The following is a 61,629-nucleotide window of genomic DNA, read 5'->3' as shown; positions in this document are numbered from 1 at the left end:
TCCCCAATGAACGTTCGAGTATGATCACAGCACTGATGTACAGATTGGTGGAAGCAAGTTACTTTCACTCAATATCTGCTTCAAAAAGCAGGATGCAATCTAGTGCTATCTTTTAGCTTTGAATGACAAGTTTGAATATTATTCATGTGTTCAAAAAAGGGAATGGGGTAACCCTGGAAATTACAGGCCAGCTAGTCTTATGCCAGTGGTGGGCAAATTAATGGGAAGGGCTCTAAGAAACAGAATTAATTATCACTTGCACAGGCACAGTATGATTTGTGACGGCCAGTGTGGATTTGTGAGGCGTACATCATGCCTCACAAATCTGATTGAATTCTTTGAAGGGATGACCAAACATGTGGATGAAGGTAGATCAGTGAATGTGGGATACATGGATTGAAGTAAGGCTTTTGATAAGGTTCCCCATGGCAGGCTCATGCAGAAAGTCAGGAGGCATGCGACGGGGGAAATGTGGCAGATTGGATTCAGAATTGGCTGACCCATAGAAGACATGGGTGACAGTTGACTGAAAATATTCAACATGGCGCTCAGTTACGAGTGGTGTACCTCAAGGGTCTGTTCGGGGTCCTCTTTTATTTATGATTTTGTTAAATGATTTGGATGTAGGAGTGGAATGGCGGATTAGTAAGTTTTTGGAAGATACGAAGGTGATTTGACTTGTGGATAGTGTGGAGGGCTGTTCTAGGTTACAAAAGGACATTGGTCGGGTATTGAGTGGGGCTGAGAAGTGGCAGATGGAGTTTAACCCTGAAAAGCGTGAAGTGATTCATTTTGGAAGGACAAATTTGAAAGCAGAACACAGGGTTAACGGAAAGATTCTTGGCAGTGTGGAGGAGCAGATGGATCTCGGGGTTCATGTCCACAGTTCCCTGAAAGCTGCCAGTCAGGTGGATAGAGTTGTTAAGAAGGCATGTGGTGTGTTAGCTTTCATTCATAGAGGGATTGAGTTCAAGAGCTGTGAAGTTATGCTCCAGTTATACAAAAGCCTAGTTTGGCCACATCTAGAGTATTGTGACCAGTTCTGGTCACCTCATTCTAGGAAAGATATGGAAGTGTTAGAAAAGGTGCAGAGGAGATTTACCAGGATGTTGCTTGGAATGGAGGGAAGATCTTACGAAGAAACGTTTAGAGAACGAGGGCTTTTCTCTTCAGAACAAAGGATGAGAGGTGACTTTATAGAGGTGTACAAAATGATCATAAGTATAGGCAGATTAGACAGCCAGGGACTTTTTCCTAGGATGGAGTTAGCTATTATGAGGGGGCATAGTTTTGAAGTGAGTGGAGGTAGATATAGGGTGGATGTCAGAGGCAGGTTCTTTACTCAGAGAGTGGCTGGGGCGTGGAATGCATTGCCAGAGAGTGTCGTGGAGTCGGCCTCGTTAGGGGCAATTAAGCGGCTATTAGATAAGCATATGGATGATAGTATAAGGTAGTGGAGGTGAGATAGGCCTTGGGTTTAGGATAAAAGTTCGAAACAACATCGTGGGCTGAAGGGCGTGAACTGTGCTGCACTGTTCTAGGTTCTATTTTCTAAGAAACCATGGGCAGAGGTCAGTCCTAATTCATGTGCTCATGGCTTTGAGACCAAGTCAGAGTCTGGGAATTCTGTTGTGAATAACTCTACTTCAGACTTTTCAGAGTCTGTCCACCATCGATAAGACTGAAGTTGGGAATAATGCTGGAGAAGCTTGCAATTTTCCAGCTCAATGCCGCCCCAGTGACACTGAAGCAGCTCCAAGTAAATCCGTCACCATCCTGACTTGGAATAATATCAGTGTTTGTGAGTGAAGATCCCAGAAGCCCCTCCTCAGCAACAGCAGCAGCATCATTCCGGTCTCTCCTACACCAGGTGGACTGTAATAAGCAGCTCATCACCACCTCCTGAAGTGTAACAGTTGCTGAGCACTAAATGTAGCCTTGCCGTTGGCACACTCAAGATTGACTGTATATAAAAAGCATGCTGGGACAGGGTCGGGGTGGGGGGGGCGTCCAAAATTAGAGGGCATCGGTTTGAGGGGAGAGGGGTAAGATTTGATGGGGACATGAGGGGCAACATTTTCATACAGAAGGTGGTGTGTATGTTTAGAACGAGCTGTCAGAGACAGTGGTGGATGTAGTTAGAATTACAACATTTAAGTGACATTTGGAGATTTACATGGAAAGGAATGGTTTAGAAGGATATGGGCCAAAGGCAGGCAAGTGGGACTATGTCAGGTTGGGAAACCCCGTCAGCATGGACGGGTAGGACCGAAGGGTCTGTTTCCGTAAGAAATGAGTCATTCACTCTAATTCTATGCAAAAGAGTGTTCCTGTTTTTTGTAACTTTTGGATGGCAGGGTATTTTAATGGTCAGCATTACTGCCTCATAGTGCCAGGGACCTGGGGTCAATTCCAGTCACGTGTGGAGGCTGCACATCCTCCCCGTGCCTGTGTGGGCCTCCTCCCACAGTCCAAAGACATGCAGTTTATTTTGGACTGGCCGTGGGAAAGATGGCGTAAGAAGGCAGTGTGTGTCTGAACAAGATGCTGTTCAGAGGATCAGTGCAGACTAAATGGGCTGAACAACCTCTTCAGAGGATCAGTGCAGACTAAATGAGCTGAACAACCTCTTCCCGCACTGCAGGGATTCTACACCCAAGACTCAAGATGGTTTAAAATAAAACTCTACGTGGTGGAACAAATACATTCTGTGCCTTAAAGACCCACACCCTCAGTGAAGGCTGCAGTGTGCAATCGCTACAAAACTCCCTGAAACATTCCCCAGGATGTCTCTTATAGCCCCCTCCCTAAACCACGATCTCTGACACCTCGAAAGATAAAGGAAGCAGCCATTCAGGAAAGTCAGCATCTGCAGGTCTCCTCCCTGAGTCACACTGCTCCTTCAATGTGATCGGGTGAAATCAACCTGCATCAGGAGTAACCCTCCCCGTGGGGGAAGCTCAGAGGAACAAGGGAGCAGCTGAGTGCGCTCAATGCAGGCTTCAGCAGCAAGAGCCAATCAAATGGCAGCATTTAACCAGGAGCGTTGCTGTGTCATTCCCAGGTCACTGTTATCCTGCTGTCGGTAGCATTAAGTGCATCCAGTTCAGGTGAATTTTTTCAAGCAGACTTGTGCTGAATATTCCCATCTCTGGGCTGGCTGGCCTGAAGTTTATTACTAGGCGTGGTGGTGTTTCTGACCAAGACCTGGCAGAGAGCAAGGAAGGAAATGGAGCAAAACCACATTAGGACAGCTTTGGATTACTCCTGGGAAATGGTTCCCCCCGTGTGAGCTTTCTTGTCGAGCGACAATGGGTATTTAATCCATATCCCCTGGGAGAGCAGCGCATGTTCCTCAGGCGAAGGAACAAATGAACTGGTCATTGTGAGCAACTGCTGATGGCTGTCCTGAGGCAGGCAGTTGGTGGTGGGGGGTCAGGAGGCCACAGGGCTGGTCTTGGCTTGAACCTCAACTGGGTCTCAGTGAATCTAGGATGCACTGTCCGGAGAAAGTAATAACATTGATTTGAATAGAATAGACCAGGTGTGTCAGATCCCCGTTGCTAAGTTTAAGTTTATTGCTCCCAGCATTGCTGGTTCCTCCACAAGGCTAGAGGGGGGACGCTGCTGGGTCTCTTCCCTTAAGCTCTTGTTGAGGCAAGCCGAGCCAGCTGGCACAGCATTTACGTTGGCATCAACTTGTGATTTGTGTGGACTTTAGCAATAAGTCTCAGTTGGTGGATGTTGACAGGGAAGCTATTGCTAAGCAAACTAGACATGAACATAAAGCATCCAACAGCCCTGTTTCAGTGAAAGTGGGTGTCAAGTCTTTCTTTCGGCCAAGCAGGGGTGTTTTCTCTTTTGAGAGCAATGAAAATTTTAGCTGCACGTGTATTCATCATACCTGGGTGTGAGATAATAGTACAAACTGATTTTACACCCCGCAGGCCCCAACCTCAAGTTCTGGCTGGGGGAATAACTTCGATTCATAACTTAGAGGAAGTTCCACGGGAATTCCGAGACTGATGCTGCGGTGGTGTTGGAGGGAAGACCAGGGAAATATTTTGTCAAATTAATAATTTCATTAGCCAAAATTACAGGCTTGAAGCTCTCAAAAGCTCTTTAATATCAAGGGTCTCAATGATGGACAAGAAGCAACATCAATACATTTCATTCATTCCCATTCAGCTGGTACAGCTATTACATGCTTTGCTACAAGCCCCTTTTCCCTGGAAGGAGCCAGATTGCATGGGGTGAAGTGGGGAATGCATTCAGACCAAGCAGACAGTACTCCAGGCCACACTAACTGCTGTCCTCCAGGGAGAGCCTGTCAAACAGGTACTCTCCCATCCCATTCTCAGGGGCTCCCAGGCGCTTCAGGTTGGTGATGTAGTCCCCAAGTTGCTTGATGATCTCCACCTCCTCATCCAAATAGTGAGTCTCCAGGAAGTCACACAGCTGCAACAGAGGAATATGACACTTGGTACATTTATACTATCCAAGACAATTTCAGAATTCCCTCTGCAAGACAGACTTAGCCATGACTAGCTCTGGACAGCCCTGAAAAGCGAGCTAACACCTGGAGAATTTGTGCCAGTGAGGACAACATGTCAGCTGCTCCATCTTGCTGTTTGTGAAATGGAGCTGAGTTGGATTGTGATGGACAATGATCATTCCACTGCAATGATACTAATGAAGAACTCAATGGCCAACGTCATTTCAGCACTTCCACTAGATTATAGATCAAATTCCCCTTATACCTCATTGTAATCAGTATGATCCCAAGTGATCAATGTTACAATAGTTCAGGAAAGTAATGGATGGAAAGTGTTACATCAGTGAATTTCCAATCCACACAGACCAACCAATGAAACATTACCCTGAGAGTCCAGCAGTGATGTGAATGAGGAGGTGAAGCTTACATGAGGGTCAGTCTGTGCTGTGGCGAGTTGGTGGAGATCCAGCAAACTCTGGTTCACATTCTTCTCCAGATCCAGGGCAACCTGCATTGCCTGCAGACTGTTACCCCACTCATCCCTCTCTGGCTTCTGGGGATGGAGAGAAGGACAGGTAAGCTTTAGAAACAGAATCCCTGCAGCATGGGAGCTGGCCATTCACCCCATTGAGACCATAACTGCTGAAGAGCATCCCATCTGGTCCCATTCCCACCCTGTTCGTGTAACCTGCATTTCAAGTTGCCAATCCTCTTTTCTACTGTGTGGGGAAGCCATGCTTTGGGATAACGTTTAAATTCTCGTCACAGGCCAGAACCAAACTGGTGCCCCTGGCACTGAGTCAACAGTGCCAACCACTGAGCCACTGTGCCATCCCTGAAGTCCAGGTAAAGAAAACATTAGCTACTTGGTGACTCCTTTCACCTTGCCCCATTTATCCTTGACCTGAAGCCGGAAGCTCAGGAACGTATTCTTGTACCACAGGGAATAAAAATGTACCAGATTAGTCATTTGCACCAGTGTCCATCTGCTGGAGTCTTAAAAAGGATATTCAGGAGTGAATCCCAAGGGCTGTGGGGGAAGTAGCGTTAGTGTCCCAAGCTCCGGTTGACAAGGCTGAGGTTCAAGTCTCACTTGTGCTTGTGGCCTCATACATGCCCGAGCAGCATGGTCAGAACCATCATGACTTGAATTCATTGTCGGGGGCAGTAATGTGCTTACAATAAACACAGGATCATCGATCCCTCAATGCTCACACAAGGCAAACTGTGTGTGAAAGGGGACATAGGCCAAGTAACATGTTAGTTTGGGGCAGGGTTGTGAGGAACAGCACAGGGACAAGTCCTTTGAACACATTTTATGAAAATTGTTCTTCCGGTCTCTGCTGCATTCTATCGTTGGCCTCACTGGTCAGAAGGACAGGATGCTACTGCAGGGGGTGCTGGTGAGGGTCCCCAGGTTGTTTCGCCAAGACAGAAAATCCATTGAGGAGAGTGATTGGATGGGCTGGGGGTTTTCCTTTGAGCAGGTGAGGCTGAGGTGGTTGTTTGATGGAAGACAAGGAAGTCTGGACAGTAGATGGGGAAAATGTCTTCCCCATGGCAGACACTAAGACCAGAGGGCACAGGTTTGAGGAAGCAGGATAGAGGGGATTGGAGGAAATTTGGTGGGTGTGTTGGGGAACGGAAGAACAAAGTGCTGGAAACGGCTACTGCAGCACTGTTTAAAGGACTAGCTGGGCGAGTGCTAAACACTAGGGTATAGTAGGGCCTGGACCAAGTACAGGGTGAGTACAGTTCGGTCTTTGCTGCGTCAGCATAGGCCTGGTGGACCAGAGGGCTTGCATAAATGCTGAAACACTGGAGATGGAGAAGAGCAAACAGGGAAGCCAAGCAAAAGAACTTCTCACACTCGCTCAGGATCTGAAAATCTTGTCACTGGAGATGACACCGCAAGAGCAGCCATTCCCCCCTGCACTTCCCCCACCACCCAACCCCAACCTTCACATCCTGGAGGAGGACTCGGCCTCCACGCTGATTCTGGAATTTCAGCAGCTTTTCTGCATGTTCCCGCTTCTCCTGGGACTGATCTTTGAAGAACCGGGAGAAATGGGCGAGGGCAACATCGTCCCGGTCAAAGTAGGACATCTGGAAGATCAAGTTAAAATTACATCAGACATCACTGGCTCACTCCCCATTCCAGTTCTCAACTACAAGACGCAAGGCACTATGTTTTGCCTTTGGGGAAAACTGGAAAAAAGATGTTGAAACCCTGCTGTAGTCAACGACTAGTAGGGAGCATGTTTTCTGCAAACCCAGGATCAATGAGATTGGGATGTAAGTGTACACATGAACTCTACAAAGGTGTGCTGTCTCCAGTATGGAGTTTGGCACTAAGATAATGCCGAGGAAAGCCTGCCCAGTAACAGCCTTTGGATCGTTGCAGCAGTGGGTTATTGCTCTGCCTAAATAGTGCAAACTCAGGCTGTCAGAAACTTGCACCAAGTCACATGACTGAAACAAATTGCAAAACAAATGATCAAATGTCAACTATTAGTGGCCTGTAGATAACGTCACTAGTGAAAACAGTAACCTGGAAAAACACTTGCCCTGACTTTACCCAAACAGGCAAAAAATCCTGTAGGTTTTCAGCCCATGTGACTCATATCTAAACTGTCATGTTCACAATTCGATGTAAGGGTTGAAGAGCTAATGCTCGCTATTGGAAGCATCAGCTAAGAATTACATTCTGGGGAAGGACTCCTGTAAAGTTACTTTAATCCTCAAATCCAAAAACCACAGTCAGGCAAGCAAATATCTGTGGTTTCAGTGGGTAGTTACAAGTTGTGGCAGAAGATAGTCGGGATTTTATCCTTGGGAAGCATGTGCCAATAGAGTTGGGACACAGTGATTAAACCCCAACAACTGGCTCACCATTAAAGCGGTCCCACCTCCCAAGTGAGGCTTATAGGGACTTAGTCCTCATTATAAGACAACTTCCTTCCAATAGGCACAAGCCCAGAGAGAGATGAATATTCCCCGTGTGTCTGTAGAAGGGGAGCTACAACATGCAAGAAGCAGACACCATCCAGGACAGGGCAGCCCACTTCATGGGGACTGCATTCACCACCTCCTTTCAGGGTCCATTACCTACCAGGTCCCCTGCAGCACTCACCAAGGTTACTTCAACACATACCTTCCAAGCACATTCTACTCTTTGGAAGGGCACAGTCACATCACCACCGGGATAGAGGGGACATTTTGTTTTAGGTCAAGCTAAATGATATGGGAACAACCTCCATTTCTTCAATGTCACTGGGCTCATAGCCTCAGCACATTCCTGCAGCCCCAGTGTGGGGTGGGGTGGGGAGGAGAGGGGGCAGAGAGGGGATCCAACATTTCTCACACACAGCAGATCAACTCTCAGTGGGGACGGGATAGGCCACACCCACCTCTTGAATAAATGCAAGTAAAGCCAAGTCAGCCTCAATGAAGGAGATCTACATAAAATAGATACCAGTCACAGACTAGCCTCAGGTTTGTTCAGACTAACAAGGGCCACTGCAACAGGGAAGTTCTTGTTATTGTCAGTGTTAAAAAAAATCAGCATGTTTGTTTAGGACCACCACAGAGATCAGGCAAATGAAGTCAGGAAACTTGTGTCAGAAAGAAAAAAAGCAAGAGGCTTTTACCCTCCAGATACCACTGAAGGCCAACTGGGACCTGAGTTAACATACATCAGTATCCTACACCATCGTGATAGTAACACCACCTCTATCCTGAACTGATATTTAGGTAGGAGCCACAAAACCTCAATCTACTAGATTGTCAGCTTCACTAGAGGCCAGGCAAAGAATTTACTTCAACAGAACAGATTTATATGTTTCACCCCGAGAGACAGCACTCACCAAAGACTGATAGAGATAGGAGGCAGTGAGCTCCACATTAATCTGCTTGTTGACAGCAGCTTCACAATCCTGGTGATAGTTCTGACTGATCTGGGAGGCCATCTTGTGACAATAAATTTCTTTTATTCTCCTCACCACCAAAATAACAAAATTAGGAAGAACAATCAACATCATTCCCGTGGGACTCTATTTATACCCCAGGGGCAGACCCTCTTTTTATGGAGCAGGAAATGACATCATCAGTGATGGCCAATCACTCTTGATGATCAGTTGATCAGCTGCCACGTCCAATCAGTGCAGGATGGGAACTGGATCCAGAAACGAATCACAGTTGACAACTGGTCGATGATGGAATTGCTGAATGACCTTTGACCTCCTGTACAAGTGCACATTCTGTAAATGTATTTGCCACAAAATGACAATAAAATATACTCTAAACCTTCACTTGTGTATCTGAGGTTGTGCGTTAAGACTCAGTCATCACAGATTTGCGGAATTCTGTCGGATTGTTAATCTGAGGGAATAGTCGTCATAACTTTAGAACGTTGGTGTTGGAGCCATAGAATATAGAACATAAAACATAGAACATTACAGCACAGTACAGGCCCTTCGGCCCTCGATGTTGTGCCGACCAGTCATACCGATATGGAGCCCATCTAACCTACACTATTCCATGTACGTCCATGTGCTCGTCCAATGACGACTCAAATGTACCTCAAGTTGGTGAATCTACTACCGTTGCAGGCAAAGCGTTCCATTCCCTCACTACTCTGAGTAGAGAAACTACCTCTGACATCTGTCCTATATCGTTCACACCTCAATTTAAAGCAATGCCCCCTCGTGCTCGCTGTCACCATCCGAGGAAAAAGGCTCTCCTTATCCAACCCTCGAATTATTTTATATGTTTCAATTAAGTCACCTCTCAGCCTTCTTCTCTTGAATGAAAACAGCCTCAAGTCCCTCAGCATTTCCTCGTAAGACCTTCCCTCCATACCAGGCAACATCCTAGTAAATCTCCTCTGCACCCTTTCCAAAGCTTCTACATCCTTCTTATAATGGGGTGACCAGAACTGTACACAATACTCCAAGTGCGGCCTAACCAGAGTTTTGTACAGCTTCACCATAACCTCTTTGTTCTGGAACTCAATCCTTCTATTAGTAAAAGCCAAAACATTGTATGCCTTCTAAACCACCCTGTCAACCTGGGTGGCAACTTTCAAGGATCTGTGTACATGGACACCGAGATCTCTCTGCTCATCTACACCACCAAGAATCTTACCATTAGCCCTGTACTTTGCCTTCCAGTTACTCCTACAAAAGTGCATCACCTCACACCTGTCTGCATTAAACTCCATTTGCCACTTCTCAGCCCAGCTCTGCAGCTTATCTATGTCTCTCTGCGACCTACAGCTGCCTTCGTCACTATCCACAACTCCACTGACCTTAGTGTCGTCTGCAAATTTACTAACCCATCCTTCTACAAACTCATCCAGGTCATTTATAAAAATGCAGTGGACCCAACACCGACCCTTGCAGTACACCACTAGTAACTGGTCTCCAGGATGAACATTTTCCATCAACTACCACCCTCTGTCTTCTTTCAGCAAGCCAATTTCCGATCCAAACTGCTATATCTCCCACAATTCCATTCCTCCGCATTTTGTACAATAGCCTACTGTGGCGAACCTTATCGAACGACTTGCTGAAATCCATATGCACCACATCAACCGGTTTACTCTCAAATACCTGTTTGCTCACCTTCTGAAAGAATTCAATAAGGTTTGTGAGGCACGACCTTCCCTTCGCAAAACCGTGCTGACTATCCCTAACCAATTTATTCTTTGAGATAATTATAAATCCTATCCCTTATAACCTTTTTCAACACTTTACCAACAACTGAGATAAGGCTGACTGGTCTACAATTACCAGGTTTGTCTCTACTCCCCTTCTTGCACAGGGGAACCACATTTGCTATCCTCTGAACAGGGGAATGACATTTGCAATCCTCATCTTTGTCAAATGCCCTGATTTGGTTGATATGAACATTTTCCTATTTCTGTGCAGCAACAGAATAATGTGCTTTTGGATCGTCTGATACAGGCAACCGATGTCCTTTGTAGATCCATTCTGAATCTGCTGTGATCACCGTGACTTAGGGTCGCATGAAGCCCAGTTTGAAAAGCAAGATGCTAAATGTGCCGAGTGCCTCTTATACACAGTAGGCCTCAGGGTTCTGTGTCTCAGCTGCTGCTAGAAACGTATCGCACGTTGAACATTTCTGTCTCCATGTTTGGTTTTTCATTGTTGAAGTTGAATCAGCGCTTAACGCCAGCATGTTTCCAAGGTGACAGTATCTGTTACAGTTTTCATTGCATTCTGTAGAGTGAACAGCTCAAAAATTGGGAAGTCAGAGGCAGGGAATTCTGTTGTGATTACGCAACTTGTAACTTTCCAAGGCCGGTCCACCATCAATAAGACTGAAGTTAGGAGTGAGTAATGCTGGAACAGTTTTCAATGTTCTGGCTGGAGGCGGCACCAACAACACGCAATGGAGCTCCATGTAAGTCTGTCACCATCCTGACTTGGGAAAATATCCCTGTTTGTGAATGAAAATCCCAGAAGCCCCTCCTCAGCAGCATCATTCCAGTCTCTCCTACACCAGGTGGACTGTAATGACCAGCTCATCACCACCTCCTGAAGTGTAACACTTGCTGAGCACTAAATGTGGCCTGGCCATTGGCACACTCACGATTGACTGCATACAGTAAGCATGCTGGGACAGGGTAGGGGAGTCCAAAACTAGAGGTGGTAGGGGTAATGTTTTCACACTGAGGCATGTGGGGTTGGTTGGGGGAGGGGGGGGGGGGGAGAGAAGCTGAAGAAGAGCTTTTCCCACAGAAAATGGTTTAGGTCAAGAATGAGCTGCTGTATGAAGCGGAGAAGTGGGTGCAATTGCAGTTGTTAAAAGACATTTGGTGATTTCCAGGGAAAGGACTGGTTGAGGGAAACGGGGCAAACACTGCTCAGCCTGGACGGTTTGAGCCAAACAACCTGTATCTCTGCTGTAGGACTCTGACAGTATGCAACAGCATATTCCTTTGTTCGGTACTTTAGGGTGAGACAGTGGCTCAGTAGCGAACACTTACCTCACAGCGACATGGGATTTATTACAGCCTTAGGGCACCCTGGGGAGTTTGTACATTTACAGTGTCTGTTTGGTGTCCCACCCACCATCTGAACTATTTGCTGGTCAAGTGGATAGGCAATGCTAAGTTGGTGATATTGACAAGGGGCAAGCTGGATTAGGCATGGGGAAGACATAGGGTTAAAGGACTGGGGTGGGACTGAGCAGGATGCTGGTCAGAAGGTTGATGCTACCTGGGTCAAATGGCCTCTTGCCGGAGAGCAGGGATTCTATCACCAAGGATAGAGACTGGGCCAAACAACAAGGATTCTTGTGATGGAACAAATATATTCAGTACCTTAATGACCCACACTCTAAGGCTACAGTGTGCACTCGCGCCAAAAGAAGACAATCTCTGGGCTGTCTCTGATCACCCCCTCCCTAACCCATGATCAGACACCTTGAATGATCAAGGAAACAGTTGTACAGCAAAGTCAGCATGTCCAGGCATCTTGACTGAAGGAGACAGTCCCCAACTTCCCCAGAAATCCCTGCTCCCTCACTGGGTCAAAAAAAAAATTTCATCAGCCCATGGAAAGGTTCCAAGAACCAAGGCAGCAGCTTTTTGTACAAACCCTTCAACAGTAAGAGGTCAGTTGTAGCTGCAAGCATAAACCAAATGTGAGTATTTTGAACCATGGGCAATCATCCAAGCCCCAGGTCACCAATCCTTGTATTTATGGTATCAAGAGCATCCACTATCAATCAAGTAGCCCCAGAGAATCTGGAGATGATTCTCTGGAATGTGACTGTTGAGAATGTTTGGGCTGAATTTCCCCAGCTCAGGGCTGGTGGACTTCCAGTTATGGGGAGGGCCTGAGCCCTGGGCGAAGGAAAGAAAGCAAAAAACTGAGGAAGCCCCTTTAAGGCATTTTGGATTCCTTCCGGGGAAAAACAAATCTATGCAGTTGAACCAAGAAAGTTCAGAAAACCCAAGGGCCCCTGGGAGGAGCAGCAGACTTCAGTGACAAAGTGAACTGGTCAGCAGGGCCACCAGTTGATGGCTGTACTAAGGGTAGGTCACAGGCCCCATTTGAACCCCAACTGGCTCCCATAGGCCTGGAGTCTGTCCAAAGGGGTTGGGGAAAAGCAGTGGTGAAGTAAGGCAAGAAAGCTTGCTTGACCAAAGAGAGGTATCAATGGGCTCAAAATGATGCACACGAACTGAGATCAAGAGATCATTTTATTCATTCCCATTCAGCTGGTACGGCCATTACATTCTTTGCTCCATGCCCCTTCTCCCTGGAAGGAGACAGATTGTCCAGGGTGAAGTGGGGAATGCATTCAGACCAGGCAGACAGTACTCCAGGCCACACTAACTGCTGTCCTCCAGGGAGAGCCTGTCAAACAGGTACTCTCCCATCCCATTCTCAGGGGCTCCCAGGCGCTTCAGGTTGGTGATGTAGTCCCCGAGTTGCTTGATGATCCTCACCTCCTCATCCAAATAGTGAGTCTCCAGGAAATCACACAGCTGCAACAGAGGAATATGACACTTGGTACATTAACACTACCCAAGACAACTTCAGAATCCCCACTGAAAAACGTGCATATGGAGGGAGATTGTCAGGGATGACTAGAGCCAACGCCTGGAGAAATTGTGCAAAGAGGACAACTGCTTTTTAGCTGCTTCATCTTGCTGTTTATTTACTGGAGCAGAGTTGACTTGTGATGGATAAAAGTCATTCCACTGCAGTGGTCCTGAATGAGAATTCAGTCACCAATATCCCCTCAGTCCTCCCCACAGGTTTACAAGTTAAAATACATAATTGGACTCAACTGCTCAGCAATGATTTTGTAATCACTATGGATCTGAAGTGATCCATGTCATCTGCACAAAAACAAAGTCTAACTGAATTTCTAATCCACAAAAGACCAACCAATGAAGGTGTTGCCCTGAGGGCCTAGCAGTGAAGTCAATGAGGAGGTGAAGCTTACATGAGGGTCAGTCTGGGCAGTGGCGAGTTGGTGTAGATCCAACAAACTCTGGTTCACATTCTTCTCCAGATCCAGGGCAACCTGCATTGCCTGCAGGCTGTTACCCCACTCATCCCTCTCTGGCTTCTGGAGGAAGGAAAGAAGGACAGTTAAGCTTCAGAATCTCTACAACGTGGATCAGTCTGTAACTGCTCTGAAGAGGAACCCAACCCATCCTTCTCCCACCCTATTCCTGTAACCCTGCGTTTCAGATGGCCAATCCTCTTATACTATGAGGACACCAACGCAGACATGGGGAGGACATGTAAACACCAGTCCCTCACCAGAGGCCAGATCAAAACCTGTGTCCCTAGCACTGAGAACACTGCTCACCCCTGAGGCAGCCCTGGAGCACAGCTGAAGAACAGTTCCTTCAGAATTGCTTTCACCTTGCCTGTCGGTCCTTGATCTGAAGGAGGAAGTTGAATAACAGGTCATTGTGGGGGATAATGACAAGATTTGCATCAGGGTCCATCTGATGGAATTGTGAGGATATTCACAAGTGAAGCCTAAATGCTGTCATGGTACAGTGGTAGTGCCCCTGTCTCTGGCTGACAAGGCCAAGGTTCAAGTACCACTTGTGCTGGTGGCTTCATACATGCCTGAGCAGGATGATCAGAAACATCACAGCTATTTAATTCATCAAAGGGACAGCGAGGTGTTTGCAAAGTGTGTTGTGCTGCTAACAGTTAAGAAAGGCCCACAACCATAGATCCCTCAAAGTTCAGACAAGGTCAACAGGGTGTAACAGTGACAGAGGGCAAGCAACCTCTATTAGTTTGGTGTGGTGGAACAGGAAGGGGACCAGTCTGGTCACAGTTTGTTCTTCTAGTCACCACATTATTCCCTCTTTGGCCTCACCAGTCACCTGGACAGGATGGCACTGCAGGGGGAAGCTGGTGAGGTTCCCCAGGCTGTTGCCCAAGATCCCTTGATTGGAGGTTAGATAGGCTGGGATTTTCTGTGGAGCAGGAACGGCTGAGGGAGTGACCTGATGTAATTATTGAAGAATAGAGAGTGGCCAGTTGATGGAATGTCTTCCCCATGGCAGACACCAAGCCCAGAGAGAAACCAGGTTTGTGGAGTAAGCAGGTTAGAGGGGATTGGAGGAAACTTTCTCTTCACCCTCCTCCGAGGGGTTGTTAGAAATGAGATGAACCACCTAAATGTTTGAATGGTGGTGGAGTCAGCTACTCCAGATCAGTTTTAGGTCCAGCTGGACAAGTACTTAGTGCCAGGACAGTGGCCTGTGGACCAAGGGCAGGTAAGTGGGATTAATGTTGTTTAGTGTTTGTGGGGTCAGCATAGACATGGTGGGCGAAAGGGCTTCTTTCTCCACTGGATTCAAAAAGGAGATCAAACAGGTTGAACAAAGTTTTGACTCAAATGAAAACCTTGTCACTGACTTGAAACCACACCACAAGAGCAGCCATTACCATCCCATTCCCCACCCAACTCCAACCTTCACATCCTGGAGGAAGACTCTGCCTCCACGCTGATTCTGGAATTTCAGCAGCTTCTCTGCATGTTCCCGCTTCTCCTGAGACTGATGTTTGAAGAACTGGTAAAAATGGGGAAGGGCAACATCGTCCCGGTCAAAGTAGGACATCTGGAAGGGAGAACAAGGTAAAGTCCATTAACAAGTCATGGGCCAATTTCAGTTCAGAACTACAGGGCTACTTGAGCATTCTCAAAATCAAACTGAGAATAAGCTGTTAAGTACCTGATGCATTAACAATTCAGAACCCAGTTTTGAGCAGTTGCTGTTGAATTGGAAAAATCAAAACAATCCCAGCTTCCTCCAGGTAAGCTGTAAATACCATGTGTTTTATTTTGGTTTGAAACTCCTGGCAACTTGCCCAGGAGGGTCTGGCACAGCATTTGGTGAGAACAAGTGTGAATTGATGTTTTTACTGATTAACCTCCGCCAGAAATGGGATAAATCTTTGATTGAATAGGGTTTCAAGAAATGCCAGGGGCTGGAGCACAGGATGTACACCAATAGAACAGCTGCAGGGCACTGTATTGCTGCTTTGGCAAAGACGAGAAAACAGATCCGAGACACTGCAATTAACAGCTAGGAAGGAGCACATTTTCTGCTTAGTCAGGATCAATGCAATTGGATGCACTGTATCTATTAGTTTGACAAGAACTGCAGTATTGGGGTGGCTGGGGGGGCATGAGGAGATGAATGAAGGACGTTAGCTCCAAGAATCTGCCAAGGAAAGCCTGCCGAAGGACAGCCTTTGGGTTGTTACTGCAACAGTTTATTGCTGCATCTAAAAACGCTGCACTGACTCAGACTGCTAGCAACTTGTACCATTACACATGAAAGAAAGACTGACAAAAGAAACTGATCACATGACAAATATGACAGTGATCTGCAGATCAACTACTCTCTAGACAAGATCCCTCATTAACCTGGAAAAACCACTGTTGACTTAATCCAACAGGCAAAGTCCTGTAGATTTCTAAACCAGGATGTTCACAATTCAATGTATTGACGTTTCACAGGTCTGCTATTGGAAGCAGCCAGTAACAAGCACATTGTTACGAATCCTGCTGAAAAAAGTTGCTTCAATTCTCAAATGCAAACACAAGCACAATTTATCTTTGCGATTTAAATGTGCAGTTAGAAGATGTAAAATAGTAAGGATTTCATTCCTGGCACATGCTTACAAGGTGTGTTGGGACAGTGGGTCAGTGATTAAAACCCAACTGCTGGCTCAATGAAAGCTGTTCCCCCTCCCAAAGTGGGGCTGACAGGGGCTTGATCCTCATCAGGAGGAGACTTCCTGTTGACAGGGACAAGCCCAGAGAGCACCCTGCAACAAACACTAAGGTTACGTAAACACCTTCCAAACACATTCTACCCCTTGGAAGGGCACAAGCACCCCACCTGGGCAACGAGGGGCCAGTTAGTTTAGAATCAGGCCAAATACAACGGGCATAAACTTTTTAACCATAGTCACTGGGTCAGTACCCTTCGTCCATTCTCAGCCCCATGGCAGTGCTGTGCCTTTGAAAAGCTCCAACACTTGACATACAGACAGCCCACACCCACCTCATGAGTATGAAGAAAAGCAAGGTAGATCTCAAATGGAGATCTGCTTAATCAGATAAGAGTCACAACCTCACCCAGTTTAATCTGAACTTAGAACATAACAGCAAAGTGCAGGCCCTTCAGCCCTTGATGTTGTGTCGACTTGTCATACTGATCTCAAGCCCATCTAACCTACACTGTTCCATGTACGCCCATTTGCTTATCCAATGATGACTTAAGTGTACCTAAAGTGGGCAAATCTACTACTGTCACAGGCAAAGCATTGCATTCCCTTACTGAGTAAAGAAACTACCTCTGACATCTGTCCTATATTTATCAGCCCTCAATTTAAAGCTACCCCACCTCATGCTCACCATCACCATCTAGGTGAAAGGCTCTCCCTATCCACCCTATCTAGCCCTCTCTGATTATTTTATATGTTTCAATCAAGTCACCTCTCAACCTTCTTCTCTCTAATGAAGAGAGCCTCAAGTCCCTCAGCCTTTCCTCATAAGATCTTCCCTCCATACCAGGAAACATCCTAGCAGATCTCCTCTACACCCTTTCCAAAGCTTCACATCCTTATAATGCAGTGACCAGAACTGTATGCAATACTCCAAGTGCGGCCTAACCAGAGTTTTGTACAGCTTCACCATAACCTCTTGGTTCCAGAACTCAATCCTCTATTAATAAAAGACAAAACACTGCCTTAATTGCCCTGTCAACCTGGGTGGCAACTTTCAACAATCCGTGTCTATCGACACAGATCTCACTGCTCATCTACACTACCAAGAATCTTACCATTAGCGCTGTACTTTGCCTTCCGGTTACTCCTAACACAGTGCATCAGCTCACACTTGTCTGCATTCAACTCCATTTGCCACCTCTCAGCCCAGCTCTGCAGGGCTAGAACAAGCCTATTCTAAGCTGATTGCAATAGGAAACCAAGATTCTCAGTATCAATTGGCAGGTTTACTTCAGATCCCCACAAAATTCAAATAGAAACAAGGATACAAGAGGGAAAAGAAAAGCAGTGACTAGCTGATGGTGCTTCCATTCCCACAATGGTGAGTCCCAATTCATTTTTAAATTAGTTCCCTCAAGTTTCAAACAGTCACAGGAAGCAATAATTACCACCAGTCACAACACCATCATGGGACAGGCAAGTAACTACAAGAACACTCCACATCTCACTGACAACCAACTGGGACCCAAGTTACAGTACATTAGACACCAAACTATTGTTACAGTAACATCACACTCATCCTGCATTGAGAGAGAGGGAGGAGCCACAAAACTCAGTCTATAAGATAGACAACTTAATTACATCCAAGGGGAAGAGGTTACTTCAACAGAACAGAAGTATGTTTCACCCAACAGAGACTCCACTCACCAAAGACTGATAGAGATAGGAGGCAGTGAGCTCCACATTAATCTGCTTGTTGACAGCAGCTTCACAATCCTGGTGATAGTTCTGACTAATCTGAGAGGCCATCTTATAAAGGAAACACTTGCTTTATTTTCCTCCCCAGAAAAATAACAAAGTTAAGAGCAACAGTAAACATGCCTCCCGTGGGACTCTATTTATACTCCAGGAGCCAACACTCATTTTATGAAGCAGGAAATGAGATCATCAGTGATGGCCTATCACTCTTGTTAATCAATTGATCAGCTGCCACATCCAATCAGTGCAGGATGGGAATCGGGTCAAAAAATCAATCAGAATTGACAACTGGTTGTTGATGAAATTGCTGAAATGACCTTTGACCTCCCGCACAAGTGCAAATTCTGGAAGGACATCTCCCTGAAAATGAGAATAAAATATACTCTAAAACTTCACTTTTCTATCTGAGGTTGTGCGTTAAGACACATTCATCACAGATTTGCAGAATTCTGTCGGATTGCTATTCTGAGGGATTAGTCGTCATAATTTTTGAACGTTAGTGTTGGAGCTCTTTGAAAAATGGCTCGATTTGGTTGATCTGAACATTTTCCTATTTCTGTGCAGCAACAGAAATAATGTGCTTTTGGATCATCTAATACAGGAAACTGATGTACTTTGTGGATCCATTCTGCATCTGATGTGATCTCCCTGACCTTGACCTTGAAGCCCAGTTTGAAAAGCAAAACGCTAAATGTGCTGAGTGCCTCTTCTACACAGTAGGCCTCAGGCCTCTATGTTTCAGTTGCTGCTAAAAATGTATCGCACGTTGAACATTTCTGTCTCCCAGTTTCGTTTTTCGTTGTTTGAAGTAGAACTAGTGATTCACCCCAGCAGGTTTCCAAGTGAGGAATTTCTGGTTCTGTTTACATTGCGTTCTGTAGATGGTACAGCTCAGAAACTGGGAATTCAGATGCTGGGAATTCTGTCAGGAAGTACTCAACTCCTGAGTTTCCAAAACCTCCCCACCCTCACTAAGGCTGAAGTTGGGAGTAGTGCTGGAATAGTTTACAATGTTCTTGCTGGAGGCAGCACCAACGACACTCAAGCAGCTCCATGTAACTCTGTCACCATCCTGACTTGGAACACTATCCCTGTTTGTGAATGAAAATCCCAGGAGCCCCTCCTCAGCAACAGCAGCAGCAGCAGCATCATTCCGGTCTCTCTGACACCAGGTGGACTGTAATAAGCAGCTCATCACCACCTCCTGGAGTGTAACAGTTGCTGAGCACTAAATGTAGCCTTGCCATTGGCACACTCAAGATTGACTGTATATAAAAAGCATGCTGGGACAGGGTGGGGGGGTCCAAAACTAGAGGGCACCGGTTTGAGGGGAGAGCGGCAAGATTTAAAAGGGGCGTGAGTGACAACATTTTCACACATAGTGTGGTGCGTGTGTGGAACGAGCTGCGAGAGGAAGTGGTCGAGGTGGATAGAATTACAACATTTAAGTGACATTTGGAGATTTACATGGAAAGGAACGGTTTAGAGAAAGATGGGCCAAATGTAGGCAAATGGCACTACACAGTTTATGAAAACCTGGTCTGCAAGTTCGGGCTGGGCTGCAGAGTCTATTCCCATGACGTAGTTTGCCGCAGTGTATTCCTTTCCTTTGGTACTTTAGAATGTTTTGGCGGCTCAGTGCCAGGGACCCATGTTCGGTTCTACCCATGGGTGATGGCCTGCGTGGATTTCCTCCAGGTGCTTGAGTTTCCTCACACAGCCCAATGATTTGCAGATTGTCGATCGTGAGCAGGGGCTTGCAGACTAGGTCGATTAGCCGTGGGAAATGTGGAGTTAAGGCAAAGGGGTTGGGTCTAAGGAGGATGCTGTTCAGAAGGTCGATGCAGATTTAATGGGCCTAATGGCCCCTTCCTGCACTTGAGGGTTACTGTAGCCAAGACTTATTTTCACCGAAAATAAATTGCTTTATGTGGTGGAACAAATATGTTGAGTGCCTTTTGACTCTGCAGCACCCCCCCCCCCGCCAACCTCGATGAAGGCTGCAGTGTGCACTCGCTACAAAACTCCCTGGAACAATCCTCAGGATGCCTCTGAGAGCCCCCTCAAGAACCCATGATCTCTGACACCTTGAAAGATAAAGGAAGCAGCCGTAAAGGAAAGTCAGCATCTCCATGTCTCCTCTCCCAGCCACTTTGCTCCTTCAATCTGATTTCACCCAATCAACCTGCATCAGGAGTCACGTTCACCATGTGGGAAGCTCAGAGGAACCAAGGGAGCAGCTTAGTGCGCTCAATGCTGGCTTTAGCAACAAGAGCCAATCAAACAGCAGCATTTAACCAGGTGCATTGCTGTGTTATTCCCAGGTCCCTGTTATCCTGCTGTAAGCGGCAATGAGGCCCTACATTATAATCCAGTCCAGTTCAGGTGAATGTCTTGAGCTGACTCCCAGGGAAAGGGGCTGTGGTGAATGTTTAGGCTGGTGGGGGCACGTGGAAAGCAAAGAAAGAAGAGGTTGGGTCGGGGGGGGGGAAGAAAGAAGAGAAGCGGGGAGATGCGGAAGAGAAAGAGCTCCAGCCACAGTTTGGGATGGTGAAACCAAAAGTAACAATACTGAGAATATACTGTTTATTGGTCAGGGTAGGGCCCAATGGGGGAAAAAAAAAGAGATATACCAGGCAGTTGAGATTGTTTCACACCTCTGCTGCTTCCGCCAGCTGGATTGAAATCAGAGCCTGCTGGGCCTCTACCTTTAGACCTTTGTGATCAGGCAGCTGGGTCAGTAGATAAAGGGCTGTCTTCACTTTGTGTTGCTGTCATCATTCAGGCAATAATTGAGTACGCAGGATGGCTGAGGCGGGGAAGAGATTTCAAGGGAAATGTGCAATTGAACACCACTATCCCAAATTCTATCAGGCTGGGTAGAGAAGTCTCTTTGGACGGTGTGGGAGCTTCCTGGCACCAGAGGAAGACAATTTCTTTGAGCTCCAGTTGAACCCACCATATCCAGAAGCGCACTAATTGTCCTCTAGAAGAAAGCCAATGCCACAATTGACAAATCCCAACCTTATCCTATTTGGAGGAGAAGCACCTTCAATTTCCACAGGAATAACCAAAAAAAACACTCCATCTAGTTACATTCTAATGTGGGGATAGTGAGCGATTCCGTGAAGGGTTGCCCAGTCCAATTAGAAATTGGACCAATCAAATTACAGAAGAGAACTGGCTTCAAGCAAGAGCTATCACCCAAAGTATTCAGAGCTCTGAATGATGGACAATAAGCAAGATCAATACATCATTTTATTCATTTCCATTTAGCTGGTACAGCCATTACATTCTTTGCTACAAAATTCCCTTCTCCTTGGAAGGAGACAGATTGTCCAGGGTGAAGTGGGGAATGCATTCAGACCAAGCAGACAGTACTCCAGGCCACACTAACTGCTGTCCTCCAGGGAGAGCCTGTCAAACAGGTACTCTCCCATCCCATTCTCAGGGGCTCCCAGGCGCTTCAGGTTGGTGATGTAGCCCCCGAGTTGCTTGATGATCTCCACCTCCTCATCCAAATAGTGAGTCTCCAGGAAGTCACACAGCTGCAACAGAGGAATATGACAACTGGGTGCATTAACACTATCCAAGACAATTTCAGAATTCCCACTGAAAAACATGCTTAACCATACTAGTTCCAGACAGCCCTGAAAATTTAGCTAACACCTGGAAAATCTGTGCCAGTGAGGACAATAGGATTTCAGCTGCTCCATCTTGCTGTTTGTGAAGTGGAGCTGAGTTGGATGGTGATGGACAATGATCATTCCACTGTAATGCTCCCAAGTGAGAATGGGAATTCAATGGCCAATATCACTTCATCACTCCCAATGGATTGCCTTCCAAATTCCCATTTCACTTCATTACTGATCACCATGTAACAACTGCTCAGCAGCATGGACCCAAAGTGATCAGTGCACACCTGTGAATTTCCAATCCACACAGACCAACCAATGAAGTGTTGCCCTGAGGGTCTCGCAGTGATGAGAATGAGGAGGAGATGAAGCTTACATGAGGGTCAGTCTGGGCTGTGGAGAGTTGGTGTAGATCCAGCAAACTCTGGTTCACATTCTTCTCCAGATCCAGGGCAACCTGCAGCGCCTGCAGACTGTTACCCCACTCATCCCTCTCTGGCTTCTGAGGATGGAAAGAAGGACAGGTAAGCCTCAGAAACAAAATCCCTGCAGCATGCATCAGGCCATTCTGCCCACTCATGACCATCTGAAGAGCATCCAACCTGGTCCTAGCCCCAGCCATGTAATCCTGCATTTTTCATGGCCTATCCTACCCTGCACATCTTTGGACTGTGGGAGGAAGCCTATGTGGAGATGTGGTGAACATGTCAACTCCCGAATTAAGCTTGTGCCCCAAGCACTGATGCAGTTGTGCTAACCACCGCCATCCCTGAAGCCCGATGGAAGAACAGATCAGTTATGTAACAATTGCTTTCACCTAGCCCTATTTGCTTCTTCCGAAAGGAGAGTCAATTCACAACCAGGTCATCGTGGGGATAAGAGTTATGTTTGCACAGAATTGTCAGTGCCCATCTGATGGCATCCCAAGGAGGATATTCACAACTTAATCCCAGGGCTCGTTATGCAGTGGTACTGTCCCTAGGTTTGGAGCATAGGCCCAGGTTGAAGTCCCACTTGTGCTTATGGCTTCATCTCGGACTGACCTGAATGATCAAAAGCATCACTACTATTTAATTCATTGAAGGGACAGCAATATGTTGACAATAAAGGAACCAAGAGAACAAGACTAGAGATATTTCAAGGATCCATAAGTGTAGACAGGATGGGGAAGATGGCTTCCACAATGCCCGTCCCCATTTCTTGGGGCGCAGGACAGGGACTCCAGTCTTGTCACAAGCTTTGCAGCATTGGCCATGCAAAGGTGGAATACAGTGTGGTGACCAGAGACACAATGGCACTGGAAGGGTCACCAGGATGTTGCCCAAAGGCTGAAAAATCCATTAAAAGGAGAGATTAGATTTCTCACTCCAATCCCCAGAGTGAAGTCAGTTGAGATGTTTATGTGATGGCATTTGATTAGTGTGGAGTCTTGATAGTAGATGGGGAGTGTCTGCTATGAGGGGGTGGGGAGAAAGAGACATTAAGACCAGAGGGCACTGATGTGAGGAGTAAGCAGGTTAGAGGAATCCTTTGCTGAGAGGGTAGTGGAAAAAATAATATGGGGGGGTGGGGCAGTGGGGGAGGCATCTACTGCTGCAATATTTAAGCAGCTTCTAGACAACTACCAATGCCATGGGGGCTGTAGACCAAGTGCAGTAAATGGGATTAATGTGGTTTGGTGTTTATCAGGTCAGCATGGGGTGGGGTGGGGTGGGGTGGGGTAGCAGCAGGTGGAGGGGAGCCAAGAGGCTGGTTTCTCGGATTTCTTTCCTTTTAGTCAAAAGGAGGGGAGCCAAACAAAACAGTTTTCACTTTCTTTCAGGACATGAAACCACACCATAAGCAGCCATTTCTCACATCTCCTCCCCACTGCCTGCCTTCTCCAACTCCAACCTTCACATCCTTTACCACATGAAAATCTTGTCACTAGTGACAGAAAACACCATGAGCTGCCATTCCTGCACACCACACCAGCACCCCCCTCCCCAACTCCAACCTTCACATCCTGGAGGAGGACTCTGCCTCCACGCTGATTCTGGAATTTCAGCAGCTTCTCTGCATGTTCCTGTTTCTCCTGGGACTGATCTTTGAAGAACCGGGAGACATGGGCGAGGGCCACGTCATCCCGGTCAAAGTCGGACATCTGGAAGGGAGAACAAAAGTTAAAGCCCATTAAACACATCATTGACCCCATTTCTCATGCTCAGAACTAGAGGACTGGTTTAGTCTAAAGCAAACTAATGATTCAATCAGCTGAAAATTGTTGACACCTTACAATGTTCACTAATGGTGTTGCAAAATTAGCCAGCAGCTCCTTTAATTGGAGGAAGCCAAACAACCCCAGCTTCTTCCATGTAAGATGCAAATTCAGTGTTTTGGTTTGTAAACCCTGCTGAATTGTTTGGGGGTGTGGGTCTGGCACAGCCTAGATAGAAGAGCTGAATGCACATTTCTACCATCTAGCCTCCAGAATTGGATGGAAGTGGGAACTGAATAGGGTTTAAACAAGTGCCAGGAGCTGGAATGCAGGATGTGCACAGGGTCAGGCAACTTCAAGTCATTACATGTCTCCCCTGGTGCTGGAGTAGCATGCAGATGCTGGACATTAATATAGCTAGTAGGTACAGGTCTTCTGCACCCAATTGGATCAGATGTACTGTATTTTTTTTTTTACATAAAGCAGCTCTACAAGAGATGCTGTTTGCAGTATGCAGGAGAATGAGGGCGATTAGGAGAATCTTGGTGCTAAAGGAGAGCCTGCCCAGTGACAGCCTTTGGCTTGTTGCAGCAATAGTTTATCACATTTGTTTATGCCATGCACTCAGGTTGCCAGAAGCTTGCAAAGCAAAGCATTAAAATTCACAACTGAAACAAGATCAAATGTTCAGGAGACCTAATGGTATCTGCAGGACTGTGTGACCTATAGATTATTGACTTGTTCAAAGCTGGAGAGCTCAATTTAGCTTATTCCAAGAGGCTAAACTATTGTTTTCCCCACTCATTTCACTCACTTTTCAACTGAGATTCACAATCCAACAAGTTACTGCTGATTAGGAACAGTCTATTGACATCAAAAGAAGAAGTTGTTCTTTGGTAGAATCCTGGTGAGAAGTTAGTTTAATCCTCAAATACAAACAAAAAGTTAAACAAGTGGTTTAATTGGGTAGTTAAGTTGTAGAAGGTGAAGAATAGTGGGGATTTTATCATCATCACACAAGATTCCCTATTGAGTTGGGACAGTGGTCAGTGACTAAAACCCAACAATTGGTTCACTATTTAAAGCTATTCCCACCTCCCAAAAAAGGTAATTATAGGGACTTGATCCTCATGTCCCCAGAGAGGACTTCCTTGCAACAGGCACAAGCCCAGAGAGAGATGAATATTCTCCATGTGTCTGGAGAACAGGAGCTACAACATGCAAGAAGTAGACACCATCCAGGACAGAGCTGCCCACTTCATGGGGACTGCATTCACCACCTCCTTTCAGGGTCTATTATCTACCAGGTCCCCTGCAGCACTCACCAAGGGGACCTCAACACCTTCTGGACACATTCTACCCCTTGGAAGGGCACAGGGGCACCACCACATGGTGGGAGGAGCCAGTTTGTTTTTTATCTGGATAAAAGGTCAAGGAATAACATTCATTTCTGGGTCAATAGCCTCAGCATGTTCTAACAGCCCCCTTTGGGGGTGGGGGTGAGGGGGGCAGGGGGCAGGCACCTATAACAAGTCAACTTTCTACAGGTTGTGAAGTGATGGATCAAACCCACCTCATGATAGGGTACAGAAAGCCAAAATAATATCGGAGACCTACTTAAGCAGGGAGCAGCTTGTCTTACCTCAAGGACTTCAGTTCAGCTTAAAAAAAATCTGATTTGTCAAATTACTACAACACCTTATTGTAAATACCAAAACCAGTATGTTTGTTTATTTACATGCACAAAATTAAAACAGATGCATCAAGGCAGATTTAAAGAGGTAGTTAGCCAATGGTTATCACTGATCATTGAAACTTGACAGCAGTTTAGAAAATTATGGAGAGCCACAGCCGGTTAGAGGCAATCACAGCCCTAAAAGGAATTGTAAGATAAATCACAAGATGCTTCACCCTCCATATGTCATTGAGCCAACTGGGGCCTCAGTTGCTGCATATCAGTATCATATCCCATTGTCACCACATTTACCCTGAATCAAGAAATAGGGAAGAGATACAAAAAAAAACAAACAAGTCTACAAGACTGTTAATCCAGTTTGTTTTAAAAAAAACAGTTCACTTCATAACAGAAGTAACTCCAACCCCACAGAGACACCACTCACCAAAGACTGATAGAGATAGGAGGCAGTGAGCTCCACATTAATCTGCTTGTTGACAGCAGCTTCACAATCCTGGTGATAGTTCTGACTGATCTGGGAGACCATCTTGTGATAGAAACAGCTTTCCTTATCCACCAAAATCAAATTATAACTATAGAAAGAAAATCAGCTACACCTAAAATAGCAATTCCATTGGGGTCTATTTATACTCCAGGAGAAGACCCTCATTTTTTGAGCAGGAAATGACATCATCAGTGATGGCCAATCGCTCTTGTTAATCAATTGATCAGTTGCCACGTCCAATCAGTGCAGGATGGGAATTGGATCCAGAAACCGATCAGAATTGACAACTGGTGGATGATGGAATTGCTGAATGACCTTTGACCTCCTGTGCAAGAACAAATTGTACAAGTTTTTCAACCTGAAAATGAGAATAAAATAGACTCGAGAACTTCACTTTTGTATCTGCGTTTATGTGTTAAGACACGCTCTTCACAGATTTGCTGAATTCTGTCAGTTTGTTACTCTGAGGGATTCCTCTTTGTACCTTTTGAACGACGGTGTTGGAGCCCAGTGAGAAATGGCCAGATTTGGTTGACAGTAAACATTTTCCTATCGCTGTGCAGCAACAGAATTCCTGTGCTTCCGGACCATTTAATACAGGAAACTGATGTCCTTTAAGGATCCATTTTGAATCTGCCAGATTGTCATTGACGTTAGATCTCAGAAAGCCTAGTTCGAAAATTAAAACTTGAAATATTCTGAGTGCCTCAGGCACACAGTAGGCCTCAGGCCTCTATATTTAAATGGCCCAGTTGTCAGCTGTTGGAAATATATTGTAGTTCAACATTTTTATCTCGGTATTCAGTTCTTAACAATTTCAAGGACAACTGGTACTTAACTCCAGCATGTTTTGAAGCAGAGAGTTTCTGCAGCTATTTACATTGCATTCTGTAGAACGAACAGCTCAGAAACTGGGAAGTCATAGGCTGGGAATTCTGCTGTGAACTTCCCAACTCCTTCCTGACTGTCCAAAACCTGTCTGCGATCTTTAAGACCAGAGTTAGGAAGTATTAATTAATAGTACTGGGATTGTTCACAATTATGGCTCAGTGCAGGCCCAGCAACACTCAAGCAGCTCCATGGAAATCTGTCTCCATCCTGACCTGGAACAATATCCCTGTTTGTGAATGAAAATCCCAGAAGCCCCTCCTCAGCAGCAGCAGCAGCATCATTCCGGTCTCTCCTACACCAGGTGGAATGTAATAAGCAGCTCATCACCACCTCCTGAAGTGTAACTGTTGCTGAGCACGAAATGTAGCCTTGCCATTGGCACACTCGAGATTGACTGTATATACAAGCAGCATGCTGGGACAGGGTAGGGGAACCAAAACTGGAGGGCATCGTTTTGCGGGGAGAGGGGCAAAAATTTAAAAGGGAGATGAGGGACCATGTTTTCACACAGAGGGTGGTGTGTGTGTATGGAACGAGCTGCCAGAAGAAGCGGGAGAGGTGCGTATAATTACCACGTTGATAAGACATTTGGACACTTATGTGGGAAGGAATGGCTAAGAGGAAGATGGGCCAAATGGCACTAGAGAGTTTTGGAAACCTGGTGTGTAGGGACTGTGTGGGCAGAAGAGTCTATTTCCATGATGTACGACTTGATGACTGTGCAACTGCCTCCCCCTTTTGTTTGGTACTTTTGGACGTGATGGGGGCTCAGTGGTGAGCACTGATACGTCACAGCCACAGGGACTCTGGTTCAATTCGAGCCTTTGGCAACATGAGTGGAGTTTGCACATTCTCCCTGCGTCTGCATGGATTTCCACCATCTGCTCCGACTCCCTCCCCTAGTCCAATGGGCTGCAGATTAGGTCGATTGGCAAAGATAATTGCTGACAGTGACAAGGGGCATTTGGATTTGTTAGATTAGCCATGGGAAATGTGGGATTAAGGGAATAGGGTGTCCCTGAGCAGGAGGTTGCTCAGTAGGCCATTACAAATTGAATGAGCTGAATGGCATCTGCCCGCATTGAGGGATTCTACAGCAAAAACTACAACTTCCTGTTGTTAGCATCGAGAGCAGACATTGTAATCCCATACAGATCAGGGGAATTCCAGCTGACCTCTTGGTAAGTGGCTTCTGTGAACGTTTGGGCTGAATTTTCCCAGATCTGGGCTGGGCAGCTTGTTGGAATGAAAGCTGGGAGAGAAGGGGGGTGTGGTGGAGAAAGGAGGAGGAGGAAGAAGGGGAGGATGCCACATTAAAGACAATTTTGGATTGCTCTTGGGAAAAGCTCAGCCCCAGTGTGGACTGACTCCTTGGTGAGCAAAGATGGAGCGGGCTATGTTACTCAGATGGAAGAATGAAAAAGCCAACCTACAGTGAGTCCAGCCACCCTTCCTCAGAACTGTCAAGAGGGATTGAACCAGGCAGGGGGTGCAACTGCAGTTGGCTGGAACAAGAGATGGGGAGAAAGAGAAGGTCACAGGCCTCCAGTGCTGGTCCTGCTTTGACCCATAACTGGCTCCAAGATCCCTAGGCTACATCCACAGGAGACCAAAAACAACAATGCTGAGAATAGAAAATACTGGTCAAAGGGAGGGCCTCACTGGGGAGATTACACCAGATGAGTCAAGCCTGTGTCTTTCCTAACTTAGCTGGTTCCTGCAACTGGATTTAGAGCAGAACTTGATATATCTACTCCCGCCAGCATTTTGTCAACTGATCCAGCCTCCAGATCACAGACTTGTCTTCCCATTAGATTAGTGTCCGAGAGACAAATCTCATTGCGCGTGGTGACTGAGGGGAGGCTGCAGGAAGGGAAACCTGGCATTGTACGTAGATATCCCAGATTCTATGGAATGGGCGTCTGGTTTATCCCTTAGAGAAGGTATGGGAACTTCCTGTCTCAAAAAGGAAGACAAGTTCTGAACTACAATTGAACCTACAGTATCCACAAGTGCACTAATTGACATCTGGAAGATTTTCCACCCGACAATGGGGGAAAACACCAACCTCATCCTACTTAGAGGGGAAAGTCTCGAGTCTCCTGTGTCATGAGAAAAAGGAAGTCCATCTAGTTACTGTGCAATGATCAAGAGTTAGTAAATACATCCATTGAAAAGTTGTTTTCATGTCCAATTAGTAATTGGGTCAGCCAAATTACAGAAAGAGAACTGCCTTCAAGCTCAATAAGACATTCCAAAATATCCAGTGCTCTGAATGATGGACAATAAGCAAGATCATAAATGATTTTATTCATTTGCATTCAGCTGGTACAGCCATTATTCTTAGCTACAAGCCCCTTCTCCGTGGAAGAAGATGGGTTGCCCAGGGTGAAGTGGGGAATGCATTCAAAACAAGCAGACAGTACTCCAGGCCACACTAACTGCTGTCCTCCAGGGAGAGCCTGTCAAACAGGTACTCTCCCATCCCATTCTCAGGGGCTCCCAGGCGCTTCAGGTTGGTGATGTAGTCCCCAAGTTGCTTGATGATCCTCACCTCCTCATCCAAATAGTGAGTCTCCAGGAAGTCACACAGCTGCAACAGAGGAATATGACACTTGGTATATTTATACTATCCAAGACAACTTCACAATTCCTACTGAAAAAGACTGAGCCATAACGAGCTCTAGACAGCCCTGAAAATCTAGCTAACAGGTAGAGAATTTGTGCCAGTGAGGACATTTCAGCTGATCCATCTCACCTTCTTAAAGAGCTCCAAGTTGTATTGTATAGTGCAACAATCCCCAATTCAGCAGTCAAAAAATCACATCAGCATTCCCACTAGACTGTAATCCAAATTCCTATTTCAGTTCGGTGTTGAGCAGTTTAACATTGTACCTTTGTCAGAATTATGATGACAATGTAGCATCTGGACAAAGTTACATCTGCGAATTTCCACTCCACAAAGACCAGCCAATGAAGTTGAGGAGGCATGGCAGTGATGAGAATGAAGAGGTGAAGCTTACATGAGGGTCAGTCTGGGCTGTGGCGAGTTGGTGTAGATCCAACAAACTCTGGTTCACATTCTTCTCCAAATCCAGGGCAACCTGCATTGCTTGCAGGCTGTTACCCCACTCATCCCTCTCTGGCTTCTGGGGTTGGAGAGAAGGACAGGTAAGCTTCACAATCTCTGCAGCATGGGAACAGGCTATTTGACTCATGGTGACAATAACCAAGGTCACTGCATCATTTCATTCATCCCCGATCAGCAGGTACAGCCACTACGTTTGTTGCTACAAGGCCCTTCTCCGTGAAGAATCCCACCTTATTCCTGTCACGCTGCATTTTAAATGGCAATCCTTCTAACACACATCATTGAACCGTGAAGCCAATGTGGACATGGCAAGAACAAGTAAACGTCAGTCATTCACTGGAGCCTAGAACCAAGAACCAACTTGGATCCCTGGCACTGAGGCATGCATGGGAAACACTGAGTCACTGTGCCATCCCTGAGGAGCAGCCACTCTCTACCACCCAACTCCCCCCACCCCAAAAACCCAACTCCAACCTTCACATCCTGGAGGAGGACTCTGCCTCCACGCTGATTCTGGAATTTCAGCAGCTTCTCTGCATGTTCCTGCTTTTCCTGGGACTGATCTTTGAAGAACCGGGAGACATGGGGGAGAGCAACATCATCCCGGTCAAAGTAGGACATCTGGGAGAAAACAAGTTACATCCATTAAATATCATACAATTGGTGCCAGACATGACTGGTTTCACCTTCAAATTGAGAAGTCAATAAATATTAAATACATCAAGTTGGAGGAGAACCATTGTCCAGTTAGCCAGTGGCTCCAGTTCAAGGATCATCAAAAACAACCCTCGCCTCCTCCTGGTAACCAGGCAAATACCCTGTTTTTTTTAAAATTCCTTTACAAAAACCTGTGAATTGACCAGGCCTGTTCTTGTCTGTAGAGAGAAGAACATTTCCACTCTAAGCACCATCAGAATTGGATGAAGTTCATGACTGAACAGGGTTAAAGGAAATGCCAGGAGCTGGAGTGCCACATGTAGTTGTGTGGAAGAGCAGCCGATACCTCCTACCACCTACTCACCTTGATCATGACTCCACCGCTGACCACCAAACCAGCTCCTAGTTCATCCACAACCTCACTGGAAGTGACCTCCCACCCACAGCCTCCAACCTCATCCATTCCCCATGGAGATGGCCTAATTCCCTCTGCTTCTCTCGTCCTACAGGCCTGACTGGCCCCCGTTCACCAACAACCTTGTCCACCTAGCAAACTCATCCTCACCCCCAACTTCTCCTTCAATTCCTCCCAACTCCTACAGAGGAAGGGGGTGGCCATGGGTACCTGCATGGGCACAAGCTGTGCCTGCTTCTTGGTAGGATATGTGGAACAATCCTTCTTCTACAGCAAGATGGGCCATAAACTGCACATCTTCCTCTATTACATCCCACAGAGCTTGAACAGTTCCTCTAATTCATTAGAACCTTCTACCTCAACCTTAAGTTGATCTATCAATCTTCGATATATATATCCTTCGATCTATTTCAAACCGACTGACTCCTACAGCTACCTCGAATACACCTCACCCACCTTCCTGCGGAAGGAAAGTGCCATCTCCTCATCCAATTTCTTCACCTCCAGCCCTGAGGGGAGGTATTCTACTCCTGGGCATCCCAGATGTCCTCATTTTCCAATGAAGTGTAACTTCCCTTCAGTTGAAGAAAAACACAACCGTGTCTTGCAACTTATCCCGCACACAACCGAAACAGAATCCTCTCATCCTTCAGTACCACCTCAATGCATCATCCTCTGGCACTTCGACCATCTGCGATCTGGCCAAGACATTTTTTACCTCCCCAACCTTAGCTGCCTTCTTGAGACACCACTGATTCCTTGCCTGTTCCACGAGCCCCTCCAGCCAGGGCTTTAACTGCCACACAGATAGTGCTACACCTCCCCTCCCCACCCCATCCCAGGCCCCAAGACCTTCCACATCAAGCAGATGTTCACCTACACATCTGCAGTGATGTATACTGTATCCACTGTTCCTAATGTGGCCTTCTCTACATCAGGAAAGCCGAGCAGAGGCTTGACTCCACTTTGTGGAGCACCCATGCTTGGCTCATGACCGGCAGCTGCACATCCCGGTCACAAACTACTTCCCCTTCAGGAGGGGCAGGAGGGGACAGTTGATGTCCATTCTGGGCCTCCAATGCCACCCAAAGGTTGCAGGAACAGCACCTTGTATTCTGCTTGGGAACCCTGCAGCCCAATGGTATCAGTGAGGACTTCAGCTGAAAGATCTCCCTGCCCCCAATCACAGCCCAGCTGGTCCCCACCCCCCTAGCTTGTCCATCCTTCCTCCCACCTACTTCCCCACACCACCCTTACCTCAAAACCCATCCCCACCTCCCTGGACAGGTCTACCCAACTCACTTGACTTTATTGGCTCCATCCTCACCACCTGTTTCTTCATCCATCCACCTCCCCACCCCTTCCTATGTCAGGGACCCATTCCCCTCCCCCTCCCCATTTCTGAAGGGTCCAGGCCGAAAACATCAGCTTCCCTGATGCTGCTTGGCCTGCTGTGTTCATCCAGCTCTACACCTTGTTCGAGCAGGTTATCTAGTTCCGACCCATCTGGCTGAGAAGCTTCTTTGGTCAAAAAAATACAGTTACGTAAATTTCTCTGGCTTTACTTGGGTAGCTGCATCTTACAGATGTAAGATAGTGGGTTGTTTGGGCACATGCTGCCCAATTGATGAGGGACACCACTGACAGTTAAGACCCAACAGGCTTATTGGTGATAGCTGTTCCCACCTGCTAAAGGGAAGGGTACAGGGATTTCATCCTGAAAGTGTGGGAAGAGAATGCTTCTCAGGGATAAGCCCCACAAGGGATGAATATTCTCCCCTTGTCCCAAGAAGTGGAGCTGCAACATGCACAAAGTAGACACTGTGCAGGACAGAGCAGCCCACCTCATTGAAGGGAGTGAGTGAATGCACTCCTGGTGCCCACTACATACTAGGTACCCAGAAGCCTTCAAAATCTGCTTCAACATTTCCAAACCATTACGTCCTTCCATTTTGGAAGGGCATGGGCACAGTACTACCTGGAGAAAGGGGCCATTTCCCATTTCTTCATATTTATTGAAATAAAAACCTCAGGTTATTCTAGACACCCTGTGCATGCACTCACAGGAGAGCATTGATCTGTTGGAGGAATGGACAACAAGTGACTTCCTGACCACTAACAGTCCATTCATGAACTGAGAATGCAGAAAGCCAACTAGTCCACATCTGAGGCCTCCTCAATGCAATTTACAAGTGCATACGCTCAGAAGCCAGTCACCGCCATCATTCTCCATCAGAATGGAAACCGGTATGATGTTTATTTAGGATCATAGGACAAATAAAGTGTGATCAAGGTATATTAAAATGTTTCAGGATGACTAGCCAAGGGGTGCCTACAACTCCCAAAACCATTACATCTATTTTCAGTAAAGGTTAGTCAGTTCTGGGGAGAAAATAGACAGTTACCACCAGGCAAAGGCCTGGCAATAAATTGTAAAATAATTCACAGAACAATTTGCCCTCCATCTAACACTTCATACCAGCTGGTGAATTAGTTATTCTACATCAATATAAAAATCCATTGTTACCAAACGGCATCACATTTATCCCAACATGCTTTTTAAGCTATGAACTTAAACACCTCAAATCTACAGGACAATGAAGTTAGTTAGAAACAAGAGGATCAGCTCATTTTTGCAGAATAGATTTAATTTTAACTCCATCAAGACAGCACTCACCAAAGACTGATAGAGATAGGAGGCAGTGAGCTCCACATTAACCTGCTTGTTGACAGCAGCTTCACAATCCTGGTGATAGTTCTGACTAATCTGGGAGGCCATTTTGTTGTGAGGAAAAAAAAAAGCTTTCCTTTTCCTCTACAATCAAATAATAAACTTGGAAAGATGATCAACAACACCATATACATCACACTCTTGGGACATTTTTTATACTCGAGCAGCAGCCCCATCGTTTTCTTGAGCAGGAAATGACATCATCAGTGATGGCCAACCACTCTTGTTCATCAATTGATCAGCTGCCACGTCCAATCAGTGCAGGATGGGAATTGGATCCAGAAACCGATCAGAATTGACAACTGGTCGATGATGGAATTGCTGAATGACCTTTGACCTCCTGCACAAGTGCAAATTCTGGAAATATTTCTACGTGAAAATGACAATAAAATATACTCTAAAAGTTCACGATTGTATCTGAGATTATATCTTAAGACACACTGATCACAGATTGGCAGAATTCTGTCAGTTTGTTACTCTGAGGGATTAGTCTTTGTACTTGTTGAATAACAGCGTTGGAGCCCATTGAAAAATGGCCAGATTTTGTTAACAGTAAACATTTTCTTATTGCTGTGCAGCGACAGAAACAATGTGCTTTTGGGTTACCTCATACAGGAAGCTCATTCCTTTGTGGATCCATTCTGAATCTGCTGTGATCTCCTTGACGTTGGGTTCATGAAGTGCAGTTTGAAAAGCAAGGTGCTAAATGTGCTGAGTGCGTCTCCTGCATAGTAGACCTCACACCTCCCTGTCTACATTGCTGCTGGAAATGTATAGCACATGCAAACTTTCGATCGCAAAGTTTGATTTTTAATTGTTTGAAGTAGATCGAGAGCTTAACTCCAGCATGTTTCCAAGTGGAGAGTTTCTGGTCCTGTTTACATTACATTCTGTAGAATGTATGGCTCAGCAACTGCATTGAATGGAGCAGCCTCCCATGGACTGGTGGACTGTGAGGCTTTGGGAATTGAGGATCCCCAATGAATGTTCAAGTATGATCACAGCACTGATGTACAGACTGGTGGAAGCAAGTTACTTTCACTCAATATCTGCTTCAAATAGCAGGTTGCAGTATAGTGCTATCTTTTAGCTTTGAATGACAAGTTTGAATATTATTCATGTGTTCAAAAAAGGGAATGGGGTAACCCTGGAAATTACAGGACAGCTAGTCTTATGCCAGTGGTGGGCAAATTAATGGGAAGGGCTCTAAGAAACAGAATTAATTATCACTTGCACAGGCACAGTATGATTTGTGATGGCCAGTGTGGATTTGTGAGGTGGATATCATGCCTCACAAATCTGATTGAATTCTTTGAAGGGATGACGAAACGTGTGGATGAAGGTAGATCAGTGAATGTGGGATACATGGATTGAAGTAAGGCGTTTGATAAGGTTCCCCATGGCAGGTTCATGCAGAAAGTCAGGAGGCATGCGACGGGGGAAATGTGGCAGATTGGATTCAGAATTGGCTGACCCATAGAAGACATGGGTGACAGTTGACTGAAAATATTCAACATGGTGCTCAGTAACGAGTGGTGTACCTCAAGGGTCTGTTCGGGGTCCTCTTCTATTTTATGATTTTGATAAATGATTTGGATCTAGGAGTGGAATGGTGAATTAGTCAGTTTTTGGAAGATACGAAGGTGGTTTGAGTTGTGGGTAGTGTGGAGGGTTGTTCTAGGTTACAAAAGGACATTGATAGGATACTGAGTGGGGCTCTGAAATGGAGTTTAACCCTGAAAAGCGTGAAGTGATTCATTTTGGAAGGACAAATTTGAAAGCAGAACACAGGGTTAACGGAAAGATTCTTGGCAGTGTGAAGGAGCAGAAGGATCTTGGGGTTCATGTTCACAGTTCCCTGAAAGCTGCCAGTCAGGTGGATAGAGTTGTTAAGAAGGCATGTGGTGTGTTAGCTTTCATTAATAGAGGGATTGATTTCAAGAGCTGTGAAGTTATGCTCCAGCTATACAAAAGCCTGGTTCGGCCACATCTGGAGTATTGCGTCCAGTTCTGGTCACCTCATTCCAGGAAAGATGTGGAAGCGTTAGAAAAGGTGCAGAGGAGATTTACCAGGACGTTCCTTGGAATGGAGGGAAGGTCTTACGAGGAAAGGTTGAGAGAACGAGGGCTTTTCTCTTCAGAACAAAGGATGAGAGGTGACTTGATAGAGGTGTACAAAATGATCATAAGTACAGGCAGATTAGACAGCCAGGGACTTTTTCCTAGGATGGAGTTAGCTATTATGAGGGGGCATAGTTTTGAAGTGAGTGGAGGTAGATATAGGGTGGATGTCAGAGGTAGGTTCTTTACTCAGAGAGTGGCTGGGGCATGGAATGCATTGCCGGAGAGTGTAGTGGAGTCGGCCTCGTTAGGGGCAATTAAGCGTCAATTAGATAAGCAGATGGATGATAGTATAAGGTCGTGGAGGTGAGAAAGGCCTTGGGTTTCGGATAAAAGTTTGAAACAACACCGTGGGCTGAAGGGCCTGAACTGTGCTGTACTGTTCTTGGTTCTATTTTCTAAGAAACCATGGGCAGTGGGCAATCCTAATTAATGAGCTCATGGCTTTGAGACCAAGTCAGAGTCTGGGAATTCTGTTGTGAATAATTCAACTTCAGACTTTCCAGAGTCTGTCCACCATCGATAAGACTGAAGTTAGGAATAATGTTGGAGTAGTTTGCAATTTTCCAGCTCAATGCCGCCCCAGTGATACTGAAGCAGCTCCATGTAAATCCGTCACCGTCCTGACTTGGAACAATATCAGTGGTTGTGAGTGAAGATCCCAGAAGCCCCTCCTCAGCGGCAGCAGCAGCATCATTCCGGTCTCTCCTACACCAGGTGGACTGTAATAAGCAGCTCATCACCACCTCCTGAAGTGTAACAGTTGCTGAGCACTAAACGTAGCCTTGCCATTGGCACACTCAAGATTGACTGTATACAAAAAGCATGCTGGGACAGGGTTGGGGAGTCCAAAGCTAGAGGGCACAGGGGCAATGTTTGCACAGAGGCATGTGGGGTGGTGGGGGGGGGGTGGAAGAGCTTTTCCCACAGAAGATGGCACATGTAAATAATGAGCTGCTCCACGAAGTGGTAGAAGTGGGTGCAATTACAGTTGTTAAAAGACATTTGGCGATTTTCTGCGAAAGTAACGGTTGAGGGGTATGGGCCAAACACAGGCAAACGGAACTAGTTCAGATTTGGAACACTGGTCGGCCTGGACGGATTGAGCCAAACAACCTGTATCTCTGCTGTAGGACTCTGACAGAATGCAACAGCATGTTCCTTTGTTCGGTACTTTAGGGTGAGACAGTGGCTCAGTAACGAACACTTACCTCACAGCGACATGGGGTTTATAACAGCCTGAGGGCACCCTGGGGAGTTTGTACATTTACAGTGTCTGTTTGGTTTCCCACCCACCATCTGAACTATTTGCTGGTCAAGTGGATAGGCAATGCTAAGTTGGTGATATTGACAAGGGGTGAGCTGGATTAGCCATGGGGAACACAGGGTTAAAGGACTGGGGTGGGACTGAGCAGGATGCTGGTCAGAAGGTTGATGCTACCTGGGTCAAATGGCCTCTTCCGGGGGAGCAGGGTTTCTATCACCAAGGATTGAGACTGGGCAAAACAACAAGGATTTTTGTGATGGAACAAATATATTCAGTACCTTAATGACCCACACTCTCCCTAAAGGCTACAGTGTGCACTTGCGCCAAAACTCAAGACAATCTCTGGGCTGTATCTGATCACCCCCTCCCTTACCCATGATCTGACACCTTGAATGATCAAGGAAACAGCTGTACAGGAAAATCAGCATGTCCAGGCATCTTGACTGAAGGAGACAGTCCCCACCTTCCCCAGAAATCCCTGCTCCCTCACTGGGTCAAATTGAAGTGTGTCTGAAAAAAAAAAATTTCTTCAGCACATGGAAAGGTTCCAAGAACCAAGGCAGCAGCTTTTTCTACAAACCCTTCAACAGTAAGAGGCCAGTTGTAGCTGCAAGCATAAACCACATGGGAGTATTTTTAACCGTGGGCTATCATCCAAGCCCCAGGTCACCAATCCTTGTATTTATGGTATCAAGAGCATCCACTATCAATCAGGTAGCCCCAGAGAATCTGGAGCTGATTCCCCGGATTGTGACCCGCTTCCAACACAAGTCCTCCTCCTGGACACCACCCCTCGGCCTCCTACCCTCCCTCGACCTCTTCATCTCCAACTGCCGTCGAGACATTAACCGCCACAACCTCTCCACCCATCTCACCCACTCCAACCTCTCCCCTGCAGAACGGGCAGCCCTCCGCTCCAACCCCAACCTCACCATCAAACCCGCAGACAAGGGTGGCGCAGTGGTAGTATGGCGCACTGACCTCTACATCGCCGAGGCCAGACGCCAACTCTCCGACACCACCTCCTACCGCCCCCTTGATCTTGACCTCACACCCGAGCACCAAACCATCATCTCCAACACCATTCGTGACCTCATCACCTCAGGGGACCTCCCACCCACAGCCTCCAAACTCATTGTTCCCCAACCCCGCATGGCCCGTTTCTATCTCCTTCCCAAAATCCACAAACCTGCCTGCCCTGGTCGACCCATCGTCTCAGCCTGTTCCTGCCCCACCGAACTCATCTCCACCTACCTGGACTCCATTTTCTCCCCTTTGGTTCAAGAACTCCCCACCGATGTCCGTGACACCACCCACGCCCACCACCTCCTCCAGGACTTCCAATTCCCTGGCCCCCAACACCTCATCTTCACCATGGACGTCCAGTCCCCATACACCTGCATTCCGCATGCAGATGGCCTCAAGGCCCTCCGCTTCTTCCTGTCCCGCAGGCCCGACCAGTCCCCCTCCACCGACACCCTCATCCGCCTATCCGAACTCGTCCTCACCCTCGACAACTTCTCTTTTGACTCCTCCCACTTCCTACAGACTAAGGGGGTAGCCATGGGCACCCGCATGGGCCCCAGCTATGCCTGCCTCTTTGTAGGTTATGTGGAACAGTCCCTCTTGCGCACCGACACAGGCCCCAAACCCCACCTCTTCCTCTGGTACATTGATGACTGTATCGGCGCCGCCTCTTGCTCCCCAGAGGAGCTCGAACAGTTCATCCACTTCACCAACACCTTCCAACCCAACCTTCAGTTCACCTGGGCCATCTCCAGCACATCCCTCACCTTCCTGGACCTCTCAGTCTCCATCTCAGGCAACCAGCTTGTAACTGATGTCCATTTCAAGCCCACCGAATCTCACAGCTACCTAGAATACACCTCATCCCACCCACCCTCCTGCACAAATTCCATCCCCTATTCCCAATTCCTCCGCCTCTGCCCCCACGATAAGACATTCCACTCCCGCACATCCCAGATGTCCAATTTCTTCAAGGACCGCAACTTTCCCCCCACAGTGATCGAGAATGCCCTTGACCGCATCTCCTGCATTTCCCGCAACACATCCCTCACACCCTGCCCCCGCCACAACCGCCCAAAGAGGATCCCCCTTGTTCTCACACACCACCCCACCAACCTCCGGATACAACGCATCATCCTCCGACACTTCCGCCATCTACAATCCGACCCCACCACCCAAGACATTTTTCCATTCCCACCCCTGTCTGCTTTCCGGAGAGACAACTCTCTCCGTGACTCCCTTCTTCGCTCCACACTGCCCTCCAACCCCACCACACCCGGCACCTTCCCCTGCACCCGCAGGAAATGCTACACTTGCCCTAACCCCTACTGCCTCACCCCCATCCCATGCCCCAAGATGACATTCCACATTGGCAGATGTGCAGGTGAACCTCTGCTTAATGTGATATACTGCATCCACTGTACCCCGTGTGGCTTCCTCTACATTGGGGAAACCAAGCGGAGGCTTGGAGACCGCTTTGCAGAACACCTCCGCTCGGTTTGCAACAAACAACTGCACCTCCCAGTCGTGAACCATTTCCACTCCCCCTCCCATTCTTTAGATGACATGTCCATCATGGGCCTCCTGCAGTGCCACAATGATGCCACCCGAAGGTTGCAGGAACAGCAACTCACATTCCGCTTGGGAACCCCGCAGCCCAAAGGTATCAATGTGGACTTCACCAGTTTCAAAATCTCCCCTTCCCCAACTGCATCCCTAAACCAGCCCAGCTCGTCCCCTCCACCCACTGCATCCCAAAACCAGTCCAACCTGTCTCTGCGTCCGTAACCTGTTCTTCCTCTCACCCATCCCTTCCTCCCACCCCAAGCCGCACCCCCATCTACCTACTAACCTCATCCCACCTCCCTGACCTGACCTATCCCCTCTCTAAATCCCCACCTATCTTCTTTTCTCTCCATCTTCGGTACGCCTCGCCCTCCCTCCCTCTTTATTCTAGAACCCTCACCCCATCCCCCCTCTCTGATGAGGGGTCTAGGCCCGAAACATCAGCTTTTATGCTCATGAGATGCTGCTTGGCATGCTGTGTTCATCCAGCCACACATTTTATTATTCGGAATTCTCCAGCATCGGCAGTTCCCATTATCCCTGGAATGTGACTGTTCTGAATGTTTGGGCAGAATTGCCCCAGCTCAGGGCTGGCAGACTTCAAGGTATGGGGAGGGCAGGGGGTGTGAGGGACTGAGCCCTGGATGAAGGAAAGAAAGCAAAAAAAAACTGAGGAAGGCACTTGAAAGACATTTTTGGATTCCTTCTGGGAGAAACATTTATGCAATTCAACCAAGATAGTTCAGAAAAACCCAAGGTCCCCTGGGAGGAGCAGCAGACTTCAGTGACAAAAAAGTGAACTGGTCAGTGGGGCCACCTGTTGATGGCTCTAGGAAAGGTAGGTCACAGGCCCCGATTTGAACCCGAACTGGCTCCCATAGGCCTAGAGTCTGTCCACAGGGGTTGGGGGGGGTGAAGTATGGCAGGAAAGCTTGATTGACCAAAGAGAGGTATCAATGGCCTCAAAACAATGCACAATATCTGAGATCAACATATCATTTTATTCATTCCCATTCGGCTGGTACAGCTATTACATTCTTTGCTACAAGCCCCTTCTCCTTGGAAGGAGACAGATTGTCCAGGGTGAAGTGGGGAAGGCATTCAGACCAAGCAGACAGTACTCCAGGCCACACTAACTGCTGTCCTCCAGGGAGAGCCTGTCAAACAGGTACTCTCCCATCCCATTCTCAGGGGCTCCCAGGCGCTTCAGGTTGGTGATGTAGTCCCCAAGTTGCTTGATGATCTCCACCTCCTCATCCAAATAGTGAGTCTCCAGGAAGTCACACAGCTGCAACAGAAGAATATGACACTTGGTACATTAACCCTATCCAAGACAATTTCAGAATTCCCGCTGAAAAACATGCATACAAGGGAGATTGTCAGGGATGACTGGAGCTAACGCCTGGAGAAATTGTGCAATGAGGACAACTGCTTTTTCGCTGCTTCATCTTGCTGTTTATTTACTGGAGCAGAGTTGACTTGTGATGGATAAAAGTCATTCCACTGCAGTGGCCCTGAATGAGAATTCAGTGACCAATATCACCTCAGTCCTCCCACGGGTTTACAAGTTAAAATACATACTTTGACTCAACTGCTCAGCAATGATCTTGTAATCACGATGGATCTGAAGTGATCCATGTCATCTGTACAAAAACAAAGTCTAACAGTGAATTGCTAATCCACAAAAGACCAACCAATGAGGTGTTGCCCTGACGGCCTAGCAGTGATAAGAATGAGGAGGTGGTGAAGCTTACCTGAGGGTCAGTCTGGGCAGTGGCGACTTGGTGTAGATCCAACAACCTCTGGTTCACATTCTTCTCCAGATCCAGGGCAACCTGCATTGCCTGCAGGCTGTTACCCCACTCATCCCTCTCTGGCTTCTGGAGGAGGGAAAGAAGGACAGTTAAGCTTCAGAATCTCTACAACGTGGATCAGTCTGTAACTGCTCTGAAGAGGATCCCAACTCGTCCTTCTCCCACCCTATTCCTGTAACCCTGCATTTCAGATGGCCAATCCTCTTATACTATGAGGACACCAACGCAGACATGGGGAGGACATGTAAACACCAGTCCCTCACCAGAGGCCAGATCCAGACCTGTGTCCCTAGCACTGAGAACACTGCTAGCCCCTGAGGCAGCCCTGGAGCACAGCTGAAGAACAGTTCCTTCAGAATTGCTTTCACCTTGCCTGTCGGTCCTTGATCTGAAGGAGGAAGTTGAATAACAGGTCATTGTGGGGGATAATGACAAGATTTGCATCAGGGTCCATCTGATGGAATTGTGAGGATATTCACAAGTGAATCCTAAATGCTGTCATGGTACAGTGGTAGTGCCCCTGTCTCTGGCTGACAAGGCCAAGGTTCAAGTACCACTTGTGCTGGTGGCTTCATACATGCCTGAGCAGGATGATCAGAAACATCACAGCTATTTAATTCATCAAAGGGACAGCGAGGTGTTTGCAAAGTGTGTTGTGCTGCTAACAGTTAAGAAAGGCCCACAACCATAGATCCCTCAAAGTTCAGACAAGGTCAACAGGGTGTAACAGTGACAGAGGGCAAGCAACCTCTATTAGTTGGGTGTGGTGGAACAGGAAGGGGGCCAGTCTTGTCACAGTTTGTTCTTCTAGTCACAACATTATTCCCTCTTTGGCCTCAACAGTCACAAGGACAGGATGGCACTGCAGGGGGATGCTGGTGAGGTTGCCCAAGAGCCATTGATTGGATGTTAGGTAGGCTGGGATTTTCTGTGGAGCAGGAAAGGCTGAGGGAGTAACCTGATGTAATTATTGGAGAGAGTGGCCAGTTGATGGAATGTCTTCCCCATGGCAGACAGCAAGACCAGAGAGAATACAGGTTTGTGGAGTAAGCAGGTTAGAGGGGATTGGAGGAAACTCTCTTCACCCTCCTCACCCACTCCGAGGGGGAGTTAGAAATATGAGACGAACCACATAAAGGTTTGGATGGTGGTGGAGACAGCCAGCTACTCCAGATCAGTTTAAGGCCTTGCTGGACATGTACTTAGTGCCAGGACAGTGGCCTGTGGACCAAGGGCAGGTAAATGGGATTAATGTGGTTTAGAGTTTGTGGGGTCAGTATAGACATGGTGGGCCAAAGGGCTTCTTTCTACACTGGCTTCAAAAAGGAGATCAATCAGGCTGAACAAAGTTTTGACTCAAATGAAAACCTTGTCACTGACTTGAAACCACACCACAAGAGCAGCCATGACCATCCCATCCCCCAGCCCAACCAACTCCAACCTTCACATCCTGCAGGAGGACTCCGCCTCCACGCTGATTCTGGAATTTCAGCAGCTTCTCTGCATGTTCCTGCTTCTCCTGGGACTGATGTTTGAAGAACCGGGAAAAATGGGGAAGGGCAACATCGTCCCGGTCAAAGTAGGACATCTTGAAGGGAGAACAAGGTAAAGCCCATTAACAAGTCATGGTCCAATTTCAGTTCAGAACTATAGGGCTACTTGAGCATTCTAAAAAAGTCAAACTGACAGTAAGCTGTTCAGTACCTGATGCATTAACAATTCAGAACCCAGTTTTGAACAGTTGCTGTTGAATCGGAAAAAAATCAAAACAATCCCAGCTTCCTCTAGATAAGCTGTAAATACCATGTGTTTTATTTTGGTTTGAAACTCCTGGTAAATTGCTCAAGGGGGTCTAGCACAGCATTTGGTGAGAACAAATGTGAATTGATGTTTTTACTGATTAACCTCCACCAGAAACGGGATAAATTAGTGATTGAATAGGGTTTCAAGAAATGCCAGGAGCTGGAGTGCAGGATGTGCACCAATAGAACAGCTGCAGGGCACTGTATTGCTCCTTTGACAAAGGCCAGAAAAGTCCAAAGGAAAGCCTGCCAAGGGACAGCCTTTGGATTGTTGCATCTAAAACAGCTGTACTGACTCAGACTGTTGGGAACTTGTACCATTACCCATGAAAGAAACAAACTGATCACATGACAAATATGACAGTGACCTGCAGATCAACTACTCTCCAGAGGAGAGCAGTCATTAAAACAATAACCTGGAAAAACCACTGTTGACTTAATCCAACAGGCAAAGTCCTGTAGATTTCTAAACTAGGATGTTCACAATTCAACATATTCAGGTTTAACAGGTCTGCTATTGGAAGCAGCCATTTAGAATCACATTCTTACGAATCCTGCTGAAAAAAGTTGCTTTAATTCTCAAATGCAAACACCCAAGCACAATTTATCATTGTCATTTAAATGGGCACTTGGAAGATGTAGAATGGTAGGGATTTCATTCCTGGCACATGCTTACAAGGTGTGTTAGGACAATGGGTCAGCGATTGAAACCCAACTGCTGGCTCAATGAAAGCCGTTCCCACCTCCCAAAGTGGGGCTGACAGGGACTTGATCCTCATCATGACAGGACTTCCTGCTGACAGGCACGAGCCCAGACAGCACCCTGCAACACTCACTAAGGTTACTTCTAACACCTTCTAAACACATTCTACCCCTTGGAAGGGCACAGGCACTCCACCACCTGGGGAAAAAGGGGCCAGTTAGTTTAGAGTCAGGCCAAACACAACAGGGATAAGCTTCTTTCCATAGTCACTGGGTCAGTACCCTCAGCACATTCTCAGCCCCATGGCAGTGCTGTGCCTTTGAAAAGCTCCAACACTTGACATACAGACAGCCCACACCCACCCCATCAGTGTGAAAAAAAGCAAAGTAGATCTGCTTAATCAGATACCAGTCACAACCTCACCCAGTTTGATCTGAACTTCAAACATAACAGCACAGTACAGGCCCTTCATGTTGCACCAACTTGTCATACCGATCAAGCCCATCTAACCTACACTATTCCATGTAAGTCCATATGCTAAAGTCAAATGACGACTTAAGTGTACCTAAAATTAGCAAATCTACTAGTGTCGCAGGCAAAGCATTCCATTCCCTTGCTACCAAGTAAAGAAACTAACTCTGACATCTGTCCTATATCTATCACCCCTCAATTTAAAGCTATGCCCCCTCATGCTCGCCATCACCATCCACAGAAAAGGCTCTCCCTATCTACCCCTCTGATTATTTTATATCTTTCAATTGAGTCACCTCTCAACCTTCTTCTCTCCAATGAAAACAGCCTCAAGTACCTCAGCCTTGCCTCATAAGGCCTTCCCTCCATACCAGGCAACATCCTAGTAGATCTCCTCTGCACCCTATCCAAAGCTTCCACATCCTTATAATGCAGCAACCAGAACTGTACACAATACTCCAAGTGCTACCACACCAGAGTTTTGTACAGCTTCACCATAACCTCTTGGTTCTAGAATTCAATCCCTCTCTTAATAAAAGCCAAAACACTGCCTTAACAGCCCTGTCAACCTGGGTGGCAACTTTCAAGGATCTGTGTACGTGGACACCAAGATCTCTCTGCTCAACTACACTACCAAGAATCTTACCATTAGCACTGTACTTTGCCTTCCGGTTACTCCTACCAAAGAGCATCACTTCACTTGTCTGCATTAAACTCCATTTGCCACCTCTCGGCCCAGCTCTGCAGGGCTAGAACAAGCCTATTCTAAGCTGATTGCAATAGGAAACCAAGATTCTCAGTATCAATTGGCAGGTTTACTTCAGATCCCCACAAAATTCAAATAGAAACAAGGATACAGGAGGGAAAAGAAAAGCAGTGACTAGCTGATGATGCTTCAAATCCCACAATGGTTAGTCCCAATTCATTTTTAAATTAGTTCCCTCAAGTTTCAAACAGTCACAGGAAGCGATAATTACCACCAGTCACAGCACCATCATGGGACAGGCAAGTAACTACAAGAACACTCCACCCTCCACATCTCACTGACAACCAACTGGGACCCAAGTTACAGTAACATTACACACCAAACTATTGTTATACTGACATCACACTCATCCTGCATTGAGAAAGGGGTAAGAACCACAAAACTCAGTCTATAAGATAGACAACTTAATTACATCCAAGGGGAAGAGTTCACTTCAACAGAACAGAAGTATGTTTCACCCAACAGAGACTCCACTCACCAAAGACTGATAGAGATAAGAGGCAGTGAGCTCCACATTAATCTGCTTGTTGACAGCAGCTTCACAATCCTGGTGATAGTTCTGACTGATCTGGGAGGCCATCTTATAAAGGAAAAGCTTGCTTTATTTTCCTCACCACCAAAATGACAAAGTTAAGAGCAACAGTAAACATCCCTGCCCTGGGACTCTATTTATACTCCAGGAGCCAACACTCATTTTATGAAGCAGGAAATGAGATCATCAGTGATGGCCAAACACTCTTGTTAATCACTTGATCAGCTGCCACATCCAATCAGTGCAGGATGGGAATTGGATCCAGAAACCGATCAGAATTGACAACTGGTCGATGATAGAATTGCTGCTTAACCTTTGACCTCCTGCACAAGTACAAATTCGGTAAGTATATCAACCTAAAAATGACAATAAAATATACTCTACAACTTCACTTGAGTATCTGAGGTTAACTATTAAGACACGCTCATCGCAGATTTGCTGAATTCTGTCAGTTTGTTACTCTGAGGGATTTGTCTTCATATGTTTCGAATGACAGTGTTGGAGTCCATTGCAAAATGGCTAGATTTTGTTGACATTAAACATTTTCCTACTGCTGTGCATCAACAGAATGAATGTGCTTTTGGGTCATCTAGTACGTGTAACTGATGTACTTTGTGGATCCATTCTGAACCTGCTCTGATCTCCTTGACATTGGGTCTCATGAAGCACAGTTTGAAAGGCAATCGTTAAATGTGCTGAGTGTCTCCTTCTACACAGTAGGCCTTAGGCCTCCCTGTCTAAATTGCTGCTGGAAATGTGTAGCACAGGCAACCTTGACTGTGTTGAATGGAGCAGCCTCCCATGGACTGGTGGCCTGTGAGGCTTTGGGAATTGAAGATGTTAGGGTATGATCACAGCACTGATGTACAGACTGGTGGAAGCAAGTTACTTTGTCTCAATATCTGCTTCAAATACCAGGTTGCAGTCTCGTCCTATTAGATTAACTTACAAGTATGAATATTATACATAAACCATGGTCTGAGATCACACCTTGTGAATCGTCATGGGTTTAAGAGCAAGTCAGATGCGAGGAATTCTGTTGTGAATAACTCACCTGCTGACTTTGCAAAGCCTGTCCATCATCTTCAAAACCACAGTTAGGAAGTGTTAATGAATACTTTACAATTTGCTGACTCAATGCAGCCCCAACATTGCTCAAGCAGCTCCATGTAAATCCGTCACCATCCTGACTTGGAACAATACCCCTGCTTGTGACTGAAAATCCCAGAAGCCCCTCCTCAGCAGCATCATTCCGGTCTCGCCGACACCAGGTGGACTGTAATAAGCAGCTCATCACCACCTCCTGAAGTGTAACAGTTGCTGAGCACTAAATGTAGCCTTGCCACTGGCACACTCAACGTTGACGGTATGTAAAAAGCATGCTGGGACATGGTAGGGGAGTCCAAAACTAGAAGACATGGGTTTGAGGGGAAAGATGTGAAAGGGAACCAGAAGGCCAACTCTATCGTCACAGAGGGTGATCTGTATATGGAATACACTGTCAGAGGAAGTGGCATAATTAGAACTTTTGAAAGCCATCTGCTGATTTACATGGAAAGGAATGGCATTAAAGGGAAATGGGCCAAACGTGGAAACCTCATCAGCAGGGGCAATGGGGTCTATTTCTGTAATGAATGTGTTTGCGACTCTCATCATATGCAACAGGGTGCTCCTGTTTTTGTTACTTTAGGTGGCATGGTTTCTTAATGACGAGCACTACTGCTGCATAGTGCCCGGGACCCACATGTCATTCCAGTCATGGGCAACTCTCAGGAGGCTGCACATCCTCCCCGTGTCTGTGGGGGTTCCTTCCCTCCCACAGTCCAGAGATATGCAGTTTATTTTGGAACGGCTGTGGGATAGAAAGATGGGGGCAAGAAGACAGGGTGTGTCTGAACAAGATGCTGTTCAGAGGATCAGTGCAGACTAAAGGGGCTGAACAACCTCTTCCCGCACTGCGGGGATTCTACAGCCAAGACTCAGGATTGTTTGAAATAAAACACTTTATGTAGTGGAACAAATACATTCAGTGCCTGAACGACCCACACCTTCAGTGAAGGCTGCAGCGTGCACTCGCTACAAAACTCCCTGAAACAATCCTCAGGCTGTCTCCCATAACCCCCTCCTCAACCCATCATCTCTCTGACACCTCGAAAAGGTAAAGGAAGCAGCTGTACAGGAAAGTCAGCATCTCCCGGTCGCCTCTCCCAGTCACACTGCTCCCTCAATTGTGATCGGGTGTATTCTACCTGCATCAGGAGTAACCCTCCCCGTGGGGGAAGCTCAGAGGAACCAAGGGAGCAGCTTAGTGTGCTCAATGCTGCTTTTAGCAGTAAGAGCCAATCAAATGGCAGCATTGAACCATGAGTGTTGCTGTGTTACTCCCAAAGACACAGTGATCCTGCTGTAAGTGGTATTGAGCTCATATATGAGCATGTAACAGTTCCGGATAATTTCCTGAGCCAACTCCATGGAAAATGGGTGCTGTCAATGTTGGGGCTGAATTTTCCCAGCTGTAGACTGGCAGGGTGGAAGTTTATTGCTAGGAGTGGGGTGGTGGGAGGGGTGAGAAAAGGAATGAAGGTGTTGGAACAGGTCAGAGAAAGTAAACTGACAAAAGCCACATTAGGCCAACTTCAGAATGCTCCTAGGAGAATTGACTCGAGGCTAAGGGTAATTACACCGAGGTCCCTTCAGGGTAGCAGCATATTTAACTCCCATGAAAAGAGGAATGAACTGTTCAGTGCTGTCAACTACAGTAGGCTGTAACAAGGCAGGGTAGGTCACAGCCCACCAGTACTGGCCTGGGTTTGAACCTTCACTCGCTCCCAGTAACTTTAGGCTGTGTCCACATGGGATAAAGGCAGCAAATGAAAAACAGAATATGCTGGTCATGTCAGGGCCCATTGGGAGGATACGAGTCAGGTTGAACTCATCTCAGTCCCAACTGAGCTGTTTCCTGCACCTGGGTAGAAAGCAGAGCCTGATATCTCTTCCCATAGGCCTATTGGTGAGAAGCTACAGCATCCAGCTCTCTGAATGATGGACAAGAACCAAGATAAACACATCATTTTATTCATTTGCATTCAGCTGGTACAGCCATTACATGCTTTGCTACAAGCCCCTTCTCCCTGGAAGGAGACAGGTTGTCCAGGGTGAAGTGGGGAATGCATTCAGACCAAGCAGACAGTACTCCAGGCCACACTAACTGCTGTCCTCCAGGGAGAGCCTGTCAAACAGGTACTCTCCCATCCCATTCTCAGGGGCTCCCAGGCGCTTCAGGTTGGTGATGTCGTCCCCAAGTTGCTTGATGATCGCCACCTCCTCATCCAAATAGTGAGTCTCCAGGAAGTCACACAGCTGCAACAGAGGAATTATGGCAACTTGGTACATTTGCATGATCTAGGAAAATTTCAGAATTCCCACTGCGAAACAGACCCCACCATAACTAGCTCTAGACAGCTGGAAAAGCCACTGAGATCTAGGAGATGTTGCGCCAGTGAGGACAGTAACGTTCCAGATGCACCTTCTTGTTTGTGAAATGGAGCTGAGCTGAACTGTGACAGACGATGATCATTCTAATGCAAGTGGCCCTGAAAGTGAATTCATTGGCCAACATCACTCCTGGTGGTGAATCCAAATTCCCATTTCAGCTCATAGCTGAGCTGCTTTGATGTTGATTAAATGAACATACTGTTCAGATATGATATTGTGATCCAAGTATCCCAGTGAATTTTAATCTACAAAAGACCAATGAGGTGTTGCCCTGAGGGCCTAGCAGTGATCAGAATGAGGTGGTGGGAAGGCTCACATGAGGGTCAGTCTGGGCTGTGGCGACTAGGTGCCTATCCAGCCAACTCTGGTTCACATTCTTCTCCAGATCCAGGGCGACCTGCATTGCCTGCAGGCTGTTACCCCACTCATCCCTCTCAGGCTTCTGCGGATGGAGAGAGGACAGGTAAGCTTCACAATCTCTGCAGCATGGGAACAGGCTATTTGAGTCATGGTGACAATAACCAAGGTCACGACATCATTTTATTCATCCCCAATCGGCAGGTACAGCCACTACATTCGTCGCTACAAGTCCCTTCTTATTCCTGTAACCCTGCATTTTAAATGGCAATGCTTCTAACCCACACGTCATTGAACCGTGAAGCCAATGTGGACATGGCAAGAATAAGTCAACTCCAGTCATTCACTGGAGCCTAGAACCAAGAACCAAACTTGGATCCCTGGCACTGAGGCATGCATGGGAAACACTGAGTCACTGTGCCATCCCTGAGGAGCAGCCACTCTCTACCACCCAACTCCCCCCACCCCAAAAACCCAACACCAACCTTCACATCCTGGAGGAGGACTGCCTCCATGCTGATTCTGGAATTTCAGCAGCTTCTCTGCATGTTCCTGCTTCTCCTGGGACTGATCTTTGAAGAACTGGGAGACATGGGGGAGGGCAACATCGTCCTGGTCAAAGTAGGACATCTGGGAGAAAACAAGTTATATCCATTAAGCATCATGCAATTGGTGCCAGACATGACTGGTTTAGCCTTCAATCAAATTGAGAAGTCAATAAACATGACTTTTTTGAATACATCAAGGTGGATGAGAACCATTGTCCAATGAGCCAGTGGCTCCAGTTCAAGGATCATCAAAAACAACCCTCGCCTCCTCCTGGTAACCAGGCAAACACTTTTTAAAATTCCTTGACAAAAACCTGAGGTGCCCAGGCCTGTTCTTGTCTGTAGAGAGAAGAACATTTCCACTCTAAGCACCATCAGAATTGGATGGAGTTTGTGACTGAACAGGGTTTAAGGAAATGCCAGGAGCTGGAGTGCCACATATACTTGTGTGGAAGAGCAGCCGATACCTCCTACCACCCCGCCCTTGATCATGACTCCACCCCTGACCACCAAACCATCTCCTAGTCCATGTACAACTTCACTGGAGATGACCTCCCACCCACAGCCTCCAACCTCATCCATTCCCCATGGAGATAGCCGAAGGCCCTCTGCTTCTCTCATCCTGCAGGTCTGACTGGTCCCCATTCACCAACAAGCTTGTCCACTAGCCAACTCATCCTCACCCCTAACTTCTCCTTCAATTCCTCCCACCTCCTACAGAGGAAGGGGGTGGCCATAGGTACCTGCATGGGCCCAGGCTGTGCCTGCTTCTGTTAGGATATGTGGAACAATCCTTCTACAGGGAGATGGGCCATAAACTCCACATCTTCCTCCATTACATCCCACAAGGAGCTTGAACGGTTCCTCTAATTCATTAGAACCTTCTACCTCAACCTTCAGTTTGTCGATCAATCTTTGATCTATTTCAAACCTACTGACTCCTACAGTGACCTAGATTACACCTCACCCACCTTCCTGTGGAAGGAAAACGCCATCCCCTAATCCAATTCCTTCACCTCCAGCCCCGAGGGGAGGCATTGTACTCCTGGGCATCCCAGATGTCCTCGTTTTCCGAGGGAGCGTAACTTCCCTTTAGTGGAAGAAAAACACAACCGGTCTTGCATCTTATCCCACACACAACCAAAACAGAATCCTCTCATCCTTCAGTACCACCTCAAATGACAGGATCCAGTGCATCATCCTCTGGCACTTATACAATCTACAATCTGACAAAGACATGTTTTACCTCCCCAACCTTAGCTGCCTTCTGGAGAGACCACTGATTCCCTTGTCCATTCCACTAGCCAGGGCTTTTTTCCTGCCACACAGATTGTGCTACACCTCCCCTCATCCCAGGCCCCAAGACCTTCCACATCAAGAAGAAGTGGACCTACACATCTGCAGTGAGGTATACTGTACCCACTGTTCCTAACGTGGCCTCCTCTACATCAGGAAAGCCGAGCAGAGGCTTGACACCACTTTGTGGAGTGCCTATGCTGGGCTCGTGATCAGCAGCTGCACCTCCCAGTCACAAACTACTTCCCCTCCAGAGGAGCAGGAGGGGACAGTTGATGTTCATTCTGGGCCTCCAATGCCACCCAAAGGTTGCAGGAACAGCACCTTGTATTCTGCTTGGGAACCCTGCAGCCCAATGGTATCAGTAAGAACTTAAGCTGAAAGATCTCCCTTCCCCCAATCACAGCCCAGCTAGTCCCCACCTCCCTAACTTGTCCATCCTTCCTCCCACCTACTTCCCCACACCACCCCACCCCATCTCCCCGCCCCCCCCAACCTCAAACCCCATCCCCACCTCCCTGGACAGGCCTACCCAACTCACTTGACTTTATTGGCTCCATCCTTACCTCAGACCGGAGTCTCCTCACCACCTGTTTCTTTATCCCTCATCCATCCACCTCCCCACCCCTTGCTATTTCAGGGGCCTCTTCCCCTCCCCATTTCTCAAGGGTCCAGGCCCAAAACATCAGCTTCCCTGCTCCCCCGATGCTGCTTGGCCTGCTGTGTTCATCCAGCTCTACACCTTGTTAGAGCAGGTTATCTAGTTCCTACTGATCAGGCTGAGAAGATTCTTTTGTCTAAAAACAGTTATGCAACTTTCTCTGACTTTACTTGGGTAGCTGCATCTTACAGATGTACAATAGTGGGTAGTTTGGGCACAAGCTGCCCAATTGATATGGGACACCACTGACAGTTAGGACCCAACAGGCTTATTGGTGATAGCTGTTCCCACCTGCTAAAGGGAAGGGTACAGGGATTTCATCCTGAAAGTGTGGGAAGAGAATGCTTCTCAGTGATAAGCCCCACGAGGGATGAATATTCTCCCTTTTTCCCCCCAAGAAGTGGAGCTGCAACATGCACAAAGCAGACACTATGCAGGACAGAGCAGCCCACCTCATTGAAGGGAGTGAGTGAATGCACTCCTAGTGTCCACTATCTACCAGGTACCTAGCAGCCTTCAAAAGCTGCTTCAACATTTCCAAACCATTATAGCCTGCCATTTTGAGAGGCCATAGGCACAGTGCTCCCTGGAGAAAGGCACCATTTCCCATACCATGGGAATTTGAAACTCCAATTCCTCACCTTTTTTGGTGAAGTGAAGACCTCAGGTTATTCCAGACACCCTGTGCATGCACTCACAGGAGAGCATTGATGTATTGGAGGAATGGACAACAAGTGACTTCCTGACCACTAACAGTCCATTCATGAACTGAGAATGCAGAAAGCCAACTAGTCCACTTCTGAGGCCTCCTCAATGCAAGTTACAAGTGCATATGCTCAGAGAAGCCAGTCACTGCCATCATTCTCCATCACAGAATGGAAACTGGCATGATGTGTATTTAGGATCAGAGCACAAAGTAAGTGTGATCAAGGTATATTAAAATGTTACAGGATGACTAGCCAAGGGGTGCATACAACTCCCAACACCATTACATCTAATTTTAGTAAAGGTTGGTCAATTCTGGGGAGGAAAATGACAGTTACCACCAGGCAAAGGCCTGGCAGTAAATTGTAAAATAATTCACTGAACAATTTGCCGTCCATCTATCACTCAATCCAGGCTGGTGAATTAGATACTGTACATCAATATCAAAATCCATTGTTACCAAAGGGCATTACATTTATCCCAAAATGATTTTTAAGGTAAAAAAAACTTAAACACCTCAAATCTACAAGACTATGAAGTTAATTAGAAACAAGAGGATCAGCTTATTTTTGCAGAATAGATTTAATTTTAACTCCATCAAGACAAAACTCACCAAAGACTGACAGAGATAGGAGGCAGTGAGCTCCACATTAATCTGCTTGTTGACAGCAGCTTCACAATCCTGGTGATAGTTCTGACTAATCTGAGAGGCCATTTTATTAAGAAAATAGCTTTCCTTTTCCTCCAAAATCAAATAACAAACTTGGAAAGATAACCAACTACACCATAAACATCACACTCTCGTGGACATTTTTTTAACTCGAGCAGCAGCCCTTTATTTTCTTGAGCAGGAAATGACATCATCAGTGATGGTCAATCACTCTCGTTCATCAATTGATCAGCTGCCACGTCCAATCAGTGCAGGATGGGAATTGGATCCAGAAAACGATCAGAATTGACACCTGGTCGATGATGGAATTGCTGAATGAGCTTTGACCTCCTGCACAAGTGCAAATTCTGGAAATATTTCTATGTGGGCTTTGGGAATTGAGGATCCCCAATGAACGTTCGAGTATGGTCACAGCACTGATGTACAGATTGGCGGAAGCAAGTTACTTTCACTCAATATCTGCTTCAAAAAGCAGGATGCAGTCTAGTGCTATCTTTTAGCTTTGAATGACAAGTTTGAATATTATTCATGTGTTCAAAAAAGGGAATGGGGTAACCCTGGAAATTACAGGCCAGCTAGTCTTATGCCAGTGGTGGGCAAATTAATGGGATGGGCTGTAAGAAACAGAATTAATGATCACTTGCACAGGCACAGTATGATTTGTGATGGCCAGTGTGGATTTGTGAGGCGTACATCATGCCTCACAAATCTGATTGAATTCTTTGAAGGGATGACCAAACGTGTGGATGAAGGTAGATCAGTGAATGTGGGATACATGGATTGATGTAAGGCGTTTGATAAGGTTCCCCATGGCAGGCTCATGCAGAAAGTCAGGAGGCATGCGACGGGGGAAACGTGGCAGATTGGATTCAGAATTGGCTGACCCATAGAAGACATGGGTGACAGTTGACTGAAAATATTCAACATGGCGCTCAGTTACGAGTGGTGTACCTCAAGGGTCTGTTCGGGGTCCTCTTTTATTTATGATTTTGGTAAATGATTTGGATGGAGGAGTGGAATGGCGGATTAGTAAGTTTTTGGAAGATACGAAGGTGATTTGACTTGTGGATAGTGTGGAGTGCTGTTCTAGGTGACAAAAGGACATTGATAGGGTACTGAGTGGGGCTGAGAAGTGGCAGATGGAGTTTAACCCTGAAAAGCGTGAAGTGATTCATTTTGGAAGGACAAATTTGAAAGCAGAACACAGGGTTAACGGAAAGATTCTTGGCAGTGTGGAGGAGGAGATGGATTTCGGATTTCATGTCCACAGTTCCCTGAAAGCTGCCAGTCAGGTGGATAGAGTTGTTAAGAAGGCATGTGGTGTGTTAGCTTTCATTAATAGAGGGATTGATTTCAAAAGCTGTGAAGCTATGCTCCAGCTGTACAAAAGCCTGGTTCGGCCACATCTGGAGTATTGTGTCCAGTTCTGGTCACCTCATTCCAGGAAAGATGTGGAAGTGTTAGAAAAGGTGCAGAGGAGATTTACCAGGATGTTGCTTGGAATGGAGGGAAGATCTTACAAAGAAACGTTGAGAGAACAATGGCTTTTCTCTTCAGAACAAAGGATGAGAGGTGACTTTATAGAGGTGTACAAAATGATCATAAGTATAGGCAGATTAGACAGCCAGGGACTTTTTCCTAGGATGGAGTTAGCTATTATGAGGGGGCATAGTTTTGAAGTGAGTGGAGGTAGATATAGGGTGGATGTCAGAGGTAGATTCTTTACTCAGAGAGTGGCTGGGGCGTGGAATGCATTGCCAGAGAGTGTCGTGGATTCGGCCTCGTTACGGGCAATTAAGCGGCTCTTAGATAAGCATATGGATGATAGTATAAGGTAGTGGAGGTGAGATAGGCCTTGGGTTTCGGATAAAAGTTTGAAACAACATCGTGGGCTGAAGGGCCTGAACTGTGCTGCACTGTTCTAGGTTCTATTTTCTAAGAAACCATGGGCAGAGGTCAGTCCTAATTCATGTGCTCATGGCTTTGAGACCAAGTCAGAGTCTGGGAATTCTGTTGTGAATAACTCTACTTCAGACTTTTCAGAGTCTGTCCACCATCGATAAGACTGAAGTTGGGAATAATGCTGGAGTAGTTTGCAATTTTCCAGCTCAATGCCGCCCCAGTGACACTGATGCAGCTCCAAGTAAATCCGTCACCATCCTGACTTGGAATAATATCAGTGTTTGTGAGTGAAGATCCCAGAAGCCCCTCCTCAGCAACAGCAGCAGCATCATTCCGGTCTCTCCTACACCAGGTGGACTGTAATAAGCAGCTCATCACCACCTCCTGAAGTGTAACAGTTGCTGAGCACTAAATGTAGCCTTGCCGTTGGCACACTCAAGATTGACTGTATATAAAAAGCATGCTGGGACAGGGTCGGGGGGGCGTCCAAAATTAGAGGGCATCGGTTTGAGGGGAGAGGGGTAAGATTTGATGGGGACATGAGGGGCAACATTTTCATACAGAAGGTGGTGTGTATGTTTAGAACGAGCTGTCAGAGACAGTGGTGGATGTAGTTAGAATTACAACATTTAAGTGACATTTGGAGATTTACATGGAAAGGCATGGTTTAGAAGGATATGGGCCAAAGGCAGGCAAGTGGGACTATGTCAGGTTGGGAAACCTCGTCAGCATGGACCGGTAGGACCGAAGGGTCTGTTTCCGTAAGAAATGAGTCATTCACTCTAATTCTATGCAACAGAGTGTTCCTGTTTTTTGTAACTTTTGGATGGCAGGGTATTTTAATGGTCAGCATTACTGCCTCATAGTGCCAGGGACCTGGGGTCAATTCCAGTCACGTGTGGAGGCTGCACATCCTCCCCGTGCCTGTGTGGGACTCCTCCCACAGTCCAAAGACATGCAGTTTATTTTGGACTGGCCGTGGGAAAGATGGCGTAAGAAGGCAGGGTGTGTCTGAACAAGATGCTGTTCAGAGGATCAGTGCAGACTAAATGGGCTGAACAACCTCTTCAGAGGATCAGTGCAGACTAAATGGGCTGAACAACCTCTTCCCGCACTGCAGGGATTCTACACCCAAGACTCAAGATGGTTTAAAATAAAACTCTACGTGGTGGAACAAATACATTCAGTGCCTTAAAGACCCACACCCTCAGTGAAGGCTGCAGTGTGCACTCGCTACAACACTCCCTGAAACATTCCCCAGGATGTCTCTGATAGCCCCCTCCCTAAACCACGATCTCTGACACCTCAAAAGATAAAGGAAGCAACCATTCAGGAAAGTCAGCATCTGCAGGTCTCCTCCCTGAGTCACACTGCTCCTTCAATGTGATCGGGTGAAATCAACCTGCATCAGGAGTAACGCTCCCCGTGGGGGAAGCTCAGAGGAACAAGGGAGCAGCTGAGTGCGCTCAATGCAGGCTTCAGCAGCAAGAGCCAATCAAATGGCAGCATTTAGCCATGAGCGTTGCTGTGTTATTCCCAGGTCACTGTTATCCTGCTGTCGGTGCCATTAAGCGCATCCAGTTCAGGTGAATTTTTTCAAGCAGACTTGTGCTGAATATTCCCATCTCTGGGCTAGCTGGCCTAAAGTTTATTACTAGGCGTGGTGGGGTTTTTGACCAAGACTTGGCAGAGAGCAAGAAAGTAAACGGAGCAAAGCCACATGAGGACAGCTTTGGATTACTCCTGGGAAATGGTTCCCCCAGTGTGAGCTTTCTTGTCGAGCTACAATGGGTATTGAATCCATATCGCCTGGGAGAGCAGCGCACGTTCCTCAGGCGAAGGAACAAATGAACTGGTCATTGTGAGCAACTGCTGATGGCTGTCCTGAGGCAGGCAGTTGGTGGTCGGGGTCAGGAGGCCACAGGGCTGGTCTGAGCTTGAACCTCAACTGGGTCTCAGTGAATCGAGGATGCACTGTCCGGAAAAAGTAATAACATTGATTTGAATAGAATAGATCAGGTTTGTCAGATCCCCGTTGCTCAGTTCAATTTTATTGCTCCCAGCATTGCTGGTTCCTCCACAAGGCTAGAGCGGGGACGCTGCTGGATCTCTTCCCTTAAGCTCTTGTTGAGGCAAGCTGAGCCAGCTGGCACAGAATTTACATTGGCATCAACTTGTGATTTGTGTGGACTGTAGCAATAAGTCTCGGTTGGTGGAGGTTGACAGGGAAGCTATTGCTAAGCAAACTCGACATGAACATAAAGCATCCAACAGCCCTGTTTCAGTGAAAGTGGGTGTCAAGTCTTTCTTTCGGCCAAGCAGGGGTGTTTTCTCTTTTGAGAGCAATGAAAATTTTAACAGCACATGTATTCATCATACCTGGGTGTGAGATAATAGTACAAACTGATTTTACACCCAACAGGCCCCAACCTCAAGTTCTGGCTGGAGGAATAACTTGGGTTCCTAACTTAGAGGAAGTTCCACAGGAATTCCGAGACTGATGCTGGGGTGGTGTTGGAGGGAAGACCAGGGAAATATTTTGTCAAATTAATAATTTCATTAGCCAAAATTACAGGCTTGAAGCTCTCAAAAGCTCTTTAATATCAAGGGTCTCAATGATGGACAATAAGCAACATCAACACATTTTATTCATTCCTATTCAGCTGGTACAGCCATTACATTGTTTGCTACAAGCCCCTTCTCCCTGGAAGGAGACAGATTGCATAGGGTGAAGTGAGGAATACATTCAGACCAAGCAGACAGTACTCCAGGCCACACTAACTGCTGTCCTCCAGGGAGAGCCTGTCAAACAGGTACTCTCCCATCCCATTCTCAGGGGTTCCCAGGCGCTTCAGGTTGGTGATGTAGTCCCCGAGTTGCTTGATGATCCTCACCTCCTCATCCAAATAGTGGGTCTCCAGGAAGTCACACAGCTGCAGCAGAGGAATATGACACTTGGTACATTAACACTATCCAAGACAATTTCAGAATTCCCACTGCAAGACAGACTTAGCCATGACTAGCTCTGGACAGCCCTGAAAAGCGAGCTAACACCTGGAGAATTTGTGCCAGTGAGGACAACATGTCAGCTGCTCCATCTTGCTGTTTGTGAAATGGAGCTGAGTTGGATTGTGATGGACAATGATCATTCCACTGCAATGATGCTAATGAAGAACTCAGTGGCCAACGTCATTTCAGCACTTCCACTAGATTATAGATCAAATTCCCCTTATCCCTCATTGTAATCAGTATGATCCCAAGTGATCAATGTGACAATAGTTCAGGAAAGTAATGGATGGAAAGTGTTACTTCAGTGAATTTCCAATCCACACAGACCAACCAATGAAACGTTACCCTGAGAGTCTAGCAGTGATGTGAATGAGGAGGTGAGGCTTACATGAGGGTCAGTCTGTGCTGTGGCGAGTTGGTGTAGATCCAGCAAACTCTGGTTCACATTCTTTTCCAGATCCAGGGCAACCTGCATTGCCTGCAGACTGTTACCCCAGTCATCCCTCTCTGGCTTCTGGGGATGGAGAGAAGGACAGGTAAGCTTCAGAAACAGAATCCCTGCAGCATGGGAGCTGGCCATTCACCCCATTGAGACCATAACTGCTGAAGAGCATCCCATCTGGTCCCATTCCCACCCTGTTCGTGTAACCTGCATTTCAAGTTGCCAATCCTCTTTTCTACTGTGTGGGGAAGCCATGCTTTGGGATAACGTTTAAATTCTCGTCACAGGCCAGAACCAAACTGGTGCCCCTGGCACTGAGTCAACAGTGCCAACCACTGAGCCACTGTGCCATCCCTGAAGTCCAGATAAAGAAAACATTAGCTACTTGGTGACTCCTTTCACCTTGCCCCATTTATCCTTGACCTGAAGCCGGAAGTTCAGGAACATATCCTTGTACCACAGGGAATAAATATGTACCAGATTAGTCATTTGCACCAGTGTCCATCTGCTGGAGTCTTAAAAAGGATATTCAGGAGTGAATCCCAAGGGCTGTGGGGAAAGTAGCGGTCGTGTCCCAAGCTTCGGTTGACAAGGCTGAGGTTCAAGTCTCACTTGTGCTTGTGGCCTCATACATGCCCGAGCAGCATGGTCAGAACCATCATTACTTGAATTCATTGTGGGGGGCAGTAATGTGCTTACAATAAACACAGGGTCATCGATCCCTCAATGCTCACACAAGGCAAACTGTGTGTGAAAGGGGACATAGGCCAAGTAACATGTGTTAGTTTGGGGCAGGGTTGTGAGGAACAGCACAGGGACAAGTCCTTTGAACACATTTTATGAAAATTGTTCTTCCGGTCTCTGCTGCATTCTATCGTTGGCTCACTGGTCAGAAGGACAGGATGGTACTGCAGGGGGTGCTGGTGAGGGTCCCCAGGTTGTTTCCCCAAGACAGAAAATCCATTGAGGAGAGAGATTGGATGGGCTGGGGGTTTTCCTTTAAGCAGGTGAGGCTGAGGTGGTTGTTTGATGGAAGACAAGGAAGTCTGGACAGTAGATGGGGAAAATGTCTTCCCCATGGCAGACACTAAGACCAGAGGGCACAGGTTTGAGGAAGCAGGATAGAGGGGATTGGAGGAAATTTGGTGGGTGTGTTGGGGAACGGAAGAACAAAGTGCTGGAAACGGCTACTGCAGCACTGTTTAAAAGGACTAGCTGGGCGAGTGCTAAACACTAGGGTATAGTAGGGCCTGGACCAAGTACAGGGTGAGTACAGTTCGGTCTTTGCTGCATCAGCATAGGCCTGGTGGACCAGAGGGCTTGCATAAATGCTGATGGATGAGAGCAAACAGGGAAGCCAAGCAAAAGAACTTCTCACACTCGCTCAGGATCTGAAAATCTTGTCACTGGAGATGACACCGCAAGAGCAGCCATTCCCCCCTGCACTCCCCCACCACCCAACCCCAACCTTCACATCCTGGAGGAGGACTCGGCCTCCACGCTGATTCTGGAATTTCAGCAGCTTTTCTACATGTTCCCGCTTCTCCTGGGACTGATCTTTGAAGAACCGGGAGAAATGGGCGAGGGCAACATCGTCCCGGTCAAAGTAGGACATCTGGAAGATCAAGTTAAAATTACATCAGACATCACTGGCTCACTCCCCATTCCAGTTCTCAACTACAAGACGCAAGGCACTATGTTTTGCCTTTGGGGAAAACTGGAAAAAAGATGTTGAAACCCTGCTGTAGTCAACGACTAGTAGGGAGCATGTTTTCTGCAAACCCAGGATCAATGAGATTGGGATGTAAGTGTACACATGAACTCTACAAAGGTGTGCTGTCTCCAGTATGGAGTTTGGCACTAAGATAATGCCGAGGAAAGCCTGCCCAGTAACAGCCTTTGGATCGTTGCAGCAGTGGGTTATTGCTCTGCCTAAATAGTGCAAACTCAGGCTGTCAAAAACTTGCACCAAGTCACATGACTGAAACAAATTGCAAGACAAATGATCAAATGTCAACTATTAGTGGCCTGTAGATAACGTCACTAGTGAAAACAGTAACCTGGAAAAACACTTGCCCTGACTTTACCCAAACAGGCAAAAAATCCTGTAGGTTTTCAGCCCATGTGACTCATATCTCAACTGTCATGTTCACAATTCGATGTTAGGGTTTAAGAGCTAATGCTCGCTATTGGAAGCATCAGCTAAGAATTACATTCTGGGGAAGGACTCCTGTAAAGTTACTTTAATCCTCAAATCCAAAAACCAGTCAGGCAAGCAAATATCTGTGGTTTCAGTGGGTAGTTACAAGTTGTGGCAGAAGATAGTCGGGATTTTATCCTTGGGAAACATGTGCCAATAGAGTTGGGACACAGTGATTAAACCCCAACAACTGGCTCACCAATAAAGCGGTCCCACCTCCCAAGTGAGGCTTATAGGGACTTAGTCCTCATTACAAGACAACTTCCTTCCAATAGGCACAAGCCCAGAGAGAGATGAATATTCCCCGTGTGTCTGTAGAAGGGGAACTACAACATGCAAGAAGCAGACACCATCCAGGACAGGGCAGCCCACTTCATGGGGACTGCATTCACCACCTCCTTTCACGGTCCATTACCTACCAGGTCCCCTGCAGCACTCACCAAGGTTACTTCAACACATACCTTCCAAGCACA

At 46.8% G+C, this 61,629-nt stretch overlaps 4 protein-coding genes and 1 pseudogene across 4 annotated transcripts in view; all 5 read right to left on the bottom strand.

The window, feature by feature from the left end:
• Positions 1-4,302: 4,302 nt before the first annotated feature.
• Positions 4,303-8,463, bottom strand: LOC132206406 (ferritin, middle subunit-like). Its single transcript, XM_059640515.1, has 4 exons — positions 8,362-8,463; positions 6,455-6,601; positions 4,923-5,048; positions 4,303-4,458 (listed from the first exon to the last, which is right to left on the bottom strand). Exons 1-4 carry the CDS (start codon positions 8,461-8,463, stop codon positions 4,303-4,305), a joined length of 531 nt encoding a protein of 176 aa, XP_059496498.1.
• Positions 8,464-10,570: 2,107 nt separating this feature from the next.
• LOC132206467 (uncharacterized) lies at positions 10,571-26,060 on the bottom strand. Its single transcript, XM_059640659.1, has 8 exons — positions 25,959-26,060; positions 23,638-23,784; positions 22,018-22,143; positions 14,982-15,128; positions 13,481-13,606; positions 12,891-13,016; positions 12,245-12,368; positions 10,571-10,737 (listed from the first exon to the last, which is right to left on the bottom strand). Exons 1-8 carry the CDS (start codon positions 26,058-26,060, stop codon positions 10,571-10,573), a joined length of 1,065 nt encoding a protein of 354 aa, XP_059496642.1.
• Positions 26,061-26,894: 834 nt separating this feature from the next.
• Positions 26,895-45,919, bottom strand: LOC132206466 (uncharacterized). The gene is made up of 8 exons (XM_059640658.1): positions 45,818-45,919; positions 43,039-43,185; positions 41,538-41,663; positions 30,475-30,621; positions 29,933-30,058; positions 29,377-29,502; positions 28,343-28,502; positions 26,895-27,004 (listed from the first exon to the last, which is right to left on the bottom strand). The coding sequence occupies exons 1-8, from the start codon at positions 45,917-45,919 to the stop codon at positions 26,895-26,897; spliced, it is 1,044 nt and encodes a 347-aa protein (XP_059496641.1).
• Positions 45,920-46,179: 260 nt separating this feature from the next.
• Positions 46,180-53,648, bottom strand: LOC132206465 (ferritin, heavy subunit-like; annotated as a pseudogene).
• Positions 53,649-58,282: 4,634 nt separating this feature from the next.
• LOC132206390 (ferritin, middle subunit-like) overlaps positions 58,283-61,629 on the bottom strand; it is a 4,151-nt gene continuing 804 nt past the window's right edge. Inside the window, exons 2-4 of the mRNA XM_059640481.1 lie at positions 60,425-60,571; positions 58,903-59,028; positions 58,283-58,438 (exon numbers count right to left, since the gene is read on the bottom strand). Of these exons, the coding sequence (XP_059496464.1) occupies positions 58,283-58,438; positions 58,903-59,028; positions 60,425-60,571 (429 nt within the window). The remainder of the gene's footprint in view (positions 58,439-58,902; positions 59,029-60,424; positions 60,572-61,629) is intronic.

This window comes from Stegostoma tigrinum, chromosome 38 (assembly GCF_030684315.1).
Source record: "Stegostoma tigrinum isolate sSteTig4 chromosome 38, sSteTig4.hap1, whole genome shotgun sequence".
Classification (NCBI taxonomy): domain Eukaryota; kingdom Metazoa; phylum Chordata; class Chondrichthyes; order Orectolobiformes; family Stegostomatidae; genus Stegostoma; species Stegostoma tigrinum.
The sequence above is the reverse complement of the archived record's forward strand: the minus strand, read 5'-3'. Positions and strand labels throughout refer to the sequence as shown.

What these genes read in the sequence shown, in the direction of transcription:
- LOC132206406 (XM_059640515.1), bottom strand. Translation starts at nt 8,463, where the DNA reads ATGGCCTCCCAGATCAGTCAGAACTATCACCAGGATTGTGAAGCTGCT. An exon ending in CCTATCTCTATCAGTCTTTG is followed by an intron (nt 6,602 to 8,361) that starts GTGAGTGCTGTC and finishes TTGATCTTCCAG; the next exon opens with ATGTCCTACTTTGACCGGGA. An exon ending in TCCTCCTCCAGGATGTGAAG is followed by an intron (nt 5,049 to 6,454) that starts GTTGGGGTTGGG and finishes CTCCATCCCCAG; the next exon opens with AAGCCAGAGAGGGATGAGTG.
- LOC132206467 (XM_059640659.1), bottom strand. Translation starts at nt 26,060, where the DNA reads ATGGTCTCCCAGATCAGTCAGAACTATCACCAGGATTGTGAAGCTGCT. An exon ending in CAGCCCAGACTGACCCTCAT is followed by an intron (nt 15,129 to 22,017) that starts GTAAGCTTCATC and finishes TCTCCCTTCCAG; the next exon opens with ATGTCCTACTTTGACCGGGA. An exon ending in CTGCCCAGACTGACCCTCAT is followed by an intron (nt 13,017 to 13,480) that starts GTAAGCTTCACC and finishes CCTCTGTTGCAG; the next exon opens with CTGTGTGATTTCCTGGAGAC.
- LOC132206466 (XM_059640658.1), bottom strand. Translation starts at nt 45,919, where the DNA reads ATGGCCTCCCAGATCAGTCAGAACTATCACCAGGATTGTGAAGCTGCT. An exon ending in CTGCCCAGACTGACCCTCAG is followed by an intron (nt 30,622 to 41,537) that starts GTAAGCTTCACC and finishes GTTTTCTCCCAG; the next exon opens with ATGTCCTACTTTGACCGGGA. An exon ending in GAAGGGTGGCTGGACTCACT is followed by an intron (nt 27,005 to 28,342) that starts GTAGGTTGGCTT and finishes CTGGTCTTAAAG; the next exon opens with ATCGCAGACAGGTTTTGGAC.